The sequence below is a fragment of the Micromys minutus genome (genome assembly GCF_963924665.1).
Source record: "Micromys minutus genome assembly, chromosome: 10".
NCBI classification, from domain to species: domain Eukaryota; kingdom Metazoa; phylum Chordata; class Mammalia; order Rodentia; family Muridae; genus Micromys; species Micromys minutus.
Genome location: NC_137979.1, coordinates 6,844,392 through 6,916,480, shown reverse-complemented (window position 1 = coordinate 6,916,480; position 72,089 = coordinate 6,844,392). Strand labels below are relative to the sequence as shown.

Genomic DNA, 72,089 nt, shown 5'->3' with positions numbered 1-72,089 from the left:
ACCTGACATACACAGAAGCCAACTATAAGACACACTGTCTCAAGCCAAGTAGAAGCTGAGGACCAACACCTGAGGTTATGGTATGTGAACACAAACCTGAACTTAATACCTAACCACACGTGCGCGCGCGTGTGCGCACACACACACATACACACACACACACACACACACACACACATTTTAAAATATGTAATTACTCTTAAAACAATAGGTGTGAAACATTACTGTAGTACTAAAGAAGACCCAGTGGACATTCAAGGGATAGTTCATGAGTCAAATCTCACCTTTCCACGCCTGGATCCCCAAGTACTCATTGCCGGGTGTCTTCAGCCTCAAGCTGTTCAGCCCCATGGGGCTCATCGCCAACTTTCCAGGTCTTTGTCAGTCCAGCCCAGAGCACTCTAACAGTATCCTAGCTTGTCTTCTGTTCCTGTGATAAAATGCAACTCAAGAAAGCAAGGGGTTTACTTGGCTCGCAGGTTACAGTCTGTCTGTTGAGGGAAGTCAGCACAAGAGTTCGACGCCGATCCTTGAATCAGTAAGTGAAGCAGCCTATGGAATATCTCCGCTTCCTGACTTGTTCCCTGTGGCTTGTTCAGCTTGTTTTCTTATACAACCCAGACACTCACAGTAGGCTGAACTCTCCCACGTCAATCATTCATCAGGAAAATGCCCGACAGACACATCCACAGGGCAATCTGATGGAGGTGACTCCTTCATTGAGTTCCCCATTCCCTGGTGATTTTAGTTTACGCTAAGTTGACAAACAAATACCAGCACAACATACCATAGAATGCACAGTTTACAAACTACATATCTGAGAGACAAGAAAGTCAAGGCCATGGTGTCAGCAGCCTTGGTGTCTGGTATGGGCCTGTTTCTAGGTTCATAGACGGTACCTTTTCATTGTATTTTCACAGGGAGGGAGAAGTGGGCTGGCTCCTTTACTCTTCCTTCCTGCCATGGGCCTACCTCCTGAGGTTAACTAATCCCATTCACAAGATCTCCACTCTGCAAAGAACCACCTCCTAACATCACCTCTTTGGGACTAAGTTCCAGCATTAGATTTCAGCATACAAACACTGATTCAGACTACAGCGATGAGCCCGGTACCCTCTCTGTGGCAGATACCCTCACAGACTCCTATGGTCCAGATAGTCCAGTGAACTCTCAGGGACTGATGAATGTCTACTTCTTGGTTTCTGGTTCCCCATACTCAAGATTTCTTGCCTTTTATTTCTCTATCAACCTCATAAAGTATCGCACATCCAGCTGATGATGTTCATGATAGAGCCGGGATGGAGGAGAGAAGGGGGGATGGGACATGGTAACAATTGGGGAAGATCACTTAGAGAAGATGTAAGAATCCTCTCTATCTAGGCAGCCTGGCAGACCTGTATGGAATTTGAACATTGTCCAGTATATGGCTGCTGTGGTTTGAATGTGACATGTGTCCTTCAAACTCCTCTATTTGAACACTTCAACCCCAGCTGGTGGGGTAGTCCTGAAATACATAAAATTCTCCAGTAGAGGATGCTTGCAGCTAACCATCTGACTGAACACGGGAACCCCAATGAAAGAGCTAGAGAAAGGACTGAAGGAGCTGAAAGGGTTTGCAACCTCATGGGAAGAATAACATTATCAACCAACTAGACCCTCCAGAGCTCCCATGGACTTAAACACCAACCAGTGAGCACACATGGAGAGACCCATGGCTCCAGTTGCATATGAAGCAGAGGATAGCATGGTCTGGCATCAGTGGGAGAAGAGGCCTTTGGTCCAGTGAAGGCACATTTTCCCAATGTAGGGGAATGCCAAGGCGCTGAGGTGGACAGGGTGATTGGGAGAGGGACCACCTTCATGAAAGCAATTGGAGGGGGAGGGGGGGATGGTAGCAGGTTGGGGGAGGAATAACATTTAAAATGTAAATACAGAGAATATCCAACAAAATAATAATGATGATGATGATAAAAATACCAAAGTTTAAAAAACGATGTAGAACCCTCTCTGGGGAAGTGCTGTGGTGACAAGCAATGACCTTTTATAGCCTGGTCCCACTTCCTGTCCAATCTCTGCTGGAAGATTAGGAGTCCCAGCTGCAAACTCCCATCACCAGGGAGCTGTCATGCCGAGATGGACTGTGTCCCCTTGGAGCGTCAGTCACAATAAAGCCTTCTTCCCTTAAGTCTTCTTTTCCTCGGGTATTTGATCAAAGAAACAAGAAAATGAGTACAAGGCCTGAGAGACAAAACCTCATTGCCCCTCCAGGCAAAGGGCTGCAGGCACAGCAGGAAGCCAGGGGGCCTGTCTGTCCTCAGACTCTCACCTCACACAGGCAGAAGCGTGATAGGTCCCACTGTAGTCAAAGAGCATCGGTCGAGGTCTTTCAAGGGGGCGGTGGTGGAAATGAACCAATAAGAACTACCATCCAGATGTCTAACGTAGTCAGAGGGACTTACCGACGTGTTCAAGGGAGTTTCCAAAGTCATGGAGGATCCTTTGCCAGCTAAGGTCAAAGGACGGGCTCTAGAAACAGTGTCAGCACAATGACCCAGGGTAGCCCTGAAGTCAAATTGTGTGACACCTCCCCAAAAAGGGCTTTGGGATGGTTTCGTTGCTTTTAATGAAAAGAAGGCAGGGGGGTAGCTAAATGGCTTGTCTATCATCTGTGAATCCAGTATTTGAATTCCTTTTTCTGAACTTGGGACCTCCAACATATTGTTTCCCATAATGCATTGCCCTATCTGCCATCCCCATGCCTAATGAGAACTTCTGACATTCTGAACACAAACTATAGAAGTCTCCCTTTTGTGCCTAGAGGAGCATCTAGCATGCAACAGGCCCTGATAAGTTCCTCAAATTTATTAAAATTTGGGAACTTTTAATTAGGCTGCCGCATCATATTTCTTGTTTGGTTGTTTACTCTGTGGCTGAACATTTGTTTGGAAAGGAAGGGAAGGCACTGTTGGGGAGCTCCATATGTTTTTTTAGAAATTATGGTTGAAATGGGGTTGGGCAGGAAGCATCACATTTCTTCGTATTGCACATATGAAATGCTCAAAGAAAAAATTAGCGATAGTAATGAAATTATGCTTAATTTCACTTCACCCCAAACTCAAGCATATCTAATCTTCATGCCTTACCCACCGGGTGTTTGTGAGCTGAGCTCAGGGCCACAGGAAGCAAACAACAAGCAGCTGTTCTCTACTGTCTTAGTTTGGTTTTCAATAGGTGACTGGTGAGAGCCGTAACAAAGAGCGCCCACTGGTGTTGCAGTCACACAGGGCAAGCCTTGGGAACCATTAGTCTGTCCTTTGCGGTTCTCAGGTGAGAAGGCAGCGTTGTCTCCTCAGTCCTTGACAGGATCTAACATCTGGGCAGACCCAGATGTGGGGCATCCACAGCTTCTGTCTCAGCTGCCGAGTGGCCAAGTGGTTTGACAATTATTTTTAAATAATTTATTTGTTATTCAAATGTGTTCAGATATCTTGGTAGTGGGGATTGAAGCTAGCCCGACCAAATGCGCTCCTACTGAGCCTTGTCCTCAGCTTGGTCCTCCCAGTTTTTCTGCTTGACCTGCAGATTCTACTTAAATAAGTAAGAAAAGACCGCTGAGGGGGGCCTTTGTTGGGCCTTGGGGTAAGGCAGTGCAGGGAAATCTCCAAAATCTGCTCACTAAGCAGCAGCATGCTTCTGTAAACCAAGACTAGGTGTGTGGACCAATCACAACACACCTTCATGAAAGGGGGAGGAGTAAGGGGGGGGATGTGGGTTCTATTCAGCCTTAGGCACCAATCAGCAGGACCTGAGGGCTCCCCAGTGTGACCTGGGGGGGTGGGGCAATGGTTGCAGGATCATGTAGAGTTCACTGAGGTTTGTGACAGCAAAACCCCTGTTATAAATTGTTTCAAACAGCCCTGCCAGCAGCCGCACCTGCAAGAGTCAGAGGTGTCTTTTCTGAAGACTTCCAGACAGCTAACTGGCTGCTCAGCGGTAGTCCTTCTGCGCAAGGCGTCCTGGCCAGGAAGGAAGAGTCTCCATTTGAAAGCCAGAAGGAGCGCTTGTGATAAGGACATGAGGAAGCTGTCATTAATAGTGACTGAAACAAAATTCTCATGGTTTTGATTCCGTTTTTTTTTTAAAAAAAAAAAAAAAAAAAGGGCAGAGATTGAGAAATGGAGCCAGGCCGAGGTGGCACACGTCTTTAATCCCAGCAGTTGGGAGGCAGGAGCTGGTGGAGCTCTAAGTTGGAGGCCAGCCCGGTCTAGATAGAATGAGTTCCTGGACAGACAGGGAGGGCCACAGAGAGAAGTTCAGTCTTGAAACAACAGCGATAACAAAACCAAAACAAAACAAAATAAGAAAGAAACAAAAAGTTCACCAAGGGCTTTAAAAGCTCAGCAACACCATTTTATTGACTTGTGACAGATGCATAACTGAAAACTATGACCCCATTAAAATTAACATCCAGGGAGCTAAAGAAATAACTCAGTGTCTAGACGTGGCTGCTGCTCTTACAGAGGACCTGAGTTTGAGTCCCACTACCCACACTGGGCAGCTCACAATTCCAGCTTTAACTCCAAGATCCAAATATCTAATGCCCTGTTCTGGCCTCTGAAGGCTCTTCCCATACATGTGCACACATGTGTGTACACACAGACACATGAAAGTACACATCATTTAATTTTTAAATTATTTTTTATTTTTTAACTTTTAAAGTCTAAAACAATGGACACTTAGTAACAGAAAGGCACAAGAAGCCATGATGCCAAAATGAAGGGGAAGAAGCAGCCAGCAAAAGAAGAAATCTTTAAAATAAAAAAGACTTTGTGAACAGTGAGACTTCTGTTCTGCCTCCTAGAACTTCAAGGTAAGACTGTTGCTGGAGACACTATACATTTTGGACCCAGGACTTGGAGGAAGTGAGCTGGAATTTACTTGAAAGCCTCCTTCCAGAGGAACCAGCTCCCAGGGTATCAGAAGGTTTCATGCAAGCTGCTAAAGGAGAAAAGTAGCCAGTCACCCTTCCCAGCGGCAAAGCCTAAAGACCACAGTGACTGGCCCAGCAGGCTACCCCCGACTATGCAACAGTGGCACCTTTATCTTTTGGGGTAACCAACTGCTGTCTAACTGGACCTAAGACCCAAATCCATGCCTGGAACTGCAAACTTAGCAAACTACCTGCGAGAGAGCTCACAGACTCTAGAGGAGAACCTACTACTGGTATGTCCTTAAATGAAAGTATTTTTTCACTGATCTCTAAATTCTCAGCTGTATATCTACAGACAAGTGTTGCTCTTACTGCCAGTCCAAGAAGCTTATCTTTGCAACAGATGGAGACCATTGTAGAAAGCCACAACTTTCTATTTAAAAAAAAAAAAAAATCAGAAACTAAGTAACTGTGGATGCCCATCCCCAGTGGATACATTTACAACCCCTCTACCCAAGGATCAGGAAACACACAGAGCCAGGGGACAGGGTGCTAGATAGTGCATTCTAGACATACCAGAAAACCCAAACCCATGAATCTCACCAGTATGATTTCCTAAGCAAGACAATGACACCAACCATCATGTGGATGTGGGAAATCCCGTAAGGCCTGCCCATAGATAAAGAGGTAGAGGCTGCTGAGAAGCAGAGTCTCCCCCCCCCCTTTTTTTTTTTCAGGGATGAGCCTTTGATGGGATAGAACAACCTATCTCAATGGGTCAGCCCTAAACACATGTACATACCAGAAACACTAAAATGGACTTAGGTTGCATGTGTGCATGCAGTACAGGAGATGTTGGATTTTGGAGAGGAGAAAACAGTAAAAATTATGCAAAAAATATCACTTATGTATTACATTCTTAGAATCATTCTAAAATTAAATTTAAGGAAGAAAAAATGAAATAAAAAAACAAATTTCAACATTTCATTTTTTTCCCCTTTCAATCTAAACGTCTGCAAATCATTTTGATCTTTTAAGATAATTTAACTTTTGGCTTTGCTGTGGGTTTTGTTGTTGCTGTTACTGTTGTTGTTGTTGGTTCTTGTTGTAGTGGTTTTCCTGTTTTATCTTCAATTTCCGCTGGATCCAGTTTAAGCCTGCTCTTCTGGTCCCCTCTCCTACAATAGACATGTGATAATTGCTTTAAGATGTTTTTAACACTGGCATCTAAAACTTTTCCACTCGCTATTACTTCAGCCACACCCATAGGAAGAAAGGAAACTGTAGTTTATACGTTTTCTTTTACATTTACTGATGCTAATGTCCTGACATGTAGCCTGTTATAACTGCAGAGTGCTCCGTGTGAAAATAAGAAACATATATGCTCTTATTTAGGTAGAGAGCTTCATAGACATCTATTAGTCTAACTGATTCATTGTATTTTCTGTCTCCTATTTCTTCACTGAGCTACTACTACCCAGGCAGACAGACTGACAGACAGGCAGACAGGCAGACCGACAGACAGAGTGTGTTTGTGTGTATTATTTCAGTTGGCTCTTTAGTGTTGGCAGCTATGGGCCTGAGTTCCTTCTCTCGCTGCCTTCTAAGTATGACAGGTGCACAGTACCAGACCCAGCTCTTCACAGTCCTCTCCTTTCCTGCCTTTCTTCCTCTGGACTCCCTTTGTGCACAGTTTATGGCATGAACCATTTTTGTATAGGTCCACCTGACTTTCCTCCATCTTTTTTTTTTTCTTTTTCTTTTTTTTCACCTCAGATTGAGGAAAAGACTGGCTGGATTTGCTTGTTTGTTTTCTTTGGGCAGTCTAAATCTCAACGTTAACCTCCTCGGCAAAATTCTGTTTCAGCTAACATTTTAGCTCTAGCATTTTTGTTTGGTTATTTTTATATACCCTTTTGTCCGTTCGTGATCTCTATTCCATAGAAGACGCCCAGCGTCCTTCTGACCTTTCCACGAAGCTGCCACTGGCTCGTTGAAAATATTAATAGCTAGCTTGGTGTCTTTGTTTAGTAATTTCAGAGTCTGGGCTTCCAGATTTTTCCCCCTCACAGTCAAGCTTCCTGTTTCTGTGCATGTATTGCATTTTTGGTCGATAACTGGACATTCTGAGCAGGAGAATACAGGAACTGATAGTCACAGCCCCTGGTCTCTGGCTCCATGACCCGGGGGTGACGATGTCCATTTGTTCTGTCACTTTGAGCCTGTAAGCATGCTCTCTCTGTCTTGTGTGACAAATGACATCTCCACGCAAGCTAACTTGGTAATCTACTAAAGACAGGACGGAGGTTTCCTTAGAGGCCTGGACTATTCATTTTCCCAGCATTTGCTGAGAGATTTGTGCCTCGTGGGATGCTTTCAATCCTCTGAAAATAATTTCTGCTCTCAGGAGTGCTGATTTGAAACAGTCGGTGAAAGAGGGATTCCTCGGGACCTGGCACTCTCATTCCTGTTTTCTACGTATGATCTCTCTGTGATGCAGTGTGGTGGGATGCCCCAGCCGATCCTCCAGGTTGTTCATTTCCCCATTACCTGTACCTAATCTGTTTGGTGCTGGTAGAATCCAGTCACAGCAACAAAGGCCAGACCACACAACAAATGAGAACGGAACAGAGACCGCACTGTGACGTCGAAGAGAACCTACTGGGGAGGTAGGAAACACTGACACAGAGCTAAACACAGCTCCCAGACCTGCATCTTGGGGGTAAAAGGGGAGAGGGCTGAGGTTAAACCCAGGCCCTTGGTAGAAACCTAGCAGTCCTGTGGAGCTAGAACCAAGACCTCTGAAAACTCTGGTGCTGTCCAACTGTTCCTAGAACTCAAGGAGGGACCCAGAGCATCCTGAAGCCAAGCCTCTCAGCACGGAGCTCCGAGAGAGTGAGGAGATTGCTCACTTAGGGGAGCACTTGTCCTGAGTCTGATCCCCAAAAGACACATAAAAATGCCAAGCATGATGGCATGCACGGTTAATGCCAGGGCCAGGGAGGCAGAGGCAGACAGATCCATGGGCCTCACTGCCCTTGCTAACTTGGTGAGCTCCAGATCAGTGAGAGACACTGTCTCAAAAAGGAAGGCGGACAACTCCTGAGGATGATGCCTGGGATGATTGACCCCTGGCCTACACACATACACACACATACACACACACACACACACACACACACACACACACACGAGCACATACATTAGAGTATATACATGTGCGTACCCACATACATACATGTAGATATACATGTGCACATATACTTGCATGTGTACATACATGTGCACACACAGAGAAAGAACGCCAATTCACTGGTATCATTGTCTATGTACAATCAATAAACATATTTCTATAATAAAGAAGACTGGGGTGGGGGATGAAAGGGAACGTCTAACCAAGTCCCACTGTGAAGCTGTAGAAACAGCCAGTCAAACAGGAAGGAGCATGGTCTCCCTCCTCCTGTGCTCTGGTGTGCCTCCATTGCCCCTAGTTGGCAGAATCTGACAGGAAACCAACTGACAAAGGGGAAGTATAGTTTGCCAAGCCCTGACTCAGAACCACAAAGTAGGGCACAGAAGGGAAACAGAATAAGGACCCAATGCTCTAATTCATTCCTACCCAGTGTCTTCTCAATGTAAAGAATTGGAGTTTTAGAAAGCTAACTGGTCCTCATCTGGGTCTCTCGGTGCCTTTCTGAGGGAACAGTTACCTCCTTGTGTTCCCTGTATCATCTCTTGGGTGCACAATCCCTCCAAGCATGCCTCTCTCACAAGCGCTGCTACTGTCTGAAGCTCACTCTGCTGTTGAGTGTCTTTGCTAACAAGAAGGTTAGCTTTTCATTCTGGTTGGATGAAGAGTTTTTCTTCACCCAACAGGACACATGATTTGAGCTGGTTCCCCACAGAAATCAAGATCTTATGTGCACTGGAAGATTGAGGAGTTAATTAGAATATAGTACATGATTTCTAAGCCTGCTTCACTGGCACAGGAGCCCCAAGCAAGGAAAAGCACTGGGATCCAGGAGAGAGCCTTCCTGGTCCCCTGAGTGTTAAAGCTCACAAGTTCTGATGCTCACATGCCTCTGGCTTCAACATCAGAGAAAGATAAGAACGCCTACAGAGATGGTTAAGATTACAACCTGCACAGTGTGTTTGATCTTCAGAAAGGAGCCCGTATCTCACCTTTCACTTCAAAGATAACTATGTCGTGGGTAAGTCAACTATGTCATGTGTCACGAGTGGCATAGAAACTCTGAGAGGCAAAGCCTTGTCAACACACAGGAACAAGAGCCATGTTTTGAGGAAGAAGGCTGCAGGCAAGTTTCTAGCCATGGAATGTGCTCTGCCCATGATTGATGACATCACAGGAGATCCTTAACACTTTAGAGACTGTGAGAATATTTAACACCTTACAGAAAAGGACACAGCATGATTGTTTGCCCCTAAGGGGAAAATCATTGATTTGTTAAACTCCTTTTACAACTTCCAAAGAAGTATCAATATCTAGTTCATTCACACTGTCTGCAAAACCTGATGCAAATATGTGAATAAGGCTCTTCCATCCTGGTGGAGGGCAGGCTCACTGAAGACAAACACACGCCTGCCTCCTGACTGCTTGCTGTTTATACTCAACTAGATTTCTCCTTTCTTATCCATTCCAGGCTCCCAAGCCAAGGGAATGGTGCCACCCAACATAGGCCGGGTATTTCCACATCAATTAAACATCAAGACAACCTTCACAGGCATGCCAACAGGCCAACCTGATGTAGAAACATCCTCATTAAAACTCTCTGCCCAAGCCTGTTTAAGAGTCTGTTTGACTGGGAAGCAATATGGTCTGTCTCTTTGCTTTGGTGACAGCATGTGTCAGGAGTCATCCTTGCAAGGAAACCTTTATATTTTTGCTTTTCCATATATGGTCTGTGACAACTGGAAAATGTAGGAATGGCACCTTTTCTTGTGTCCCGTAGACTCTTCATCTCTCCGATGGTAGCAATGCCAAAGGCACCATTATTTATCATCAGTCGTCCATCCCCTGCACAGCAGGCTGCACCTTCCACATGCTGGCATGTTCATGCTTACAAGGAACCAGAAAGTTACTTTAGTCCTTCCACACCCCTTACCTGATACTAGAGCACTACGCATGCAGGGCCAGCTTTGATACCGTGTCTAACTATTGGGAGAAACCAGCAATCACGTGTAGAGAAAGCAGGGACCGAGGGTCTTTGAGCTCTTGCCATCTTGTGAATTCTACATATGTGTTATTCCCTTTGAGAAAGGGGCCACGGCACAGACAACCTGCTGTAACAAGATCCAAGTGAGCAATTGCAGAGGGTTTCACTGTCAAACTTCAGGACTCAGGGGACGACAACAGGAAGGGTGGTACCCATATTAAAGCCATGTTGTGAAGGTTCTCTTGCTGCCTAAGGAACTCTGAGGATTTTCTCTCTATGTAAGACCTTTTGCATTTCTATAGGATACTACATTTAGGTTTTATTTTAGCCAAACCTCTGACTTTCAGATAAGCACACACACCAGAAAATCCCTGTTTGTCATAGCGAAATAAAACATTGATGAAGGCACTAATAGGTAAGTAATTCAGTAAAGAATTACAATTTTTTCATATTATAATTTGTATAATGAAAAGGCTTTACTTCTTTCTAGAACTAAAAAGAGACATATATTTTCTTGTAACTATTTTAAAGGTAATTGCTACTCCTTGTTAGAAATTAGTGAAATGAACATATGCCCTGCTGGTGTACGGACAGCAGAAATGTCCTTAAAGCAGGAAACTTTGAAAAATTATCTTTCATTTTGGGCTTCGATGGTGTGTGTGTGTGTGTGTGTGTGTGTGTGTGTGTGTGTGTGTGTGTGTGTGTGTGTTTGAGACTCTCTTCCTAAGCGGTTCCAAGTTGTTTCAAGCCAACAGTTAAAATTAGCCAGGACGGAAGCTAAAAGTCATTTGTAGAAGATACTACCCAGGCCGGCCAGTACCAACAGATGTGAAAGCTTCAGGCCATGTGCAGCCCAGGAGCCTTAAGCAAGCCATCAACACAATGGTACTGTGAGGTTCATGGTTTCAGGGGTCAGCATCTGCAAGGCATTTAGAGACACTCATTAGTCTGCTGCAGCTGTTTTAAGTGACCAATGTGAGGAAACTTAACACACAAATGCACGCCCGTGCAGACACGTGCGACAGAAACAAAACAGCTAATGGACACTGTAGATACTTAAAGGAGTAGTCCTTTAAGTTTCCACGGGAAACCAGACTAGAGAGAAGCATCTCAGTAGGATGCAACCAGAGCTTAAGCGTGTTATAAATAGTTTGGTTGGAAGATAAAGCAAACAGGTTTAGCACAGAGGTGATATCAAAGACAGATCAAATCTCCTAACTGGAGCCTTCGGTCCCCATAGTAATGATCATCAAAAGCAATAGAGCTGGGGCTGGAGAGCTGGCTCAGCAGTTCAGGGTGCTTGCTGCTCTTGCATAACACCTAGGTTTGGTTCCCATCACCCATATCTAGCATCTCACAACCCCCATAACTCTAACTCTAGGGGATCTGATTCATAATTACACATGCACACATGCTTGCACTTGCGTGTGCACATGCACAAGTGCACACACTCTTGCGTGCACGCACATACACACAAATAGATCTTTTGAAAACTGGAAAAAATTTTCAAGGAAACAAACTAGAGCAGACAAGGAACAAACCTGGATTTAACAAATGACTTGGGTGTCTCTAATTATATTTCGTCCAAAATTATTTTGGGCACTTTGTGCCAGAGTGACTTTAGATACTACATAAATGAGCAAAGGTTAGACTGTGCCTGAAGAAAACTCCATCTGTGAACAGCATGTTATTGTAAAAGCTGTCTGTAAGCACACAGGAGACATGAGGCTGCCACTCACCTTGCACAGGAAACGGTCCGTTGTCAGTAGGATAATCTATCAGGTATAGTGACCCTTAAGGTCACCTCTGGTACCATTTGCATCTGTGATATGCATCAAAACCCACTTCAAAGAAGAAATGCAGGTTTGTATTCTTGTGGTATTTTGTGGTAGTTCTAGAGTAAGAGGTTTTTCCATTTACAAACTGAAATATCTTGGGCAGACTAGTTCAACTTCCTTAGTTCTATTTCTTACTGTGTAATAAGTGTAACACGGATTAAAATAGCCGTGACATACACATAGCCCTCTGCTCACTGTAACCAATTACTCATGGTCTCACTAATGTAAAGCTACCTTTGTTTTTAGAATTCCCATAGTTCCCAAATTCTGCCCTTGGTGTCCTCTCGCTCTGCATTTTGAATAATTAAGAAGCTGCATTTATTAAGGAGTCACCCCGTTGTAAATGAACCACAAGTAGGTATAAACTCACTCGGTCCTTAGAACAATTCCAGGGAACTTATCACAATGTAATAAAGCAGGAGGCTGGACCCTGTGAGTTTAGTAACCTGTCCAGATCTTACAGTCAAGTGTGAGAGTCAAGCAAGCGGTGAAGGTCGTGTGTCAGTCACTGGGCCAGAGCTTCCTCAGCTTGAGCTCCAAAGCAGATTCTTCTGAACTCTGGCATTTGCACCCTGAGGAGCAGCAACAACGGGGCTAGAGTTATGTCAGTGTAGTTTCTCTTCCTGTGGGCTGGGTCTCAGTGACCAAAGTTGTAGTAATAGAAACACATTGTCAGACCAGTTAACCATGATAAAGGGCCCAGCAGGTCTTAAAGGTGCCTGGGATAAGTTTAGTGGCCTGATTTGATTCCTGGAGATCACACAGTGGTAGGAGAAACTAATTTCCATGGCAGCAAGCACCCACTTTCATATACACACTCGCCAGTATACACACGCGCACGCACACACACATGCTCACTCACTCATGCACCCAGACTCATGCAAGAACATCCCCAGATTTGGTAAATACCAGTTTCAATGACACAGCTAAGAAGAGCTGTCTTCTTCCATGGCAAGGAGAAGACAGCACCTTCTCTCTCTCCAGGTTCAGGCATTTATTTTCTCTCCAGAGATCCCAGAACTCAAATATCTGCAGCTGGCAGTGCCCAGGAGGCAAACTCTGCTGCTATAGACAATTCCACAGCCGGGATTAAAACAAAACCACATTTATACAATATAACTGGGATTTCTTTTAAGACATCAAAATTCTCAGGACAGCCACCACCTCCCCCCACAGTAGCATGGACTAGACTGGGGACAGGGGCAGAGCTGGGGCTTCTGAGCTCCTCTCCTGCTGGGAGAGCACAGGCCCTGCACACACGCGCATGCGCGTGCTAGGGACACACTCTCCCACCAGGCTACAGCTTCTGCCTGACTCTGCGCTCTTAAAGCCTGTTTTTTCCTAAGCCTGGTGTACCTGGCATTTAGAATGCCCGCTTTGTAAATATTAGTCCCTTGTCCCAGTAATTAGCACACTATTTAGCCTGCTCAAACGAAAGGCAGTTGAGTCATCTCTGACTTCTCTTTTTCCCTCTCATGGCACACATGCAACACGCTACCATATCCTGTCATCTTTATCTTCCGAGTGTAGGCCAGGCCCGGTCTGTTCTCAGAGCTCTCGCCACAGTTCATCTGGTTACTGTACCCTCTCCTCGGATGACGCAATGGTCTCTAAAAAGAGCTGCTTCCTTCCACCCTCCTAAACCCTCTCCTGTCTTTCTCACAAAGCAAGAAGAGGGACCTACGAGGCAAATCCCTGAAGCTGTTGTCCTGCTTCCATAGTCCCATATGCCTTTCTGTCTGCTTTTTCTACTCTAGTCAGCCATGGGCTCTGCATGCTATGGTACTGACATGACAAATAACACGGACCCACCAATAACGGCATGGCTGTCAGAATAGTCACTGTGACGGTCTGTATATGCTTGACCCAGGGAGCGGCACTGTTAGGAGGTGTGGCCCTGTTGGAGTAGATGTGTCACTATGTGTGTGGGCTTTAAGACCCTCATCCTGGCTGCTGGAAGCCAGTATTCTGCTAGCAGCCTTCAGATGAAGATGTAGAACTCTCAGCTCCCCCTGTACCATGGCTGTCTGGATGCTGCCATTCATGTTCCTAGCTTGGTGATAATGGACTGAACCTCTGAAACTGTAAGCCAGCCCCAATTAAATGTCTTTATAAGAGTTGCCTTGGTCATGGTGTCTGTTCACAGCCAAAACAAACAGACAAACAGAACCCTAACTAAAACAGTAACTTTCTCATTGGATTTGGGGCCCACTCCAGAGGAAGGAATTTGTGTCTCCTGTAAACCTGTCTAGAAGCTTGTGTATGGTGAAGTCAGTTCCTAGTGGAGAAGCTATATCCATTTTGTTATATGGATACAATGGCCCATCAAATCGCTTGCTAAATGTTTGCATTTCTTCTCACAGTTTAGTTGTGTGTGTGTGTGTGTGTATTTTGATCAGGGAAGCTTCTTTTTGCAATGACAGCAGTTATTGCAGACTTAAAACTGGCCAAAACTTAATACTGTCTTAAATTGTATGTATATATCACACACCCCGGACTATATCACAGGAAACGATGGAGAAAGAATATAAGAATGAGCAAGGGGTAGAATATGGAACATTGTTTTTATGGCCTTAAGATGGCTATCAAACTCTTAAGTGCTCAGCAGCCGTGAATTATCAGCACAAACCTTGCACAAAATTGAGCCCAGGACCAATCCACCCTGGTGTCTGGAGGAGCTTGTAGAGTCCCACTCCTCCCTGAGGATTTATAGGCAGTTACCTTTTGCTGGAAAAGAGATATTTTCTTTAGTGGTGTAGCCACTGGTAAGTTGCCCACAATTCTATAGATGCCTCACTCATGTCTCTGTAACCATGGTCATTGGTTCACAAACAAGAGCACATGAATGTAGATGAGTGTATTAGTTTCTTAGTTACCTTCCCTATTGCCTCAGAAAATACTTGACAGAAAGAACTTAGGGAAGAAAAAGTTTTTTTGTTTTTTGTTTTTTGTTTTTTGTTTTGGCTCACAATTCAAATGTATAGTTCATCGCTGTGAAGAAAGCTTGTGTTTTCATTTCTATTCCATTGCTGTGAAAAACATCACAACCAAGGCAACTTATAAAAGAAAACATTTAATTGAGGTTATGGCCTTCAGAGATTAGATAGAGTCCATGACAGCAGGAATAGCTGAGAGTTCCCATCTTGATCCACAGCAAGAGGCAGAAAGAAAGACACATAAATGTCAAAGCCTGCCCTCAGCAACACACATCCTCCACCAAGGCCACACCTCCTAATCCTTCCCAAACAGTTCTGCCAACCTGGGCCCAGCTATTCCAACATGGTCTTTGTCATTCAAAATACCACAACTTATAAGCAGGAACAGGAAGCAACTGGTCACATTGCATCTGTGGTCAGGACATAGAGGAATATTAATGGTTTTACTCAGTTTACCCTCCCCCCTCTCTCTCTGCCTTCCTCCATTTCATTCTGTCAGGATCCCAGCCCATGCAATGTACTACCCCCATTCTTGGTAGGCCTTCCTACCTTCCCACTTCAACTACTACTATCCTTAAACAAGCCCTCACAGACCAGACCAGAGATTCATTTCCAACACCAAGTAGTTATCAAGACTAACCATCACAGTGGGAACTAGTTGGGAAGAGGAGGTGATGAGCCAAGTGGAGGGGGATAGAGACAACGGCCAGAGAGAGAAACATGATCAAAATCCATTATATAAATGCAGTAAAATACCATAACACGACCAACTATCCTGTATCACCAATATGTGCTAAGAACACTTGAAAACAGAGCCTGACCAATAACTAAGGGAAAGTGACCCAAAGAAAAACATGGGAGATAAGGTTGGTAGTTAAAATGAGAATCTACAGTCTTCATGGCCTCTTTACAAAAGCAAACATTAGGTACCATATTGGCACAAGCCCAGAAGAGCTTAGAGAGACAGGGGTCAGTCTCAGAGCATGCCCTACTGGCTGCATTGTTTTTTGCGTCACTGTGGCAACACAGTAGCTTACTCACACTCACCATCCAGGGGAGTCAAGTGCATCCTGATGGGGAAGTCCTCAGCCATGGTGCTGTCGAGGAAGCAGCAATGGTGGAAGGAAAGTGCTCGGCTGATTTTCTCCTCTCCTCCTTTTTATTCAGGCTATATGGCAGGCTATATGATCATGTTTGGGGCACACTGATCCTCGGGGGGACCTTTCTGGATAAACCCTCACAAGCACATGCCAAAATATGCATCACTGGCTCTCCAAAGACTTCTACTTTAAAACAAGACAAGGTTTCGTTCTGGGTTTCATTCTGTAGCCCAGGCTGGTACCATAATGTGATAATCCTCCTGTCTCGGCTTCTCAAGATAGGATTTCAGGTATGAGTCACCACACCCAGCTCCCTGGGTGTTTCCAATCAAGTTGACAACTCAGCCACCAGACTGAGCATCAAGGCAACAACTTGGGAACAGGGGAAGTACCAAGGATGGTTGGTTCTGCCAGAAAGAAGCCTGAGGCTTCAACGGCTTTATGCTCCTGTTCACACAGGAGGCTCGGGCATGTTTGTGCTTTCTTAAGAAAGAAAACTGATCACACGGAGCGATTCTTGAGGATCTGTGGTCTGACCAAGCTAAGGACTTCGAAACACACAACCCACAGTTAATCCAAGTCCATCCTAGCTAGGTTCCAGTCTATGATGCTGTTTTTAAAGAGTTTTCTACAAGTCAGACTTTTGGATTAACCAAGGTTCACATCTGAAGGCAGGAAAACGACGCCCTCTGATGTTCATCTCTGCAAAAGCACGCTTTTATTTTAACATCACTTTAGACAAGCTCGCACACAAAACCCGAATTAGTAAGACCAGGACCCTCTGAAACTGCAGCGAGGTTTTAAAGAGAACGTCTCGGAAATTCTCAGTTACACTATTGAGTTGAATTTGATAGTAACTAAGTTTTCCCAAGTATTCCAGAGTCATTTCTGTGGCTGTGATAAGATACTCCAACAAAAAATAACTTAGGGAGAGAGGACCTATTTGAACCCACAATTCCAGGTGATGGAATGTCACTGCAGGAAAGGGATAGCAGCAGGGGCTTGAGACAGCTGGTCACATCACATCTTTAGTCAAGAGCAGAGATAGGCAAATGCAGGCTTGCGTGAGCTCAGCTAGCTTTCTTTACTCGAGTACAGTCCATGACTCTCTGAATAGGGAATAGGGAATTGTTAGGATATGGGAAGACCCACATGGGCTGGGTCTTCCCATATCCTAACAATCAAGACACTGTCCCACAGACATGTCTACAAGCCAAACTGATCTAGACAGTTCTTCATAGAGACCCTCTTCCCTGATGATTATAGGTGGTGTCGAAACCAATGAATAAAATTAACCATTGCACTACCTTAGGTCTTATTTGAAAACAGTCATAGAATCATTTGTGAAACCCACTCTAGATGTTAGTTTAGTAAATGTGTCTGCTAGAAATCTGGGTAAGAAGATCTAGATACAGAGTTCAAAAAGGGAGAACAAAGCCCAACTTAGTAACTGAGAAGCTCCTGGTTGTCATAGCAGTGGAAGTGAAAGGGAAATAGGAAGGGGCGATGTGGCACATATGAGAAGGCTGGGGAGCCCATCAGAGATGCTGGGGAAAAAAGAAAAAATAGTAAGGTCTCTGTTGAAGGAAAAATGCTGCCACAAGTGTCCTCCAGGCTCTGCCTCTAGGAGGACCCAGAACATTTTATCAGACAGCTTCAAGGAATGACTTAAGGACCGGCTTTGTAACATTTCTAAGAACGGGAAGTGAGAGAGCAATCAGAGTGCTACAAAGTTTCAAGTGGCTCACTGTCCAGATGAAAATCAAGATCACTGCGGCTGTGAGGGATGATGAAGGCTTCCGATCCCACACCAGAGGCGGGCTGGTCTCTGCACTCCAGACCAGCCTGGTCTACATAGGGACAGAGTGAGTTTCAGGTTAGCCACGGCTACACAACAAGATAGTTCCTGACTAGCCAGAGCAACATAGTGAAAACATGAGAGAGAGAAAGAAAGAGGGAGGGAGGGAGGGAGGGAGGGAGGGAGGGAGAACAAAAGCTGTGAGCTCAAGAACGGGGCAGGTGGTGGGGGCTGGGAGACAAATCTATAGTTACATTTTGAAATCCTTGATTTTCATAAAAGTCTTAAGACCCAAATTTGTTTCTCCGGGGATCACCCAGAACATGCTACCTAGTGAGAATGGCAATACCATTGAACTCAGGGCCCTATCTCTATGAATAAGGAGGAAAAAACATTGATTTGACTGATGATTCCTGACATCACCCTCTGGTCCAACCCCCACTCACCCTCACACACATATAGAAGAGGTTGAGGCTGGTACTTTTGTAACATTCTGTTGGCTACACATGTATGATGAGAAAGACTGGCTAATTGGGGAAAGGAGGAACATAAGGAAATAGAGAAGACAGACTTTCCTGAGGGTGCTGACCACTCACCTTGCAAATGTGCTTTTAGCGAGTATGGAAAATACCTTAAACATCAAACTGGGGGTTTGCCAATCCTCTTGGCTCTTCCCTACTACCGACCTCTTAATCCCCAATGTTTTACAATAACAACGCTACAAATAAAGTCTTGCTAGAGTGTAGAATAATCTTTCTAAAAGTGAAGAAAACGCTTCAACGTGCACAAGCCCTGGGAAGAATGTCCAAGACAACTTTGGGTCAACCGTCAGCTGGCTGGGCATCTTTTTGCTCTGCTTGGTTGGGAATTGCAGAAAGCAAGAAGTTTTTCAAGTGTGGCTGGCGAGGGCTGGCGAGGGGTGGCGAGGGGTGGCGAGGGTTCTCTGGCTGCTTCCATTCCCCTCAGCGGTGCTGAGAGCTGAAGCGGTCCGCAGAAGGAACAGCAAGTGGCGCCCTCTAGTGTTAGGTTGATATATGTGCCTCAGGTATCTAGAATCTCAGACCCTTGTCCCTGAGCCTTGACAGTTACCACCGCCTCTGCTACTTCTTTTTTTCGTGCGTTTACCAGCTCTGGTTGCAGTAATAGAAGTAGGTAAGAAAAGACCGCTCACAAGAAGCCTGTTCTTGTTGTATCAGTAAAAGGGAGCGGAATGGGCTTAGCCTGAGTGACCAGAGAAGAGACATTTGGACTGATCGCAGCCATATTAGGACTAATACAGCCTCCTCTTAGCACTGATGGCAGCCACTGAAGCTTGTGGTCTGGACCAATCACAACCCTGCCTCTTAGTCCCTCTGCCAGACCACAAAAGGAAGTATTCTCCTTCTGGCCAACGTGGAAATGCTACAGGGTCATTAGACTTCATCAAGGTTTATGGTAGAAAGTCTGGTAGTTTTAAACAGCTCTGCACTTTCAAAACGGAGACAATAGCTGTGATGATCACGGTGTAGCTTTCTAAAGGTGTCCTTGGAGTGTTTGATCACAAGCAGTCCTTTTTGTATAAGACAACCAAAGTTAGGAAGGTGGTTATAGAGTGGAAGATATGGATTTCAGATGGTGTGACAGGCTAAAATCTAAACATAATCCAGGAGTAGGATCATAATACTTTTAGACTGGATTTTTTAAACTTACATTTCAAATGTTATCCCCTTTCCCAGTTTTCCCTCCAGAAACCCCATATTCCATCCTTCCTCCCCTGCGTCTATGAGGGTGCTCTCTCAACCATCCACCCACTTTTTCCCAATTCCCCATCCTGACATTCCCCTACATTGGGGCATTGAGTGTTGACAGGACCAAGGGCTTCCCCTCCCATTGATGCCCGACAAGGTCATCCTCTCCTACATATGCAGCTGGAGCCATGGGTCTCTTCATGTGTACTCTTTGGATGGTGGTTTAGCCCTTAAGAGCTCTGGGGGTCCGGTTGGTTAATATTGTTATTCTTATAGGGTTGCAAACCCCTTCAGCTCCTTCAGTCCTTTCTCCTCCATTGGGGACCCGTTCTCAGTCCAATGGTTGGCTGTGAGCATCTGCCTCTGTATTTCTCAGGCTCTGGCAGAGCCTCTCAGGAGACAGCTACATCAGGCTCCTGTCAGCAAGTACTTCTTGTCATCTGCAATATTATCTGGGTTTGTGGCTGTAATTCTTTAAGTTAGGAGTGATTGTAGAGTGATTTATCTAACTGACATGTATGGTGGGCTGGATTTAACTGTATATTGTACTTTGTAATTTACATGATTGTTATGGTTTTGCTGAATTTATGTCTGGGAGAAGAGGTTTTGGGGTTTACTTGTTTGTTTGTTTTATTGGACAGAGATGGTGAAACATAGAAGGTGGTTCTGATGCTAACAGCTAATGAGCTGGGCAGAATAGGCCAGACTTCCAGGCCCCACAAGAAAGTTAGCAGACACAGGGGAAGATTTTTGCCCTGCTTTGGGGGGAGAAAAGGTGACCAGCTATGTGAGATCTCAGGCAGAGAAGCCATCAGCTGCTTCTCCAAGTAGGAGGTTAGGTTGTTGAGCTGAGACTAAACGTAACTGAGCAGCTAAAGTCGAGGGCAGATTTAGGGTGTTGAGCTGAGAGTATCAGGAAGGGCACACTAGCTGTGGTGGATTAGAAGTGCCCAACAATTGAGCCAAGAAGGCAAGTTGAAATTAAGCAACGTGTGTGTCTGTGTTTTTCATCCGTGGATCCAATATTCTCTGGGCAGGGGCTGGAGGCATGGCCTGTCTCTGGAGCTTAAAGAGGGGAAGCAAAATGACATGACAAGGTTGAATGAGGTCACACGGCTATAAGACTGGCGTCCTCATGAAGGCGATTAGAGCACAGAGAACAGACAAGAGGGTGGCCCTCAGAGTCCGAATGGGAGGTCTCAGAAGAAATTCAACCCGTACATCCGGCTTTCAGGCTGTAGAGCTGTGGAGAACAGATTCGCATCATCCACCCATTCAGTCAGTAAGTGCCATTTTGTTTCGATGGTCCTAGAATGCCCGTGTACACCATGCTTTTATTAGACAAGTAAGGAGACGATTCCTTTTTACAGTTAACTTTCGAATTCTAAGACTGAGTTCAACCAGACTAAGAAACACGGCACTTGGTTTTGTTCTCAGTTCCATTCTGTTGCTAAGGTGATATTCTGATGGGGGTGGGGGGATGGGCATGGTGGTACACTCCTTTAATCCCAGCACTGAGGAAGCAGAGGCAGATAAATTTCTGAGTTTGAGGCCAGACTTGTATACAGTTTGAGTTCCAGGCCACACAGAGAAACCCTGCCTTGAAAAATAAACAAATAATCAAACAAAAAAAGCTGGTGGTCAGAACGAATGCATACTTACTCAGTGTCTTCACTTCTCTAGAGTTCATGACCCCTGCCTAGGGGATGGTGCCATCCACAGTGGGCTGGGCCTCACCACATCTCTAAACTAACATAATCTACCCCCTAAAACACGCCCACAAAAGCAACGAAATCTGGACAACCTCACATTGAGACTCTCTCCACAGGTGATCCTAGGCTGTGTCAAGTTGACAGCTTTCAGCTTCACGGGGAAAGTTGATCATGACTCTTAAGACAAAGGAAAACTGCCAAAAACCTGAGAGGTGAAAGGGTACGTGACGATTAGCTTCTGTGTCAGATTGACTAAACCCCGGTGATCAACTGTTTGATCGGATGCCAAGCCAGCCTGTCACCGCACATAATAGAACGCCGGGGATACCATCTTAGCTTGGCCAAACAAAACGGAGATTTGTGTTGCCAGGCAATCAATAGGGCTGAAGTGCCAGACTATCAGCGGCAAAGGAGGGAGGAGAGCAATGGAAGGCAGTGAACACCAGTCAAATGAGAATTTCTCAAGCTTAGACAGCAGGAATGAAACCAGCACACAGTGGACGTAAGACTTAGAAGACTGTAGTTTCTAGTAGGAAACCTGCCAAAGCCTGAAGTGGTGTCTGGCACAAGTTATAAGAGCTGAGATGACAGGCACCGGACCTGGCTGTTCTTTCTTGTTTTTAAAGCCATTTGTATATATTTGAAACTGGTCTGACGAGGAAGCACAGCTACGTTTGCCCCGAGATTCTGCTCTAACGCTGTCCACGGTAGTGCCAAGTTTCTGGTACAAGTCCTCCCTCCCGCTGACCTCCACTCTGTCTCAGTGTTCACACATGCATGTGTGTGACTTCTACCTCCAGCCAAGATGGGGGAGATTATAGTACCTCAATATTTAGGCTCCTGGCATCCTTTAAAAACAAAACAAACAAGCAAACAAACAAAAACATGGACGCTGGGGCTGGAGAAATGACTCCAAGTACTGGATGCTCGTCCAGAGAGCTCAGGTTTCATAGCCGACACCCACGCACCACCTGGAACCCAGTCCCCAGGATCTAAAACCAAAAGCCTTCTCCTTAATTCATTTGCAGATTGCAGACCTGTGGTGAGAGTGGGGGTCAGGTCACTCTGGGCAGTATGAAAGGACACTTGAAGACAAAACAGGACCTTAAGGGGGAGAAGGGACTTGCTCAAACATTTACCCTGGTTACCTGTTAAGACACTTTCTGGATTCTGAAGTTGCACCAGCAGGAAGGCTAGGATGTTCCGCAGAAGATCTCTGGCTCAAATTTAAGTTTTCAAATTCTTTGAAGAGATGAATTAGGGGGCAGTCTAGACACAAATTATCTGAGGATCAGACCCGAGGAATGGCCAAAGGGGACAGAGCAGAGGGCGGGGTAAGCACTCCAGTGGGAAACCTTCAGAGGACAATAGCCTGGTGGGAGTAGAAGGCACTGGACAAGTAGTCGACAACAAGTGCAAGCCAACCTTGATCAAGTCTCCTCACAGAGTGTGTGTCCCTGTGGCCGAAGCCATCACCACCCAGGGCCTTTGAAATTTGTCACACACAGCATTCAGAATTCAATAAAATGCAAACAGGAGATTAAAAACTAGAACACCAGGGGGGTTTAAAAACAGAGTGCACAAGACACAGAAAGTGAAAACTATGGAGTTATCAGGCAAGAATGTTCAAGGAACTGTTTTCATCAATCCAAGAAAAATGTGGAGGAAATAGAACAAGTTCAGAAAAATAGATCCATTAAAAAAAAAAAAAAAAAAAGAAAAAAACTGAAGGGGCTGGAGAGATGACGCAGTGGTTGAAGGAGTTGGAAGTTCAATTCCCTGCACCCTCTTTAGGTGGCTCACAACTGCCTGAAACCCCAGCTCCGGATCTGATGCTCTCTTCTAGCCACAAACACACAGACATTAAAAAATAAATCTTAAAAAAAAAAAGAAAGAAAGAAAGAAAGAAGCCAAGGTGAGCTCGGTACTGGAAGTACTTGTCTAGCATGTGTGGGGAGGCTCTGGGTTCAGTCTCCAGCACTGGACAGCGGGCTGGGGAAGAGGGAGAGCGGGGAGGGGAGGAAGGGAGGCAAACAAGAGACAAATGAACTATGAAACAGACAAATGGAATATCTAATCTTGAGCATATGTGGGTGGGGGGCTGGGAGGCACAGGAGAGAGGGTAGGACATCTGTGATAAAGCACAAAGGACATCCTTTTATCAGCCAGATTGGCATCTCAGGAAGAAAGAGGAAGGAAGAAATTGTGCCTGAAAAAACACTTAAAAGATGTAATGTCTGAGAAATTTCTAAAACTCATCAAAGACTTTGAGTGGCAAATTCAGGATGCTCTGTAAATACCCAGAAGGAAAACAGAGAAAGGAATCCTATACAACACCACAGCAAACCACGAAAAACTAAGACGAGAAAAATGTTAAAAGCTACTGACAAGGAGAGGAGGGGTTACCTTCAGAAGAGCAAGGAGAACACAAGCTAGCCTTCATTTTACTAGAACTAAAAATGAAAGAGACAAACCACAACATAGGCATTTGGAAAAGATAATGAACAAAGTTGAAATGTCTATGAATCAGTAAGAAAAAGTTGAAGAAGACAAGTGACCCATAAATACAGAAGAGTATTCAGCATCACCAGTAAGCACCAACAGGTACCATCACATATAGAAATACTATATACAAGGATGCCATAATAAAACACTGTACACTGGACAAAATGGTCTATTTATTTCTTTTATTTCAAAAGTGAAGAAAGATCAAAGCCAGGTCGCTATTGGATTGTCTGATGAGTGTGTGCCTCCTGGTTCAACTGTCCTCTTGCTATCTTTTCACATGGCAAGAAGATGCGTTCCCTATGATATCCTCCATGGAAAAAAAATGTACTGGTAGGGGCTGGAGAAATGGCTGCTCTTCCAGAAGACCTGGGTTCAATTTACAGCACCCACATAGCAGCTTGCAACTGTCTCTAACCTCTGTTACAGGGGATCTAACACAGACACACACGCAGGCAAAATACCAATGTTCATTTAAAAATAAAAATAGATAGAATATATTTTCTTTTAAAATGTGCTGGCTAGCTTCATGTGAGCTTGATCCAAGCTATAGCAACCTAAGAAGAGGAAACCTCAAAGGAAAAAAAATGTCTCTGTAAGATCCAAAGCTATAGGCAGGCCTGTAGGCCTGGTCCATTATGGGTGGAGCCACCCCTGGGCAGGATGAGCAAGACATTCAGAGAAAAATTAAGCATCTCCCCTCCATGGCCTCTGCATCAGCTCCTGCCTCCACGTTCCTGCCCTGCTTGATTGAGTTCAGGTACAGACTTCCTTCCGTGATGAACAGTGATGAAGTGTAAGTCGAACTTTTCCCTCCCCAACTAGCTTTGGTTATGGTGTTTCCATCACAGCAATGGAAACCCAGACTAGGACAACATGTGTATCCCTAAGGGGACTCTAAGTCCCATGACCTCACTAACTCCAAAGAGCCCACCTTCTAATACCACTGAGGGGCAGGATTTCGACATATGAATTGGTGGAGAACACAAACATTCGGTCCACAGTGCACACAGCTCATTAAAATCTAAGCATAGGACCACACCAGACGCCGGAGGAAGGTAGGGCAAGAACCTTGACTCCTGGTGAGTGTGGGTATTAACACACTGCAGTACAGCATAAGGTAACACTGAAGACTGCCTGACTGGAGGTCCACATTTCTATTCTTAGGTAAACATCCTAGAGAAATGTATTCGTGTGAACCAGAAGTCATGTATGAAAATGCTTTGTCTTTGACTGAAACCCTCTCCAATATCCATCTGTAGTGATGATTATATTGTGATACAGACCCATTGTGATGATGAATCTTGAATGTGTCAACATCATAGAATCTGGAGTCAGCTGAGAGACACACCCCTGGGCAGCTCAGTGGGGGGATTAACGGGGTTGGGGGGAATTACACAAGTCATCCCACCAAACACAACACTTTCCTGTGGCAGCCCAGATGCAAAACTGTCTGAAACTGTAGCTCTCTTGCTCTCCCTGCCTGCCTTTGAGTCCTGCTGGTGTGTCTGCCTGATGGCTGCCTTCCTTCACTGCTCCTTCCACCCTCCAGTGTGGACCGAGGACCAGTCACTTTGCAGAAGTCTTCAGGCCTTTAGCACCAGACTAGGACAACTGAGTCACCAAACCTTGTAGACTGAGCTGCTGCTGGTTCTCAGTATTTCCAGAGTGTAGCTGGCCATTGTTGAACTATCCAGCCTGCACCCTTTAAAACAATCTAATAAATCCCCTTTGTAACACACACACACACACACACCCTTCCATTTCTGTTTCTCTGGAGGACTCCATATAAACTGTTTAAAACAAACTCCATGATGATACAGACCTTTAACACAGCACCGAATGAAAGAAGCCAGCCAGACAAACGTACAGTGACTCAGCTAGAAACTCGGACAGTGAAGATGGGATAACTGTATGCAGTAACCTGGTTGGTGGTGACCACAAACCACCAGCCCACGGTTATCACTGAGCTCTGGGGACAAGAAAAGAGATGGAGTCTGGAGCCGCCCACGAGACTCCCGAGTGCTAACAGGGAAGTTGCAGCCAGCAGGAGGTGACACATGCTTTTACATTCTTCACATCTGTCAGCAGGGACAACTCAGTGTCAAACACTAACGGCTTTCCAGCCGTGAACACGTGTTATTTCTGTGTTCTCTGGGTAAACGGTGAGATGATTTACTACCTCTGATTTCCACACCGCAGCCGGGACACGCAGGTGCTAAAACCAGTTCTAGAACCCAGGGCTAGTGTTCTGCTCTGCAGAGCATCTGTCCGGCAGAGATGCACACAAAACTGGGAAAACCGGTAAAAAGAACTCCTGGGCTGCGTGTTACATGTCCATGCATGTGCGTGTTTGTATGTACACAGGCACGTGGAGACTGGCCATCCACTTCATGCATTTTTCTCTATGAGCCTCCACCTTATTTACTGAAACAAGGTCTCTCACTGAGCCTGGAGCTCACCAATTTGTCTAGGCTGCCTGGCCAGCAAGCCCCAGGGATGCTTGTCTCTGCCTCCCTCGCACTGAGATATAAGGATGCACCGTGAGGCACAATATGTACATGCTGGATATCAGAACTCAGGCCCACTTCCCTGTGGCAGGCATTTTAAGCCAAGCCAGGCCCAGTTCCTGGAAACAATACAAAATGATACAAACAATATCAAATAAGAATAACAACAAAACCAAAACACTCCAAAATAATAGGCTCTTTAAGGCTTCTGGCAGAAACATTTTATTATTTTTATTTTTTATTTTATTTTATTTTGGTTAAAGCCACAACAAATAGAAATGTCATAGAAAACAAACATGTAAACAGCATCAGAACTTTGGTTTCACTGAGACATCTTCCACCTGAAATATCTGAGGTACGGAGGCACCGTGCTGGGTGCTACAGTCTGGCTCTGCTGCAGCCTGGCCAGGACTACCCTTGGAGCCTTGGCAGCCATAGGCGGGCCAGAGTCTGGGGCCCAGGTCACTCAGGACTCGGCTCAGGACACTCTCAATTCAGACAAACACTGGCTCCTCCAATGACCTGCCTGACAGGAGCTGGGACATACAAAGGAAGCTGTCACGCTGAACTTGAAGATGATTTGGACTGTGGGCCAGGGAGGGGCAGAGGAGAAAAGGACGTCAATCAACTTCCGTTGTTCCACAAGGCCTCAAGAACTCTTGTCCTCGCTCATGGAACCACTTATTGGAGACTGTGAACAGAAAGCAAGTACGTGATGATCCTACTCATCAGTTCAGCAGCCAAAATCAATGCTTTCCCCATGAAGACCACAGCCCTGTGCTCTGTGGGTAACACTTCGGTACTCCAAGGCCTCAGGCCTCAAGCTGCTCTTGTGCTGTTGAAAACACTGGCGCACACAGATAATACCACAAAACCAGCGATTCAGTGGGTGTGCAAATTGCCATGGGAACAAAGCCAAAGGGCATCTCATGACGTTTAGGGAAGAGCTGCACTGAAACAGAACAGGAAGCCAAACAGAAGTTCTCCCGGAAAGAAAGAGGGCAAGCCAGACGGCTGCCACTCCATGTCAGGTAGACCCAGAAAGTGGGCGGAGAGAGTATTCAAAGGCAGGAGCCAATCTGATAAATGTGAAGGACCTCAAAAAGCTGGGACAGGGACAAGCAGACACTGAGAGGTGAGGGACGGGAGCCTGTCAGCACTGGGCAGGGCTTGGCCGTGAGCTACAAGACAGAATCTTAGTGCTGTGGGTGCCCCAGCTGAAACACTGCAATGTCATGTCACAGGCATGCCGTGACTGTTCCTTAAACGTGGGCTCTCTCACAAGGAATAAAAAACAGAAACGGCGATGACACGGCTCCTGAAGAGCCTCAGTCTGAGCTTAAATTCCAGAGCCCACATCATGGAAAGAGGGAAACAATTCTTTCAAATTGTCCTCTGACCTTCATACATGTGCCATGCACTTGTACACATGCACACACACACACACACACACACACACATGCACATACACAGACACACACATGCACACACACACATACACACACACATACACACATGCACACACACATATACACACACACACATACACACACACACACACACACACACACACTTTTTAAAAGTAATGTACTACTAACATCAAAGATTTCAAAACACAATTTAATACCTGTGCTTAACGAAACAAACTATCTGGAAGGTGCATGATCAGTGGCATATACAGCGAAAGGATAAACTTTAGTTAAAATTAACACGCAGAGCTAGTCACTATCCCCCAAACTCCAAGGGCTGTAACACATGCTGTCCCTTCCTGTCACGTTCTGGGCCATGCCCTTTCTAGCTCCAAGGATGAGGCTAAAGGTCATCCTCTCTGGTCTGGTCCCCACCTTCAGTCTCCCCACCCTGTCACCTGTGATGCTGGGTGTAGCCACAGTGTCTGGCTTGCCTTGGATAGACACCTCGTCTCATCCGTGCTCCAGCCCTCTATGCTCCACTAAGACCCTTGCCGTGACCACGTCTCCGGAAGGCCTCACTGACCTATGGTGCTTAAGTAGCCCAGGCCTCCTCGGCTCTCTGAGCGTCTCTGAATGTCGGCAGCCACCAGGAGGCAGGCTGAGGTACCATCAGCACCACCCCTCCAGCCACTCACCCCACTTGCAGCCCACAAGCACGGGGCAGGCCGCATGCCTCGTTCGGTAATCGCCTTCCCCACTCCGAAGAAGGTTGTACCAGAATACAGCCGTGCCCTGGGAAAGAGATGAGCTATCAGAGCACATCCTGAAGATCAGTTGCAAGGACCTGCTGCTCTAAGAATCTAGAACCCTGCACCCCTTGGCAGAAATGCCCCCCCTTTCCTGTGTTCGGGAGGTGGGGCTCCAGGACTCCAGAAATGAAGTTTCCTAAAAAGTACCTGTCTTTCAAATGGTAGGAAGTTTAGAAACCCACCTGCCCTGAAGGGTCTTCCTCACCATCCCTTCTCCCCAGGCAGAAGCTGGGACAGTTCAGGGGGCAGATGGGAAGGGATTAAGTGCATCACATTGACAGTCAGTGGCACTGGGGACATGGACAAGGTCTGAGGCCTGCTTCAACATGTGACCCTGAAGAGTCCCACTTACCTTCTTGGGCCAAATAGCAGCTCCCAAGTCGGGGAAGACGGTGGCACCACCAGCTTCGACATCACTCATCTGGGAACATAAGGCAAAGAACTTGGCCCTCCAGCCAAGGACGGCAGTGCAACCCCCAGGAGCACTGCCTGGAGGTTCCACTCTATGGTACCTTCAGCCAAGAAAGACTTCCCACACGCCACTGAATCTGTGGGCTTCATCAGGACAGCCTCTATGGCTGGATGTCCAAGAGCCAAAGCCCTCAGAAGTCCCACATTCAGGCTGTCCTCGAACGGGAACGATCCAAGTCTATTTAGAAAGTGACTGACTTAGGCTAGAGAGATAGAACATTTGCTGCTCTTACGCACAACGTAAGAGCATTCATGGTGGCTCACAGCCATCTGTAGCTCCAATACCAAGGGATCCAATGTCCTCTTCCGGCCTGTGGGCGCCATGTATGCGTGTGTACATGCAATATAAACACACACATATGCAGGCAAACACTCATACAATATAAATACATCTCAAAAAGAAAACTAAGAAAACCTAAGAAAGTAGAAGAAAGGAAGGAAGAAAGGAAGGAAGGAAGGAAGGAAGGAAGGAAGGAAGGAAGGAAGGAAACCAATGCCCTCCTTGACCCCATCTTGAACCCTTACCCAGAGCCTAGGCCTTGCCTAAGCCACTGTACTCAGCCACTGCTCTGGACAGGAGCGCCCCGTGGCTTCCAACCTCAGGAGTATCCTTTCCCTGGGTGGCCATTTTTCTGGCTCTAGCTGCTCTAATCATACCTTCACCTTCCCAGAATGCCACTCTGCCTCTCCTGCGGTAAGACTAAAACTAAATTATACTTTACTTGAAGTGGTTTTTGTTTTATTTTGGTTTTTTTTTTTTTAGTTATGCTATAATAAAAATGGCCTATAAGGTAATAAAAAAATAAAGCTAAGAAAAAAGGGGGGAAAACCCTGGAGCTAAGAAATTTCCCAGTATGACACACTCAGCGGGCTCATGATAAGAAAGATGCAAACACCCAGTGGCTTCCCCAGCACTGGAGTTCCAATCCAGAGTCTCCAAGTCAGTCTCACTTGCCCCTCTCTCCAGACCCACTAACCTTTGTCTGTTTCCCAACATCTCAGACATTTTCTCTCCCAGGCCCCACACTCCCCTCTTTGCCAAAAAAAAAAAAAAAATGTTCCACACATTTCCATTCAACTTTCGAGTCATAGCTGACATGTTATTTCCTAAATGAGGCCTTTACTAAACCCCATGCCTGGGCAAATTCTTCAGTGTTTGTCTCCATGGTAACCAAGTAACAATCTCTCCTTCCCATGTCAGATCTCGTAGGACCCTCTCAGCAGTGTGTGTGCAGAACAGACCTTCAGCACATAAAGCTTAAAGAGGAAGAAGTAAGCGTTTTTTCTAAGTGCCTTGACTGTGCTTCTTTAGAGTGGGCTACTCCAGCGGGGAAAGGTGCTCCAACAGCCTAAAGATGGGCCAGGCAGCAGGAGAGAAGCTGGCCAGCCACACTTTGAAGAAAGAGGGGCAGTTATCTTTTAAAAGGCCCTCCTGGTCTGGGCACTCTGCCACCAGGACAGGGCCCACCATGGCTCTCATCCCCAAAGCTCAGAGTGGCACTGTGTCCATTAAAGGAAGCAGACCTAGCTACAGCACAGACATCTAAGGAGAGTGGGCTAAGGGAATCAGCCAGTGGAAGCACGTTTCCAGAAGTCCACTTTGATGAGGTTTATGTGGTCTCAGAAAGCAGGATGGCGGTGAGGAAGGGACTCTGGAAATACTCTTTAATAGCAACAGTTTCCATTTTATGAGGTGAGAAAAGTTATGGTGACAGATGGTAAATGGTCCACATTAGGGATGGATTTAATAAATACCGCCAGAGCACGCCAGAAGATTGTTACGATGGTAATTTTTATGTTAGGTATATTTTTACCACAGCTAAAGAAATAAAAATGTTGGGGGCAGGAAGTGGGAGAAAGGCAAGCACACAGGTGGGAACCAAAGCCAACCATCTCTACTCTAGGCGAGAAGGGTACTGAGGACCCAGTGTGCAGCGGCTGATGCTATGAGCCCTGATGGGGGTGGGATACGGGAGCCCTGTGGCTCCAGGGTCTCCACGGGGCCCATCAGGTACATGCATCATACTCACGTAGTTTAGAAATGTGGCCACACGATTCCCAGTCCCTAAACGCTTGAAAGCATCTTGCTCATCGCTCTATAAAATTAAGTGAGAGTGAACAGAAGCGCCCAGCCCAGTACTTACATAGTTAAGAAACGTCGCTAACCTATTGCCCTCCGTTTTGAGGCCGCTGTCAAAGGGTCGCTGCAACAGACAACAACTTTTATCCAAGTTTGCAACTAACTTACCTGCCACCCAAAAGACCAGGACCACAAGAGTCAGGGGAAGGTAATAAGTATGCCTTCCCTTGAAAAGCCAGGAATGGGACAGGGTGACAAAGGGAACCCTGGCTAGAACACAACAGTAAGGAGGGTGAAGGGACAAGAAACATTTTCAGAGAGACCTAGAGAGGTCCATGGCTTTATTATCAGCCCAGACGCCCGCACATCAACAGGATACACCCAGGCTCCACTGGGCTCTGCAGGTGACTCACCAGCAGTGAAGACTTTTTCCCTTTCCCTTGGTAGGTGGGGGAGAGTTGCCGTGGGAGCTGAAATGTTTCTAGAAGCTCCAACCTTTCCAAACCAGCCAGAGTAGAGCCCCCCAAAGACTATTAGAGCCTTACCCTCGAGAAGTCAAAGTGTGGTTCATACTGTCCCCCCATTCCGTAGTTTGCGACCTGGACAGGGATTACAGCATTGGATTTGTCATCAGTCTGAACAGCCCCACAGCAGCCCAACTCTCCATGGATACCGTCTCCCTAGGCCCAAGAACACCCCCCAAGCTTTGTGTGTACATGTGTGGTACCATAAGCATGTGCTATGTGGATATGATGGCCAGAGAAGGATGTCCTGCATCTGCTCTCTCACCCCCCCCCCTTATCCCCTTGAGATAATGAACCTGAAGGTAAGCTGTCATCCAGCAAACCTCCTGGCAGTGTTCTCCACAGGTGACGGTAAAATGCTCAGCCACACTCAGCTTTTCCTGTAGATTCTGCGAATGTGAACTCAAGGCTCCTGAGTGGACATTTGTTCCCTTGACTGGGGAGGCTGGAATCTGGAACCTGACTAGCTGAAGTGGACCACAGGTATGGGCCATGACGGTTACATCCGCTGTTGGTTCTGGCCAGCCCTCTGGTTTCTGACCCAGCAAGATGTGAACAAGCTGTGTTGCAAGCTCCCGCTGCCCAGCCTCCCCATGGTGGACCGAACGTGAGCAGAAGCAGAGCTCTCCTCCACCGGTTGGCTTCTGTCGGGTCCTTTAATTAGGAGAATAACTAACAGAGAACAGGAGCCTTCTCTCACAGCCTGAGCACCTTGGGACCCCACCTCACTCAGCTGACCCCCTCCCAAGGCCTCGGTCCCCAGGGACCAGCCCACCTGCAACAGTTCTGCTGTCTTCACCGATAGCCCTGTGATATGCTGCATCCGGCGGTTGACTCGGGCCACAACAGGGTCATCATCCTCCTCTAGCCAGGAGCTGGGGAAAGGAAAAGAGCAAAGGTGAAAGGCATGGGCAGGCTTCGATGACGTCCTCGGAGCCTCCTCACGGCCAGTACTAATGGGCAACACAGGCTAATGCTGCAGAGTGCACGGCGGAGCAGCAGGCTGGATACACCGGCATCGGCACACTTGCATCCTCGCCAGGAAGCTCCAGAGTCAGGCTTGACCAGCTACTTCACCCCGACCCCACCCACCTCACTGCTCACCTTTTGGAAACTCTGTAGCTGGCAACAGTGAGGACGCCTGTCTTGGGATCACGCACGGTGGCTCTCGCCAGCTAAAAGGGAGAAAAGGAGGACAGAGAGTTCTCCTTGAGGTCGGTGTTTTCCCAGAGAACACTGAGGCCAGATGGGCTAGCCACGGCTGCAGAGAATGGCTCTAGCTGCGGTCCCATGATGCTGCAGTCTAGTCTCCACTTACCTCTGTGCTATGAGGCTTAGCCACACCCTCCTTGCTCACTACTAACCATCCCTTCACCTAACCAGGCCTTCCTTGGTCCGTACATTCATCTTCCCTGAACATCACACCGTGTGAGCACAGTGTGGGCTTGATTACACAACACTCAGACTGGGCCATCTCTGGACCTCCACTTGAGGCTTCTCTTGACTTGGTCCAGTTTTTTTCACCCTTCTGCCAAGAAGCTAACCCAGTACTGTCTGCTGTGCGCTGCTGGGCCCCCACTGCTCAGCCAGAAGACAGTTTCCAGTCCCTTGGGGGCCCTCCCAGAGTCAACAAAGAAAACAGCAGGAATCTGAAGTATGTGAATGCAGAAGCCTCACATTATGGGCAAACACACACACACACACACACACACACACACACACGCATGCATACACACACGCACATGCACACACACACCCACCCTCTACCTTAGCTCCCAGTCTCCACATAAAGGCTTATCGAGTACTACCAGCAGGGATATACTTGTCTACAACAAGAGTACAGGTAGGTACCTTACCTGTGGTATAGACTGTCCTAATGAACTCACGTGATGTGGGCTTGGGAAGGACAGACATGTCCAGGCAGAAGTACAGATAAACCAAACAAAAAATTGCTGGCTCTTGCCTTTAGTACAGTTGATCGGTGCCTACCATGTGCCACGTGCTAAGCTGGGTGACCCAGACATAAGCCCTGCCATCATATAACTTGGTCAAGGGGAGACAGTAGAAAACCGGCCAGGTAATTATAGCACACTACTAAAAGCGCATAGATGTGCTTGAACGTCCTGTGGGAGTGCAGCCTAAGGGTTACAACAGATGGGTGGTGCTGAGAGCCGGGCTGATCCAAGTCATTACTCTCAGAGGCCCTCATATATAGAAGGAATGTCTGATTCTTGGTGGATTCAGTAATTACCTAAAACTGTGGCCTTGGGGAGCTGAAGCTTTGGATCCTTCCCACTAAACCCTTCCCACCCTAAGGGTCGATGCTTGTCAGCCCCAAAGTTGTGTGCTCCACTCTGATGCCCTTGAGATTCCCCTTGTGCAACACAGCTTGATTAGCTTCCTGCTGACTGTGTCCTACCATGGGACAGCTTTTCAGTGGTGTCTCACTTAAACCCTGGAAACAGTATATAAGATGCTGAACTTCTTAAAAAGCTTGTGTGACCTAAGATGTATTTTATTCAAAACCTCCTGAGCCCACCGTTCTTTTTTATCTCTGATCCCCTCGCCCTTCCTCCTTGGCCCTGCCCCTCTGCAGATCCAGGTTAGGGTTCCAGGCACATGGAGTCACGTACAGGCCTGGGATGAAAGGGCAGGAGCGACAGGATGAGGCTCTGTGATGCAGTGAGATGAGAAGGGGCTGGAGGGAAGCAAAGATGGGGTCTGCTGCCATCTTATGGCCTGAAGTAGGAAGGCCTATGTGAGGGAGGGACAGTCAATCACAAAGGAAGGACTATTGTACCACCTTACGGAGAGCTGACAAAGGACAGACCTGAATGGGGAAAGAAAGACTCACATAATGTTGGGACAAGGGTCAGGACAAGAGGTGGCAGTGGCCTGGAACAGGAGGTTCCAAGAGGGACAGAGATGAGGAGCCATAACGGAAGTGTGGTCAGGAAATAAACTGACCCATCTGGTCACTTTGCCTCATAACATTCTAATGAAAAGACGGCAGCCAACATACCCAAGGAAGATGGCTTCCCACGCTCCTGTCTATGGTCCTTCTCTGAGCCTAGTGGATGGCCATCCCTGCCTGGTGACAACCATTGCCACTAGACTGTGCAAGCACTGGAGCCTCAGCATTGGCCTGGTGCCCAAAAAAGACTGTGGGCAGTTGTGCTCTGCCCTGGGGACAGACGGGGCTATTTTGAAAGCAGACTGGGGACTCACAGACAGCTGCCAGGCATTCTCGACAAGCCAAGCTAAGCTCACTGGCCCCACTTCAAAGCCAGAATAGCATCTGTCCTGGCCTCCGGAAAGAAGAGGTCAGCGTATGACGGCTGATGTGTCACATGGCTCCTGTTCAAATCGCAATAATCCCAACGCCAGCCACCTTCCCGATTCACACTGTTCATGTATACACGTGCTCACAGAGAACTGTTCAATGTCTGAGACTAAGGCCGGTAAGGAATCTCTGGAGATTTTGGCTTGACAGGGCCTCTCTCAGCTAGAAAGCAGGAAAATAGTTTTCTTCTCTAGAGGACTTTGGAACTGACACAGCAAGTGATGAGTCCTGGTTAGTCGTCCATACACACTGCCTAGATTGGCTCTTGGGAACATCCGTAATACCGACAGCCGACCCTGTCTCCAGATCTTCAAACCAAGGCTGTTCTAAGGCTCTGGGGCTACTACGAGGACTATCTTAGGTCTATGCATAAGCAGAAGCTCCTGGTCACCTCACCACCACACACAAAGACCAGAGAAGCCTAATTCCTCCCTCCCCTTCACCTGTGATGGGAGAACGTGGGGGAAATGGCGACCCACCGTTCTCTTCAGAAATGGGATCAAATCATCTATGGGCTGGGAATACAAGAATAATTGTATCAACCTGATATACATATAGAACTAACAGTCAGTGGCCTACATAGCAGAAATACCAGTTAAATTTCCATGACACTCAGAAACAAGACAAGTTTTTTGTCCACTGCAAAAATGTCATAGAAGCTTCAGGCAGCTCAATAAGACAGTCAAGGTGAAGGAGTTATAAGTATCAGGAAACATAAAACAGCATCTTCCTTGCTTGCAGATGACAACCCTACTGAGATAACCCAAGAAAGTCAGCCCTCAAAAGGACTAACTTCTACCACCTCTGATCCACGCAGGCCAGCTTACTCTATTTTCTCAAGGGTAAATAAAGACAAGTTGGAGTCTTTGCGACAGACAACAGTTCATAAACATAAAATGCTGGAGGCAGGTCCTGCCACACCAAGCTCAATAAATACTAGTTATCACTGTGAGATATATCTAAAAAAATCAGTAGTTGGGCATATCGGGATGGGAGCATGGACCAGCTAAAGGGCTGCTTGCTTAACACATATGAGACCCTGGGTTTGACTACCTGCACTGTAGAACCTGCTATATTATACTTCTGTAATTCTAGCCCTTGGGAGGTAGAGGCAGAAGGACCAGAAGTTCAAGATTATCCACATATCTATGTAGATAGATAGATAGATAGATAGATAGATAGATAGATAGATAGATAGACAGATATAGATAGATAGTTTGAAGCCAGCCTGAATTACATAAGACACTACATTAAAAAAGAAGAGAAAAGAAAAAAAAGAAATATGCAGGGGCTGGAGAGGTGGCTCAGCAGTTAAGAGCACTGACTGCTCTTCCAGAGGTCCTGAGTTCAAATCCCAGCAACCACATGGTGGCTCACAGCCATCTGTCATGGGATCTGATGCTCTCTTCTGGTGTGTCTGAAGATAGTTACAGTATACTCATGTACATTAAATAAATAAACGTAAATAATTTAGCATATAAAATTGAACCAGTTAAAGTACTCCCAAGAAGAAAATTTACAAAAATAAAATTAAAGACTACTAAACTTAGTTTAAAAAAATGTGTAAAGTGTTTGAACTGAAAATGTAAACATGAATAAGTAGAAAAGCTGAAGACATCCAGATTGTACAGATGTACATCCTCTTCCAAGTCAAACAGTTCCCTTCAGCCTCACCCCTCACTGCAGCCCTCCCCCTCACTACAGCCCTCCCCCTCACTGCAGCCCTCCCCCTCACTGCAGCCCTCCCCCTCACTGCAGCTCTCCCCCTCACTGCAGCCCTCCCCCTCACTGCAGCTCTCCCCATCACTGCAGCCCTCCCCATCACTGCAGCCCTCCCCCTCACTGCAGCCCTCCCCCTCACTGCAGCTCTCCCCATCACTGCAGCCCTCCGCCTCACTGCACACCCTCCTCACTGCAGCCCCCCTCACTGCAGCCCTTCCCCTCACTGCAGCCCTCCCCCTCACTGAAGCCCTCCCCCTCACTGCAGCTCTCCCCATCACTGCAGCACTCCGCCTCACTGCACACCCTCCTCACTGCAGCCCTCCCCCTCACTGCAGCCCTCCCTCTCACTGCAGCCCTTCCCCTCACTGCAGCTCTCCCCCACTGCAGCCCTTCCCCTCACTGCACACCCTCCTCACTGCAGCCCCCCTCACTGCAGTCCTCCCCCTTGCTGCAGCCCTCCTCCTCACTGCAGCCCTCCCCCTCACTGCAGCCCTCCCCCTCACTACAGCCCTTCCCCTCACTGCAGCCCTCCCCTTCACTGCAGCTCTCCCCTTCACTGCACACCCCCCTTCACTGCAGCTCTCCCCTTCACTGCACACCCCCCTCGCTGCAGCCCTCCCCCTCGCTGCAGCCCTCCCCCTCGCTGCAGCCCTGACCAGGAGCCCCAGAGATCTCACTTTTCTAGAACTATACCTATCCTTAAAAGCAACCCACACACTAGCCCTTCCATTAGGTGAACTGGCACTTGTTGCTGAGATGCCCTGCTCCCAACATGCCCTGCTCCCATAGCTTACGTCTGTCCAACCTGGGTCCCTACTTTTCCGTCTCTACTAGGCTATGAACCTTCAACGCCAAGTCTGCAGCATGTCAATGGACCCATGCTGGCTAATGGTGGGCAGACAAACGTCAACACAGAGGTAGCAGGAGGGACTGCACCCCGCCCCGTTCAGTGCCCCAGCAGGACCTTCAGAGACACCTACTTTGGGCTTAGCAATCTCCTTGATCCTCGCGATTTCTTCGTCGGACATGACATCATAGTACCTGACGATATGTGGGCTGTCCCACTCATCTTCCTCTTTGAAGGGGGCGATGAGGAGCTGCGGCACTCTGTTTCCATGATGGTACCTGCAGAAAAGCCTCTTCTGCCTCCGGGGTGTCTGGGGAGCACAGAGCACAGGGCCCAGGCACAGTGAGTCCTTACCCTCCGTCCCAGCCCGGCTGTCTGCATACACTGGTCTCACGCTCTGTGACCAAGACTGGCGTCAGCTTCACCAGAGAAGAAACCCAAAGGAGGAAGTGACTTCACCCAAATCATCAGCTCCCCTTAGCTCAGAAGACCTCCTCTTTTCCACAGTCCCTGAGGCAGAGGGCACTCCATGGCCCTGTTCATGGAGATTAGAATAGGTCTAAAGTACGATGGGTGGGGAGATGTCTTTCCATACTGAAACTACTGAGAGCCCCCCTCATGGGATCAGTGGGAACCGTGGCTTTCAAAATCCAGGGACACAGACACCAAACCCCAGCAAGCACTGCCTATGTTTGCCACTGAGTCTTTGTCATTCACACCATGACTACCTTGGGGATCTGACCTATAACCACACCCATCATTTTCTTCAGACCAGTGAGTCAAATGACAGGGAGGCACTCTGGGGGGGAGTGGGACGCACAACAATGCCCTGCAGAATGGTGATTCCCCCTGTGGCACCCAAGGAGACAGGCCCCTGCCCTGGGCATCAGAGAATGCCCACCCACTAGCTAGCCCCGGCAGATATTGAGAAAAATGCACATAGGCAGTGGAACTTGCCACACTGCCTGCCCAGAGTCAGCCCTCAGATCCCCGGCCCCTTCCCGGGTCTCACCAGTTTGATACCCTCCCCTCGACACAGGCTCTCATACACATCCCTCTCGGGCAGGTAGTCCATAGGCCTCTCGTACACGTTTTCCTGGGTTGCTAGTCCAGCGTCTGTCTGATTTGATGACGATTTTCCTCTCTCTTCCTCTAACAACCGCTCAAAGTAGCGCAAATTCCCTCCAGCTCGTTCATGGCTCGGGTCTGGAAAGAGGGAAAGGTAAGGAGGACAAGGAAACCACAGACACCCGTGAGGTCATCTTCAGAAACTGCTCTGCGAGCAACTTCCTTCCCAGCAGCCCACTAGTATGCTACGCTCTGCTGGCTGCAGCACCTAACGGCCTCTCCGGTTCTGAGTTCTGCCTCCTCCCTGTCACTAGCTGTAGCTATTTAAAGCCATTCCCCAGAGCATAGCCAGGTCTAGCAACCTTATCACACACTGTCCACAACCAGGACACAAGCTGAGATACTGGTGAAAGAGAAAGGGCTGCAAGGCAGGCTGGGTGGATCAGCAGGGAAAGGAGCTTACTGCCAAGCCCGACAACCTGACTTCGATTCCCAGGACCCACACACTGTGAAAAGAAAGAACCAAGTCCCTAGAGTTGTTCCCTGACTGTATGTACACTGCAGCACTTGCACACTGACACACACACACACACACACACACACACACACACACACAATTAAATAGTTAATTATCATAAGTCTTGATTTAAAAACAGAAGAGTCACAGCTCTGGTGGACAGCACAGTATCTGAAGTAACCACCACAGCAGGATTTCTATGTCACTCTCCAGACAACAAGACTGAGTGAGTCTCAGAGATGTTCAATGACTTAAGATGAGACAAGGCAGGAGAAGAACTGGGATGTCCTGACCCCCTGTCCAAGTCACTTGAACTCTTACTAACTCACTCGATAGGATCTATTAAAACCCTCTACTCTCGTTGGTCTTGCAGGATGCTCAAACGTGAGCTGACCTCACATCTGGGCCCCTGGAATGTAGTGGCAAAGCCAAGTCCAGACAACATTCCCAGGTATTAGTAAGAGCAACTGGCATGCTTCAAAGACTCGGTGCTTTGGGTCTTGTTCTGTCCACATCGCAAGACAGACAAAGTACCAATGGCATGGTAAGTCCTACTTTAGACCTCAGGTCACTGATAGCTGGGACTGCTGTCCCTTCAGCGATCCGGACATCGTCCTTCTCACGCTGTATGTAACCCGGTGAAGGGTGCACCCTGCACAGTGGCACAAGCACCACAACACTAGGTCCTTATTTTTAATAGTGCCATGGTGCACACACATGTGCACGTGCACTCGCACACACATGCCCGTGAACATGCCACACACATGAGCAACACACATGTATGCACAAGGATGTCAGAGGCATCCTAATATGAGGAGTGTGTATAAGAAGCTACGCATCACCGAGCAGGTAACAAACTCATCTACTTCCTAGAGACGATCAAGCAGGAAAGTCAAGTTCCCTTGCTACCCCCAGCCCCTAACCTCCTTACCAAGAGAGAGCAGGCGGCGGGTGAGTTCCACAGCACGGTGCAGGTCACCCAGTTGGAAGACAGCATAGCTCAGGTAGTCCAGCACCAGGGATTTGGTAACAGTGGCCTCCTCTCCAGCATCGAGCTGCTTCAACACCTGCTCCATCCACAGCACGGTATGGTAATAGTCTTCATCATTGTAAGCTGAGCGGCCCATGCCAAAGCAGTCATCCACACTCAGCACGGCCTGGTACTTTGTTCCTGAAGCAGGAAAAACAACAGTCAGATTCTGAAAGAATGCTGGCTTAAGAAGGGAGATGCTCACATTAGAAAAAGCCCGGGCCACTGAAAGTGAGAAGTGACCCGAGCAGAATACCACCTGGACTTCAAGCCGTGCGCCACGAAATGTCACCACTACATACATAAGCAGGTTGGCTTAGCTCAAGTTAGAATTCATAGTGTAAGGCTCAGACTCCTTCTCTCGAGTGGGAAGGGGCTTTGTGAGAGGGAGTCCAGAAATCCTACCCAGACACTGCCCTGAGGTCAGTGGTATACGCTGAGGTGATGCAACTCTGAAGGTAGAAAACATGGATGTGTTCAGGTGACATGCAGGAAGAGTCTGAAGAAGGGACGAACAGAGAAGGCCCGAGGCTGGGCCTCAGGGAACACAGGTGGAGTGACATGAGAAAGAAGATACAGGGAGTGGGAGCAGGTGACAGACACCGAACAAAGGCCGCAGTCCGGCAGGGATGTTGGAGCTGGGGAGAGTGATCACAGAGACAGTTCCAATCTGAGGTAAAGCAACAGCTCTGGGGAGACGTGGAGCTTAAGAAAGGCTTGGGATGGCAAAGACTATGTGCGCCTCAAAGAATAACCAGAGGGAAGATCCCACAGAACAAGGAGAGTTAGGACCTCCCTGCAGACCACAGAATCTCCCTATCAGGTGCTATCAGGCATGGCTGGCATGCTAAAACTGTTGGAACATCACTCTTTGCCTAACGTCCACAATGGGCGTCATCCCAGAAGGAAACCCTGCTATAGGGCAGCTGTGCAAAGACCAGACTCTGTTCATCCTGGTGACTCGGGATCTGGGGTAGGTTTCCCAGGGAACATGGGATAGAATGTCAAGAGAGGAAACACAAGATGGAGTCATAGGCAGGCCAAGGATTAGGGGCTGAGGGTTAGGGGATTAGGGGGCCCCTTTCCTCTCTCCACAAGTCTCCATGAATCTCCATGACGTTTTGGAAATGTAGTGCAGATAGACAAGCTGTAGTCTGGGCATGGATGAAGCCTGGATGTGCAGACCGTACTGAATACTGACCATTCGTGTGACTCCAGACAATTTACCCAGCCTCAGTTCCCTATCTAAACAGATACAATATTTATCTAAATAGAGACACCAGCATCGGTTTTAAAGGACTGGTGCCAAAAATTCAATGAGATGACATATGACAATGTTGCCTCAGGATGTTAAAGACCAGCAGTCATAAGCAGCATGTCTTGTGAATGCCAAGAATGTGAAGAATGACTTCCAGAACTCAGCATCCTCCCTAGAAGTAAACTCCCTGTGGAGTCCTCCAGAGCTACACTGAGTGCTGAAGAGCTGTCTGACAGGGAGGAACCCAGAACGGGTAAGGGGACTGGAGCAGAGAGATGAGGATGCTGAGAACAGCAGCCAAGGAAGGCAAGGAGGCCATGGGACCTCAAAGACCACCTATAGGGAGAAAGCTGAGCCTTGAACTCAAGTGGATAACACTGAAAATTATCCCGAGTAAGCTGGAGGTATGAAAAGGGTCAGAGGGCATTAAAGAGACAGAATCCACACTCTATCATATGGCTTAGGCTGCCAATGGGCAGAGGTGCTTTTGGCACCTAAGCTAACAGATAAAGACTGAGGGTAAACAGTTCAAAACCAGATGAGAATTTCAATCTGGAATGGATGAAGTTTGTGCAAACTATAGAATGTCCAAGTCAAGATGTCTACAGGCACTGGCCTAGCCTGACTGGAAGCCCAGGTGGCTTGCCTTGGCAAGGAACACAGATCTGTATAGCATCCATGGATAGCAACTCATCAGGAGATGAAAACCACGAGCCTTCGCTGGGGAAGGGCACAGAGTCAACAGTGGGTGAAGTTCTGGACAGTAACTCCCTTAACCCTCTGGCCCTGTTCAGGACAGCCAAGGGCCTGCTCATTGCAGAAAGACATTGTCAGGACACATCTCGCTTCTGCCACCAACCATGTCTCAGAATTACAAGTTGAAAGGCCTGCCAGAATTACCTCTTCATTCATTCTGGCCTCCTGGTTGGGCTTGGCCCAATAACACCTGAACTGAAGCAGGAATAAAGAGAACCGTCCTCCCTGTCAGCTCAAGAGAGTCCTCCACTCCAAGAACCCGGGCTTTGGCTAACCAGTAACAGGACATCCAAGAAGGCAGGCAGTTCCTACAACCTGTGGGTTTCTCTGCTGTATCTCCCCTAGGCTCCTAAGTGAATCGGCGTGTAAATGATAGTGTCCAGCTGTGAATCGGTGTGTAAATGATAGTGTCCAGCTGGATCCTTGAATGTACTGGTCTCAAACAACTGGCTAAGGCCATCAAATTTTATAACCACTAACAGTGGGGAGTAAGGAAAAAAAAGCCAATTTGAAGAACAAACAAACAAAACTGAGGAATGAATTAGCAGATGAGTCAAAAGAGGTGCGTCAGAAATCAGCACCCAGAATCTAGAACATCAGAGAGAGAGGAGCAATCATGCCAGATGCTACTGTGAAGTTAAAGTTGTGCCGTAATCTGCCAGCTGGCTTTACTGGCCCAGTGTTCCTGGTGAGTTTGAAGAACAGGATCACAGACAGAAGGAACGAAGGCACTGTGGGTACAGAAATATGGGGAAACCAGGGAAAATAAATCACTACCCAGCACCCTCAGCAGGAGAGGAGAATGGGCTCAAAGGAACGTTGATCTAGGGTAGAAATCCAAGAGATGGGCTAAAACAGAGACTTCATAAAACGTCGGATGACAGAGAACAGGGAAAGGGTGATAAACAAGAAACGAGAGGCCAGGGGTGATTGTATATGAACTCAAGGAGAGAACCCAGAGACGAAAGGATTGAGAAGGAGAACAGACCAAGATGTCAGCAGGACATAAACAGCAAGCGTACAGATCAGCCTTGGACAGGAAGCAATGAGAGGCTGAGGAGTGGAAGCAGGTGGATGGTCCTCTAGGAATGGGATGCTCAGGGAGTTCCCCCAGCTACAGCCTCAATCCCTACTACACTTGGGGGGGAGGGGTCTTGGCTAATATCTGAATCAAGACATTGTGAGGTGCACCTAAGCCAGTCTGACCGGCCCAGACACTGAGAAGCAAACGAAGCCCCGTTACCTGGAAGTTCTCCTCTGGAGATCGTGTCCGGATCCAGTTTGTACGTGTCCTGAAGTCTCATCAGGGCTCTGGCAGCTCCAGACTCATCCTCATCAGTGGGGAAGAACTGCCGCTGGACTGAGAGGTTAGCGACAAAACCTTCCAAACGACAGTGAGAATAGACGTCACTCTTGACCCACCGGACAGTCACTAGGTCTCTGCCTAATGGGATTTCTCTGTCCCTTCCCTCAAAGGCTGTCAGCAGACTGGAGGCTCAGTGGTGGAACACCGGCCTGGCACACATCCTGGGTGCAGTACCATAATGATCGTACAAACAATACTAAAGCATTTCCCTCCTTCAGGATGTCCTCCCCGGGGCTCCTCTACAGAACTTTCTTAGCCCCGCCCACAGCTTAGCACATAAGAGTTTAATAGTGGGGGTATGAGCTCCCCATTTTGTACCCAAGATCATAGCCCAGAGCCTAGACAGATTTGACCACTGAAGCAGGCCCCAGGTGGCTTTTCCAGGGCCTTAAGCCCTGGTCCTAAGCCAGAGACACAACCCCTGTTATTTCAGGGCTCCAAGTAGAAGCCAGGCCTTGCTACACTAATGGTTCAGGCCTTTGAATTTGCCTAATAACTGGGGACTGGGAGGGGAGCTCCAACACATTCTGTCCCTGGCCACTATCCAAGAGTAGCAGCGCCCACTGCTACCTCCTCTCATCACAGCAAGCCAGGGTGTCAAAAAGCTGCTACATCATCCTCACAGCTACATGGTCAGGAACTCGGGAGACTTTAGTATAAGAAAAAGAAAAACCCCTAGAAATAGCCACATAGCACTGTCAGGGTTTCCCTTATCTCAAAGGCAAGCATCCAACATCAGAGATGAAAATAAATTATTGCTCCCTGGCCTTCCAAGAAATCACAGCCTTTCCAGATGTTGATGGGGTGGGGGTGGGGGGGAACAAGATCAGACACTGGAGTGCGAAGATCTGTGCAGGCTTCCTTGCCCACCTCTCCAGAAAGCAGGCAGAACAGCCTGTTCTGAGCTGTTCTGAGCAGCAGGCCCAGCCCAGGAAGGGGGGAGGGGTGGGGTCTGGGAAAGGCAGTGGCTTCTGGAGGCAGTGAGCTCACAGGCACAGCTCCAGCTGCTCTGAGCTCACCAAACCCTCCCCAGAGACTACCAGCCTCCAGCCAAACCCAACCCAGGCGGTCACGTGGCTGTAACCAGTCTCAGCCAGAGAGACAGCTAGTCTGAAGCTAATCAGCACTCAGCAACGGGAAGAGGCCCAGCCCAGCCTGAGGCTGGGAATCCTGTGTCCCACCTCCAGCCTACCCTTCCATTACCAAGGTCCTCTCCTCTTGGTAACAGGGCCATGTTCACTCACAGAAGGTACCACACCAGAAAAACCTTTTGACAAATTTGTGCTCTGCCCTGTAAATACCATTCCTAGGTATTTAACTTAGAAAAATAAGCAGAGGCAGACCGAAAATGCATATAAAAGAGGGCTGAAAATTTGGAAACAACCCTAGGTGCAGTATCACTGTGAGTTGACTATCCAGACATTATGGTCACGGCACAGGCACACTTAGTGGCATCTATAGAAGCTGGGAAACCCACGACTGAATGTACGTTTATGTCCAATCCACACAGACATGCTTTGCAAAAGACACAGGTAGGACTCAGATGAAGCCTCTTTGTGCAGCCTGCCTCAGCCCACTTGACTTATTTTTAATTCATTCATCCCTTAAAGCAAATGAGTTTTTAATCCTTTAATCCATGCACAGCTCCATTTATTAATAACATGTTTGTACACACAAGCAGATTCTTTGGGTGTGTATGGACATATAGTGTTTGTAAATGTGCATGTGCGTGTTTTCATGTAGGTGGGTGCACATGGATGCGTGTCAGTGCTTACAGAGGCTCGAATCTGAAGTCACGGGTCTTCATCAATCACCCTCTATTTATTTACTGAGGCAAGAGCGTCTAAGTGATCCCAGAGCTCATGGTCAGCCAGTCTAGCTAGCCAGCTTGCCTGGGAGATTTCATCTCTGCCTCCCAAGTGCTGGGAGGATGACAGACATTGGCTTTCCCTGGCTTTCCCTGGCTTTCCCTGGCTGCTATAGGGAGCCAAACTTCAGTCCTCACACTAGATGGTAAGGGCTTCACCCACTGAGCCATCCATCCCACCAGCCCAAGGTTAGAGATTTTAAAAATGTTTTTAAAAGTTTATTTTATGTGTATGAATGAGAGTTCTACCTGCATGTGTGTGTGTCTGCACCATGCGTGCCTGTTGCCTGCAGGAATCAGAAGGGGGTCAGGTTACCTGGAACTGTAAATACAGATGCCACCATATAGGTCCTGGGAACCAAATTCGGATCCTCTGCAAGAGCAGCCAGTTCTCTTAACCACTGTGCAATCTCTCCATTTCCCCAAGATAATAATTTCAATGGTATTTATCATGGAGTTTACTGGATTGAGCATTGTGATTTTTATGTGATATATTTTATGTTCCTGAAGTTTGCTATAAAAAGACGTATTACTGAAGTATGATTAGAAAGTATCATTACCAGGAAGCGTTATAAAAGAACAGGAAGTGATCATTACTACACTTTTAAAACAATCCAACAAAGACAGCTCCAGGCAGAAGCAGACAGGCACCAGACACAGCTGATCTCTGCTCACTGTCCCTCACCTGCAGCGGCATCCTGAAGGACAAGTTCCCCCAGTGCAGGCCAGTCTGTGTTCAACCGCTTCACCAGCTTATAGGCATTCACAGGATGAGCCAGGTAGCCCTCGGGGTCGGCAGCTGACTTGCTGGTCAGGGCTTCCATCTTGCTGGCCCAGCTGCAGAACCAAAGGAAAGAGATTACCACACCCACCCTCACAGGGTGCTTATTTCCCTAGTGAGGTCCAGGGCTCTTTCATCAAGTGATGATAAAACATGAATATAGTAACTTTCTAGATACTTCTAGCCCTTAATCTAGATAAGAGCTGGGACCTCTGATGTAAATTAAAAAGTGTTAAGGAAAAGATGGCAGCTTCCCAACCCCTGCACTCAGCAGCTCCCGAGGACTAGCATAGGTTAGCTGTAGGTCAACTCCCTGGGTCACCTCTCAATGACTTCCTCTTATGGACACCTTGGATGGGCTCAGGAAGAGGAGCAGCAGGGATGACTTAGTGTGGGGTCTTAGGACATTGGACACCTCTTAATCTTGGAGAGTTTGGCTTCCTCCATCAGGATGTACTCCTTGAGAGACTGAACGAGGTCCTTCTCTGCATAAATCAGGTCAGTCATGTGCCCTACAAGAGAGAAGCATGGACCAGTGAGAAATGGATGAGGAATGGCTGGCCTAAATTACCAGTACAAAAGTACTGGTCAAAATCAATGACTGAACTATCCCACCCTGAATGAGCCTCAGGCAGTGACAGCCCCTTGCACTTAGTTGAGGGCTGGTTAGGTAGGCTAGAGTGTTGGTACCACATACCAATGGAGGTGAAGAATTCTGCCTGCACCCAGCTCAGGACACCAAACCAGGACATCAGCAACACCAACACCTGGAGCTTCATGACTGGGAAGGGCAGTATCTGCAAGGTGTCCAGGAACAGTTATCAGATTTTCACAGGGGAAAGACATGGGAGGTATAAGCCTGGAAACTCAGACTCAGACTGGGTTAGGAGGAACAAAGTTCATGGCCTCCGAGACTACACAGCAGGACCCTAATGAGAAGACACATCCATACATACTGCGCACACACATAAACACACACTCAAATATGTCACTAAATAAGGCATTTGAGATCACCCAGGAAACAGGCCAGAACATGGAACAGCATCATGTCCTCACTTCTGCCCCCTGCCTAAGTTTTATTTCATTTTCCCTTTTTGGAGACAAGGTCTCATTTTGGAGCCCAGGATGGACTGGAAGTCGCACTCTTCCTGCCTCAGTCTCCCAACTGCTAATAAACGATACACCTGACTTCCTGCCTGCCCGTGTTTCTTACTTTCTAATACACACACCAGGAGTCATGTGTGATGACTACAGGAGTCATGTCTAATACACACATGTCAAGAGCCACACGGAAGAGGAGCCAATCCAGAGAGTTGGTTCCCAAGATGTCAAGACCATTGGGACCTAAGGAGGGGGAGAAGCATCTCTGCGAGCTCCACTCTCCCCGAACCAGTGACAGAGGCCATGTCATCGCAATGTGAAAGTGGGTCTCCACTTTGTACATGAACTGAGGGTTGCCCACACACAGAAGGGTCCTGTTGCCACATACCAATAGAGGTGAAGGATTCAAGGACCTGGATCCCATCTGTAAGGAAGTGACAATACAGAAGAGACAATGACAAAGAAAAACTGAGATGATATGGCCAGAGGACAAAGCACGCCAAGGTACATAGCACACAGTCAGCGGAAGAGAAAAACTGACCTCTGCCGGTCTGCACTGCCTCAAAGTAGCAATTCTGAACAGACTATGGCTCTCCCTGTCATGAGACATCTTCTCTGGCCACTCCCTACTCACTCACGAGTATTTACTTCAACCCAGAGATTCCAGGCACCAAGCTAGGCACTCAGGATACAAAGGTGAATCAGTCACACACGGCCAAAACACTAGGGCTGGGCTGCTGACCTGGGGATGAAGCCAGCCACTGCCTTCTCGGCCGACTAGAAATAGACACAGTTCTGAGAGGCGCAGCAGCAACCTGAGACAAGCTCTACTGGCATCCGGCCTAAGTACACAGTAGAGGCTTCAGACATGTCTCCCCATCCAGCCATGCAGCCCAGAACATGCAGGAAGGCCAGCACCTAGCCGAACCTTGCCTGTTCCTCCTCTTCTTGCTCCAGCCAAGCCAAGTCTCTGGAATGGCTCAGATGGAAATTTACTATCAGATGGAAAGAAAAGAAAACAGAGAAGACAAAAATATGTAGGAAAATCTCAGAGTCGGGAGGCTCTCTGATGTGTGGGGCCAGCCAACTGCCCCTCAGAGTAGGGGTGAGTCTCTACCCAAGCAGGAGACCAGACCAGATGTGGGGTCTCCATCCATCTCCTGGCTGTGTGGCCAGTTACAGCTCATATCTAGTCAGAAGTCAGGCAGCATAGTCAGGGAGCCTCTTCATTCCTTTCAAATACCAGCCACAGTCCATACCTGAAACCAACCAGGTTTCTTTATTACATGAATACCAGCTGTTATTTCTCTGGAATGTGCTGGCTGGCTTAGATGAGTCCGTCCACAGACCTCAGCCTCAAAGAATCACACATGGGCTTTAGGAGGCCACTTAACAAGCCCCTTCAAAGTCCTATTCTGGCAGGGGAGACAGGTATGCAAACCCTGCTGGCCCAGAGAACAGGGCACCCCCAGGCAAGGCAGCTCAGGCTGCCGCACGGACGCCACCACTCCAAGCAGGGCATCTGCTCATTTCTTCTGACCCAAGGGGCCCGAGCTCCAAAGGCTTCATATAAAGAGTCACCTATCTTTGGTCAGGCGAGAGGAGGTGCTTCTCCAAGTGCAGCAGCTCTCTACAGAAAGCAGAGCGACACCCTGCATCAGAGCGACACCCAACACTCACCCAGGACAGAAAAAGTGGGAATTCATGTGTTTTCCCGGGGCAGTACTGCCAAAAAGCCTTCCCAGGAGCACGGAGAAACCCACGAAGAGCAATCCAGGAGGTGGTCATGGTCAAATCCCGTTTGATGAAACACAGCACCAAGAACACTTCTGGGTTTTATGAGCTGTGCCTTAGGGTTTAGAATAATGGCCACCATGTAGCAAGCACCTCAGGAAGTTCTTCAGCAGATGTGTCCAGACAAAATACAACTAAGGAGTTTACACTTTGCACCGTCGATCAATATAGGCTACATGACAATAAACAATGTACAGACGTCACCGCAGAAAGATAACAGAAGACCAGCACAGGCCAGCCCCCGATAATACATGCTGTATGCTCCATGTTTTAAAGGGGGAAAAAGTCACGTATGTATGCATGTAGGAAAGAATTATACTCTGACTGTATCATGGCGACATAATATTATTCTTCTTTCTAATCTTTGTTTTCTTGATCTTCCTACAAGACATTCTACTAGAATTCCTTCAAAAAATATATATATATTGTAATATGTTCAATATGTAAAGGAAACAAAGTAGGACATTCTCAACTGAACTCCAAAGGGGCCTTGGCAGCCCCAGAGTCTGGACCCCTGTGGGGAGGTCTTGCAAAGCCTGCCAATGTCCCTGTGACAGTAATTCACCCACCAGGCAACTGGCACCATTTTCTAGGAACGGCGATTCCAAGACACACAAGCAGAGGTCCTGCAGAGAGCCTGCTCTTTGGAAAAGTACACTTACAGCCTGGCCAAGTAGCCATGAAAAGATGTTTCCAGCTGCAAAGCAGCAGCGTCCTCAGCTTCTCCCCTTACCTCATTGGGGAAAGACCCTCTGCCAAGCTCCCGGCTGCAACCCAAATGCTACAGCCTGCGCTTTAACAAAGCATTTAACAGCCTAGAGCCGGAACATGGGTTTGCAAATAGGTCTGGCCTGGCACTGGGCAAAATACTGTCTTCCCAGGGAAGGGATAACTCTCCCCAACAGGACTCTTCAACCTCCCTTTCCACCGTGGCCCTGCCTGCTGCACCATGGCTAACTCTAGGCTGGCAGAGCTGATGAGACCCAGGTGCTCAACCTAAAAGAGTTGTGCACAGGTTCCAAGTGGCCCCGTCACTAAAGCACACCCTGTCCGTACACCCAAATCTCATTACCGGACATTGTGCCTCAGCTGTCACCCTGGTCTACCTGTAGCACACCCTTCAGCAGGCACCACCTGCTCTGACCTCTCCACCTCTGGACTGGCTTCCCTCCCACTCTATTCTACCGAGTAGCCAGCAAGGCTTGCCGAAGCCCTCCCTTTCGCTCCCCACGGCTAGCAAGATGTGGTCTAAGTACCTTAGCCCAAAGGGCCCTTGTAGCTCCGTGACCTGGCTCTGCTACCCTCTCCAGCCCCATTGCATCATCCCAGACCTCAAACCTTCAATGACTTCATGTGAGAAATATTTACCTTCACCAAGAGCCTTGTGAGAGCAAGATCTCTGCTCAGTGAAGCCAAATGTTCTCCTGAGCCCTCGGTTTCCATTTAAGAAGGTACATAAAACCACCAGTCAAGGGACTCTCTGGCCTTAGATCTGCAGCCCCTCGGCTGTCAGAAGAGAAGATGGGAGTTAAGTAGGCCCGACAAGAATGCACACATCCGATAAAGTGTATCTGCCCTTACATCATCTCTGTTCAGTACATGAATGCCGGGTGCTGGCAAAGCCACCGCCTCCTGCTACAATAACAGGGCAGCGTACTAGCAGAGACGCTGTCTCAGTCCGCATCCCAACACTGAGCTGAGTTCCCATGAGGGTCTCAACAGACAGTCAAGTTGAACTTAACTTATCAAAAACAAACTTCACCCAAAGAGAAAAGGTACCCATGCCACCTACAACCATGCCCTGGGCTCTTCCTTAGCCAGGGAGAAGACACTGTTGCCACAAGGTGATTCTCAGGTTCCTCCCACTCCCTCTAGACTAGCCTCTCCAGTGGCTACAGAGAGGCCAGACTGAGGAGTGAGGGAGCCCCAGCTGATGAAGGGTGAAATACCTTCTGTAAGAAACCATCTGCAGGCATGGAGCCCCCACAGAGCTCAAGCACAGAAGTAGACCCGAAATGGCTGAAGAGCCGGCAGATCTCCACCCAGAGGACCAGCTTGCTAAGGCACCCCCTTGTTGTTTCCCATTCTTCTCTCCTTTCCCCTCACCCCAGCTGCCCTGCAATACACTTTTCCAATAAGTATTAAGCACTTAAGCTCGGCCTCAGGCTCTGTTTTCTGGGAACCTAGTCTAAGATAACCATGGTTCATGTTTCCAAAGATCTTTCATTTCTACCATCTAATTCTCACAAAAACCTTGTAAGCCAGATAATCATCTCTGCTCCAGATACAATACCCCTGCCTTGTCCACAGAGACTAGATTCCAAGAAACCCAGTGTGAGCCTAAAACCACAGATAGTATCAAACTCTGCCTATGCTGTGTTGCTCAGTGAGTACATGCCTATGGTAAAGTTTAATTGAGGAATTAGACAAATGAGAGATTTTCGGCAGAACAAGGTAGGATAAGTCTAACAACAGACTGAAATGGATTGCCCGGTTCTGGGGCCACTATTGAATAGGTTACTTGAGCAAGATCGCTGGTAAGACTGTACAGTCCAACTGATAACCCGGCTATAAAGGACAGGCGGATTAACAACAGGCGGCGTATACTGCACGGGTACACTAAGGAGCGAATGATATGCCGGGAAGGCCAGCATAGACTGGCACTGAGTCAGCCCGTCACAGAACTTAGGAGATCTTACAGTCCACTCTTTTCCCAATGACTGTTTCATGGTGTGGTTGACTATGAATGAGGAAGGAAGCTGCACATAGAGGAATGAGAAAGGACATAATACCGTAAAGCACTTAAGAGATCACCGAGGCTGCAGAAGGCATCCTAGACCGGACATGTCGGCCAGCTGAGCTCCCCTGTCTGCAAGACACACTGATACCATTCAATCTTACTCAGGATCTTCTGTCACCTCATAGCCCGTGTGCCTTTCTGAAACTGTGAAGCCACACTGCACTCAGACTGAAAACTTGATCATGGGCGTCTCAAAGATTCCCAAATAAAAGCCCGTGCCATCCGTACTTGGAGCCCACCAGGAGAAGGAGATCTCTTGAACAAAAAGTAACAACACGGTTCCCTGAATTCAAGCAGGTAGTGGACACATCATACATTGCTAGCCAACCCAGCTCTGACACCCACAGAGCAGGAATACCTGCCATGGGTATGAGACCCAGAGTTAAATTCTAGCTCCACTGTCATTTCCTGGCTTTGTGACCTTGGACGAGTCCTAGACTTCCAGATCCTGTTCCTCATTTGTACAATGGAGATCAGCCTTAGGACCTATAACTGATAGCTCTGCATGCAAACTGAATTAGATGACACATGCCAGGGAGCTGCCAATCATCGAACTGATTTTCACCAATCATCAGAACCAACCAAGAGTATCACAGGAACTCAAGGGGACTTGAAGTGGGCAGTTGCTCAGCCCAAGTTACTGGCTCTTGGAGTGGGGAAGGTCCATACAAGGACGCAGTAAAAAAACAAGAAAATGTCAGGAGGTGAGTGAAGTCTGTGTCCCAGGAATGCCAGAAGAGATAACATAAATCAATTCAGGAAAGACTGGAATCAGGTGTCACCAAAGTATTCAACACCTGGAGGTGACCCAGGGATTGGCCAATCACAGGCTCCAAAGCTCACCAAAAAAATGATTCCCTGGCAGAAGACAGGGAACAGGACCAACAGTCCAGAATCTCTTATACTTCTGTGCTGTTGAGCTGCTCATTCCAGTCTCCCACAAGTACCAGGCCTTGTGATCTCCATCACTCTCTGGCTCCCAGGAGTACCTGGTACAGAGCAGGCAATCTCTAACAAGCATTTACCAAGAAGTCTGGAGCAGAGGCTGGCCTGCACCAGGCTCAAATAGATCCTATTAGGGACAGGGACAAATGACTATCCAAACACGAAACCCTCTGCCTGCAGCGGCACCATCTGAAAAGAAGCCCAGTCCAACCTTCTCATTCTGCTCTGCTCCTGCTGAGAAGAAAAACTGTCTGTCTATCCCTCACTCCACACCACAGGACTCAGCTGTGCCTGGGAGAGGCTGGTGCCCCACCCTCGGGCACTTCAAAGGTCTAAATGACTAGATTTGAAGGACTTTTTCAAAGTTGAACTCTCTTCCCTGGGCTCTGCTGGTCTTTCACGTGCCTGCATTACAACATTTGCTGCCAACCTCCATCTGCATAAAATTAAGCTCTTGACAGATCCCAGAAGCCAGGGACACACCCCCCAGCCCTCTCCACTCTATCAGCCAGCGTGGCCCTAAGTCAGCCAAGGCCTTCGGTCCAGCCTCAAACCCTCCCAAGGATGTGGGAGAGTGCAGTCAAAAATGGAAGCTTTCTCAGAAGATAAGGAAATCCTCACTTCCCTCACTCCATTCAATCCCCAGAGTTGCACCTCAGTCCCCCTCTGATAAGCACCCACATGAAGGGTTCCTCCCTGGGCCCAAGGCCAGCTACCAGGACAAAACAGCAATCTCAGAGAGATTATGAGCTGCCTGTGGGCAAAAAAAAAAAAAAAAAAAAAAAACTCCTCCCCCACCTCCCCTCTTCTCCTGCGTTCTAGCTCCAGGCCCAGTCTAGCCAGATACCAAGCAAGAGCTATTCAAAGAATGACCCACAGTCCATTGTAGGAAGTCCAATCTACAGATAAGTAAGCTACTCTCTGCACCACCTGTCTGCAGAGCCTGTGACAATGTAGAGGGACTCCCAAAGGACACACACAATGCTTCAGTTGAGTTGTCACCATATCTGCCTTCTGAGCTCTAACAGCACCAAGGAGGGGTCAGTATGACAGAATCTTCAGTATAAGGCCTCCAGCCAGCTCACTCCATCTGTGCGACGTGGCTTCACTGGCTGGACCACACAGTGGACAAGCTTGTGTGAGAACAAGAAGGCCCAAGAAGAAAAGAATCCAAAGTTCAAACATCCTGTGCGTGGAGAGGAGCCTAGAGGCTGGGCCTTGAAGCACAGAACTGTACTGAGAGACTACTGCCTGCATTCTTCAGAGGCAATGGAGGTATAAACCAGAGGAAACCCCGGTCAATTAGCAGGAGCTCATCCATGGGTTGACTTGGATGTGATGTAAATTCAGAACAAGAAGCAGCTTGCAAAATCACCCTATAAATTCTGATCTGGACAACAGATCTCTGCGACATCTAGGACGTTTGAGGGTGCCCTCAGCTACAGAGTGGTACACCCAGACTTTGCTCTTAGGACCAGAAAGCCCTTCCAACAGGAGGGATGAGGCGTCGGTAACCAGATGGCCTGCATCAAGAAGCAAAAGCCTAAAAGTACCATTCCACAGAGTGAGGGTACACTGTGTGGCCCAGCCGGTGAAGCCACATCGCAGGGATGGAGTGAGTTGGCCGGAGGTGTTTTTCCAATGATTCTCTCATATACTCCTTAGCCCTTTAAGGGCTCAGCAGAGTTGCTATAGGGAGCAACTCAATGCTCTCCGACATAGTAAATGACACATCAGAACACAGATGACAGGTACACCCACCAGCACTTCCCAGTAAAAACCTTCAACAGAAGTACCCTGACCATTGCTCATGATGCAATGGTTCAATGGACCCCTCCACAAGCCGATTTCTCACTCCTTGTGGGTGAGGCCCTTGATGTTTTACTCCCTAAGGCATCCCTTTCCCATTACCTTGATGCCACTAACATGCCACAAAGGTGATATGGCAAAAGCCCAAGCCTGTGGCCACTCAGGGTGTTTCCTCAGTCTAGGTTCCTAAGTGACTGCTCCAGTTTACAGGAGCATCCAGACATATACCAAGTCCACACAGCCCAAACCCCATCCCAACTCAGTACTTACCTTGCTGATGCTCTGGATCTGGACTTTCTGAATCTTCCCTCTGCCTGCCTCCGTCCCTGAAAGTCTCCAGACACAGAGACTGCTCTATTTGTTGAATCGGTCAGCCAATCGCCACCGGTCTCTGAAACTACTAAGGGAAAACATCAGAGGTTCGACAAGGATGTCTTCTGACAGATAGGAGGAGGCTTTCTGATTTAACAGCCCATAAAACTGGCAAGCACCAAGCTGGTCCCTACCAGGGTTGGGAGTCAGGGGTCTTTCTCATCTTTCTCATCCTAAGTAGCGCCGCCTCTGGGGCCAGGCGGGCGCCTCCGCCTTAGTTCGGGGGTGACTCTGGGGTCAGGCCGCCCCTTCCCGGGAGCCTGACCCGACAAGCGTCCCAAGTGTCCTGCCCAGTCCGGCCCAGCAGTACTGGCAGGAAGGGCACCGCTGACCTCACCGCCCTAACCCTGGGAAGAGACACGGGCGGGAACAGGAACCTAGGCGGGTGCAGATTCAGGGCGCCGAGCGCGGTGCGAGTGACCCCGGATCCAGCTCCCGGCTCCACGCACAGCAGAACGCACCGCCCTGCCACTGGGACCCGAGCCCGGCCCCGTCGACGACCCCGCAGACCCGCGCTCACCCTCACCTGGACACACGCAGCAGCCGGCGTTTCTAGAACCTCCCGCGGCGTCGCCCCTGCGCTCTCGGCTCCGCCCTCGTCCGAGGCTCCGCCCGCTTGAGCCTCCGCCACGTCTCCACCTCCCGCCCCCCGGGCCCGCCTGTGCCTGGCTCCGAGCCACTGGAGCCTTCGGGAAGGCCCGAGCCGCCCGCCACGCGCTGCACGTATGCGGTGCACGCCTCCCTGCGCCGCGTGGGACCGGCACGGGGAGCAACGCCCCCATCCCAGCCTGCCCCAGTCCTCTGTGGTCCCACCACCCCCACATCCATCACCACCAGCCAATTGCAGGAGACTGGCTGGCATCTCTAAGGACGGTAATTGAGTGTCCCGGGAGGGTATCAGCTGGAGGTAGAAGACAAGGGTCTGAGGTGTCCGTGCACCTCATATCCGGATGACCCATCTCCAAAGCCTAACTGCTTCTCTGAGGGGCTCAGGCTGGCCTGAGCTATGAGTATCCTGGCAATGTGAGGAAAAGCAGTTGCCATAGCCTGGAGCATCCCATCCCGGGGCCAATCTATGGTGAGATTGGACACCTCAGCCAGCCCGGTCTGAGAGACAGACAGCCAAGAAGACTGGGAAGCAGCCGACCTCGGTCTGAACTGAAGGATGCTCTGGCTGCGGAGCAGGTTCCCACGCCTGTCCTGTAAGCTTGTTTCTTCATGAATGAGGGGAAGCAGTCTGAGAATCTCATCAGGGAGCAGAGCCCAGAACGGAGATGCCCAGCCTGTGGGACTACGCCTGGAGTTTGGTGTGGATTCCCTGTAATGGCATGGGCCAGGCAGACGGCCCAGACTAGGAAAGACAGACACACTGAAACAACTCAGAAAATACTACCCAGCCGCTTGTCTTTTGTCAGCCAACAGCTCAGCTGAAAACAAACACAAACCTTCCTGCACCTGCTACACCACAGAAAGTAAAGTTTGCCCAGATCTCCCAATGGCCACCCACTTCTCTGTCCAGGGTGGTCACCCTCCTCCTTCCCCTCCTCCTTCTCCTCTCCACAGGATCTTTCCCATTGGCCTATAAATACCTTCAAGTCATGGCTATGGAAACATAACCCTCACCCTACTCTACCACCTACTGTGCACCGCTCCCCAGCCATCCGAGCAAGCAAAATCTATTTTCTTGACCTATCTCTCAGGGCTTCTAGTTCTACGACAGCTCCAACAAATGCTTTACATTTGTTAACCAACCCTTACATGGTGTATGCTCTTTTTAAAAAATGTTATCTTTAATCTTTTTTTTACAGTCCGTTTGTTTTCCTCCTCCCATTCTACCCTCTGACAGTTCCTCATACCATTCCTCCTCCCTGTCTCCAAGAGGATGTCTGCACACATCCAGCACCCCCACAAAACTCACCAGGCCTCACCATTGACTGGGGCCTCAAGCCTCTCAAGGGTTAGGCTTGTCTTCTCCCACGGAGGCCAGACCAGGCAGTCCTCTTCTGAATATGTGTCAGGGGCCTCGGACCAGCTGGTGTATGCTGCCTGGTTGGTGCTCAGTGTGTGAGATCCCAGGGGTCCAGGTCAGTTGAAACTGCTCATCTTCCTATGGGGTTTCCCTCCTCAGTTTCTTCAAGCCGTTCCCTAGTTCAACCACAGGGGTCCCTGACTTCAGACCACTGGTTGGGTGTAAGTATCTGCTTCTGTCTCAGTCAGATGCTTCTTGGGCCTCTTGAAGGGCAACCATGTTAGGCTCCTGTCTGTAAGCACACCATAGCATCAGGAATAATGTCAGGTCTTAGAGCCTCCCCTTGTGATTGACCCCAATGTCTTTTAGACAGGAACAATTCTGTGTCAGGGTTTTTGACTGTGGGATGCAGCCCCACCCCCACTTGATATCCTGTCTGTCTCCTGGAGGCGGGCTCTACAAGTTCCCTCCCCCCACTGCTGAGCATTTCATCTAAGGTCCCTCCCTTTGAGTCCTGAGTGTCTCTCATGTCCCAAGTCTCTGGTACATTCCAGAGGGCCTCCTCACCTCCCACCTTCTGAGGCTGTATATTTCCATTCATTCTGCTGGCCTTCAGGACTTCACTCCTGGTCTTCCTTCCCCAGACCTAATCATGTTCCCCTTTCCCGCTGCCCCTCCTCCTCCCCTCTCCCACCCAGTTTCCTCCACCCCTCTGCCATCTCCCTCCCTATTGGGACTGAAGCATCCTCACTTGGGTCCTATAGCTTGTCAACCTTTTTGAGTTCTGTGGACTGTATCCTGTGGTTTTTTTTGGGGGGGGCTAATATCCACTTATTGGTGAACACATACCCTGCATGTCCTTTTGGGTCTGAGATACCTCACTCTGGATGATATTTCCTAGTTCCATTCATTTGCCTGCAAAACTTATGGTGTTAACATTCTTAATGGCTGAATAGTATTCCATTGTGTAAATGTGCCACATTTTCTGTTTCTATTCTTTCATTGTGGGACATTCAACTTCTGACTATTACAAATAAGGCTACAATGAACATGTACCCTTGTGGTATGGTGGGGCATCTTTTGGGTATATGCCCAGGAGTGGTATAGCTGTGTCTTCAGGTAGATCTATTTCCAACTTTCTGAGGAACCACCTGATTGATTTTCAGAGTGATTGTACCAGCTTGCAATCCCACCAGCAATGGAAAAGTGTTCCTCTTTCTCCACATCCTCGCCAACATGGGCTGTCACCTGAGGTTTTGATCTTAGCCTTTCCGATCGGTGTGAGGTGAAATCTCAGAGTCATTTTGATTTGCATTTCCCTGATCACTAAGGACTTTGAACATTTCTTTAAGTGCTTTTCAGCCATTTGAGATTGCTCTGTTGTGAATTCTCTGTTTAGTTCTATACCCCGTTTTTGATGTGTTGGGTTTTTTGTTTGTTTGTTTGAGGCTAGCTTCTTGAGTTATTTATATATATTTTAAATATTAGCCTTCTATCAGATATGGGGTTAGTGAAGATATTTCCCCCAATCTGTAGGTTGCTGATTTGTCCTATTGACTATGTCTTTTGCCTTACAGAAGCTTTCACTTTCATGAGATCTCATTTATCAATTCTTGATCTTAGAGCCTGAGCCATTGGAGTTCTGTTTAGGATTCCTCCCCACCATGAGTTCAAGGCTCTTTTCCACTTTCTCTTCTATTAGACTCTGGGTATCTGGTTTTATGTTAGGTCCTTCATCCACTTGGACTTGAACTTCCTACAAGGTGACAAATATGGATCGATTTTCATTTTTCTACATAACGACCACTAGTTAGGCCAGCACCATTTATTGAAGATGCTTTCTTTTGTTCATTGTATATTTTTGGCTTCTTTGTCAAAGATCAATTGTTCGTAAATGTGTGGTTTTATTTCTGAGTCTTCAATTCTACTCCATTGATCAACCTGTCTGTCTCTGTATCAACACCATGCTGTTTGTAATCACTATTGCTCTGTTTGAGGTCAGGGATGGTGATTCCCACAGAAGTTCTTTTATTGTTAAGAATTGTTTTTCTCTACCCTGGGTTTTTTTTTTTTTTCTCATATGAAATTGAGAATTCCTCTTTCCATGTCTTTGAAAAAAAATGTTGGAATTTGCACTGAATCTGTAGACTGATTTTTTTGGTAGGATAGCCATTTTTACTATGTTAATCTTACCAATCCATGAGCATGGGAGATCTCTCCATTTTCTGAGGTCTTCTTTGATTTCTTTCTCGAGAGACTTGAAGTTCTTGTCATACAGATATTTAATTTGTTTTGTTAGAGTCACACCAAGATATTTTATATTATTTGTGACTATTGTGAAGGGTGTCGATTCCCTATTTTCTTTCTCAGTATAAAGGAAGGCAACTGATTTGTTTTGAGTTAATTTTATATCCAGCCACTTTGCTGAAGTTATTTATCAGCAGTAGAAGTTCTCTGGTAGAATTTTTGGGGTTGTTTATGTATACTATCATATCATCTGAAAATAGTGAAACCTTGACTTCTTCCTCAATTTCTATCCTATTGATCTCTTCATGTTGTCTTATTGTTCTGGTTAGAACTTCAAGTACAGTATTGAATAGAAACGAGGAGAGTGGGCATCCTTATCTTGTCCCTGATTGTAAAGGGATTGCTTCAGGTATCTCTCCATTTAGTTTGATGTTGGCTGTTGGTTTGCTGTATATTGCTTTTATCATGTTTAGGTATGGGCCTTGGATTCCTGATTTTTCCAATACTTTTAACTCGAAGGGGTGTTGTATTTTGTCAGATGCTTTTTCAGCATCTAATGAGATGATCATGTGATTTTTTTCTTTGAGTTGGTTTATATAGTGAATTAAATTAATGGATTCTCATATATTGAACCGCCCTTCATCCCTGGGTATGCTTTTTTTATATGCTGTTTAATTCACATTGCAAATGCTTAATTGAAGATTTTTGCATCTGTGTTACTGGATAAAATGAGTGTATGGTTTCCTTCTGTTGTTGTTTTACCTTTATCCTGTTTTGGTATCAGGGCAATAATGAATTTGTAGAATGATTTGAAAGTGTCACTTCCCTTCCTAATTTATAGAACAGTTTGAGTGGCATTGGTATTCATTCTTTAAAAGTCTGGTGGAAGTTTATGAAGCCATCGGCCCCTGGATTTTTCTTTACTAGGATACCTTTACTACTGCTTTAATAATATTGCTTCTTATTTCTCATTTTTATCTGTTTGGGTTATTTAGATCCTTTTGCTCAGTGGTTCATATATTAGGTACTTTCCTCGTTGCTATAATAAAATGCTTCACAAAAGCAACTGTTGGAAAGAAAGTTTTGTTTTGGTCATAGTTTGAAGACACAGGCTGCCACAGCAGGGAAGGCATGGAGGTGAGGGGAAGCTGGTCACATGGTGTGCAGTAGGGGGAGTGGAAGGGGATGGAAGCTGGTACTCAGCTCTCCTCTGCTTTCTTTTCCTCCAGGACCCCAACCCAGACAATCCCGTTCACATGCAGAAAGAGTCTTCAGCTTGACCATTCTAGAAATGCTCTCAGAGACACACCCAGAGCTGTATCTCCTGAGTGAGTGTAAAATCCCATCAAGTTGGTAAAAAGATTAACCTTCACAGCAAGTTCATCTGTGTCTGTGAGCAGGTTTCTCCTAGATTTTCCAATTTGAGCCTTCAGGATGCTCCCCAGAGATCCTCTGGATTTCATTGTGTGTTAATATCTCCTTCCTCATCTCTAGTTTTATATAGTGTCAGGCATCTGAACTCTTGGTTCCCAGTTGATTGCCCTGTTTGGGGAGGTCTACATGCTGCTGACTTGCTGGAGCAGACTGAGATTACAGTCTCAGGCCATCATCCCTCTGGAACCCTAAGTTTCCAAATGAATTCTTCCTTCTGTGAATTGCCTTGGTCATGGTGTTTTATCCCAGCAGCAGAAAGATAACTAATACCATCTTCATTTCATTAATCTCTGTCCTAATCTGTATTGTTTCTTTCTATCTTCTATTTCGAGTTTGGTCAGAGCCTTTTCTTTGTGGCCAATAACTCAACAATTCCCCTACTTTTTCCTCTCTCCCTAGAAATACAAAGTGCCTTGCCTGCTTTTTAGATGCAACCAGCTGTTTGCTTTTCACCTGTTCCTTGCATTCTCGGCACGAATAAAAATATTGAAGCTGTTGCCCAAAACACCGGAAGGAATTAGACACAGACTTGGGCTGATTTCCTTTTGTTTTTATGTAAACCCCACGCACTGATCACCTTGCTACAGGCTTACTGAAGTAGAACACGTTGTATTGCTGTCTGCCATGAATATGCACTGCAGACCTCTGCCTATAAGTTCTGATGGTAGGCACAAGAGTGTCCAACCCACGGGCCACATGACGGCAAAGATAGCTATGAACGCAGCCCAACTGAAATTGAAAAGTTACTTAAAACATGAAAGCTTGTGTGTGTGTGTGTGTGTGTGTGTGTATGTGTGTGTGTGTGTGTGTGTGTGTGTGTGTGTGTGTGTGTTTTCAACTGTGTGGTTATTATAGATTAGTAGGTAACACTGTCATTTTATAATGTCAAGAAAAAAATCTCTTACAAAAACTCCACAGCCATCGGTATGGGTAAAATGAAACATCACACTACAGCCCTCATCACCAGAACTGCTTCTCCAACATTTTCTCTGTCTCAGAGAAAGAAACCTCCAACTCCTGGGCATTTTCCTGTCTGTGACTTGTCCTCTCCCTCCCCATTACTAGGCAAAGACCTAGTATTAATGTTACCAAAAAGGGGAGAGCAAGAATCTCTGTGCTGCGCAGATAAACACTTGGATGAGTGGGAGGTCAGATGAGGGTACAGTCCTTTCCTCTAAACAGGGCTCCTCAGCCTCTCTAGTCTCCACTTACCTATGATTCCTACCCTGGGAAAAGGGAGCAAAGAAGCCCAGCGCCCAGCACTGAAGCCTCCTTAGCTGTTGGTACCTGAGGCCTTGCCAACCACTGCAGCAGCTAGAGGTCTGGTGGAGTTCACAAACTCCAGGTCTTGGATGGTATTTTTAGGTCATACCCTCCTGGACCAAGCAAAGCCACACAGAGAGCACTGTATCTATTGACACATTTTATTCTGTGCCATATATGCATATATATATATATGTATATATACACACACACATATATATACATGTATGTGCATATATATCGGGATTTATGTGTGTGTACATATACGCACATACATACACGCACACATATACACATACACACACACACACACACACACACACACACACACACACAATATGGCTTTCAATTTCCTGGGACCAGCTCTGCATGTGCTCACGGCTCTACCTCTTCCTAGGAAATGGGATAAAATAAGAATGTCTCAATCGGCTAGCATTTTGACTGAAGGCCAGAAGCAGAGGGCAGGCAATGTAACTGGAGTGAGGCCACCTAGTGGTGGCCACAGGCTTCAAAATGGAGCTAATCTATTACTTGGCAGATCCTTAGAAGCCTACTAGGCCAACTGGGGAAAGAAGAAACCAAATAGGTGCCCATGACTCTCCTCTTTTCCAATCCCTGGACTAGTTCATCTGTGAAAAATGCCCTGATTGCTTTAAGCCACCTCTTAGCTTACCTCCCGCGTGGACCACTGCCACCAGGAACAGCAACGCCAGCACAAGCTAAGCTATCATTAGATATTTCAGGACTCCGAGGAGCTGTAATTACCCAGCAGATCTCCGGGAGGCCCCCACAGTATAAATAATGAGCTTGGATTTCAGCTTTCTACCTCACTCTGTCTCCATCCCAGTCAAAAGGCTGCATAGAGCAAACACCCAGAGAGCCAGCTCTATAGGGTGCAGAGTTTTTAACATTTTTATTACATTTTATACTAGTGGGTGAGAAGCACAGGAATGCCATAGCATACATGGGAAGATCAGAGGACAATTTTTAGGAGCTAAGTCTCTACTTTCTACCATTTGGGGCCTGGGTAACTCAACTCAGGTCATTGCTAAACAGCAAGCATCTTTGGTACTTCGCCATCTCGCTGGCCACAAACGGCAACACTTTGATGTATGTAATATATAAATGCTTTAAGATTATTATGACAGCACACTAGCTGCCCTGTCTCTCTGCTTCTCAACCCTGGGACCATATTGGGACTGGGTATTGATAATAAGTCAGGGAGAGGTTGAAGATTGTGGGTAGCTATTGGACATCTGACTTAAATATGACAGAAAAGATTTTGGTGATTTTTCAGGCTTGGTCAGGGAGGCAGCGGCCCCGGGGAGAAAAGCAGTAAAAAACAATAAAGCCACAAAGGTCTGGTGAGGTCATCTGATGCCTCCTAAGCTGCAAAAAGAATTTGGGTATAATGCTGAGGACAGGCAGCTGTTACCCCAAAATGAAGGCAGAGCCAGGGAGCAGGACTGAGTTTGAGGTTCAGGAAGAATATCCTGTCTTCTTCCGAGGGGGGAGGAGAGGAGTGAAGAAGGAGGGGAGAGCTTGAGGCTGAGCAAGGAGGACACCAGGACAGCCTCGGGACAGCTGTGATAGCCTCACCTGGGAGAGGAAACAGCTAGAAGGAAAAATGTCCAGCTAGGAGAACAAACCCCCAGTCAACAGCCAAAAGAAGAGCAGCTAAGTTCCTCCCCGTGCAGAGTTCCACTTAAGCTCCACCACCTTGCTACAGGATAACTAACTACAGTCCCCAGACAGCATAAGAATGGAGTCTGCAAAGCCAGCCAGCTCAGAAAGCACAGCAGCCCCCTGTGGCTGGCACAGGAGCCTAATCACAGCGTCTGCTTTCCTCAATTGCAAGGCTCTTTCTTTGGGAAGAAAGACTTGATGGTCCAGCCCTATTTCTCCCTGACCCGCCCTTCCTCTCTGGTGCCTCTTTTTCCCGATCCTCTTTTTTAAATGGAAGCACTTCTCTTGACTATAATGAAACATGTCTGTAAATCACCCTGCACCCTTTTGGAGGTGAGACTGATGTCAATGACTCTGCTTATAAGTGGCCCATGTGTGTAAATGGAATTCTTTGGCAATGAGGGCTTCCATTCCCACCACTTGATAGCTTTGCACATCCATGACTGTATGGACTTCAGGCAGGCTGGAAATAACGGATAGCTTAGGACCCAGTGACCCTACCTGGCTTGGGGCAGTACAGACCCATTTATAATCACGCACAGGGAGGCCGAGTTCCCTCACCTGCACATACACTAAACAATGAACCTACAAACCTCAGAAGCCTTTTGTCCCCCACCCCTAACCCACATCAGGTACACATGCCCTCATCTCTGAACAACAGTATGAATTTCGTTGCCCTTTGTAACAAGCAAATTAAGACAGTTTCTATTCAGGTGTATTCTGCTATAACATACAGAAGGACAAATCAATCAATCCTGCTTGAACTGGTTTGTCATGCATTTACAGTAAGACAAATTGTGCCATCTATAAAACTTTTAGGGTGAATTCCCTATCTACCATCCTATGAGTATGCTCTGCATAATTGGACATGCCTTTGGTTAAAATCAGATGCATTATGGGAAAGGATATGTACAGTAGAAAAAAATACTGTATGATCTAATCTATCAATCAAAATAGAGAACCACCCAAACTACACCCTTTAATATCCAGCCTCTTCTCCTCCTGATCCCCATAAAAGGAAACTCTTGAGTCTCTCAAGCCTGTGGCCCACCCACACTCCTGACACTATGTTACTCTGTAATCTGTGTTAATGCTCTGCTCCTGACAAACTTATTTTGATTCTTTGCAAATCTGTCTGACTCCTCGTTTTTAAGTCTCTGAACGAGAACCTGGAAACCTAGCCCAGAGCCCAAACACCAGCAAAAAGATAGAAATAAAGGAAATCAGAAAATGGCTATCTGGGTAATTTGTGCAAGGTCACTACATGGGCAGAAGTAGCCAACCCTAACCCCCAAGCTGCCACCATTCAATCAGAGGAAGCTGGGGCACCGGTGTGACTGTGGCCTGTTCCCACCTGCCCAAGCACCCTAACCCTGCTTGTGGCCCTCTGCTGCCTCAACTGTCCTACTGGGATCTGACCACAGCTCTTACCAGACTCCTGTCTCTGGAGTAGAGACCCACATCTGAGCTTAGTCACTAGGAAGCCTGGCCCAAGTCCCTGACTCACTACAAGAAGCCCAAGGCATTCTTCATTCCTCTGGAGTCTCTGACTACCTCATACCGCACCAGACATAGTCTCCAGAATCCTCAGAACCCATAAAAGCACATTTTGCATTTAACCGTTTACAAACATGTCTGAGCTTCAGTCGACTCATTGCCATGAGCAAAATGTTATTTCTGCTCACATATATTTGTATTTCCTCTTTTTTAACTTCCTGCATTTCTCACAACTTGCATAAAAACCTGGAGAGCATGCCTTTGAAAGGCAAGATGAAAGGAAGAGCTCTTGCTAAGCCAAAATACTGACATAGACTGCTCACATGTAAGCAAGCAAGTGTGTGCGCGCACACACACACAAACGCGTCCATGCACACACACACCTATGCAAGCACACAGGGATTCACATATGTACACATGACGGTTTGTATATGCTCGGCCCAGGGAGTGGCACTTTTAGAAGGCATAGCCCTGTTGGAATAAGTGTGGCCTGTTGAAGTAGGTGTGTCACTGTGGGTGTAGGCTTTAAGATCTTCATCCTGGCTGCCTGTAATTCAGTATTCTGCTAGCAGCTTTCAGATGAAGACATTGAACTCTCAGCTCCTCCTGCACCATGCCTGCCTGGATGCTTCCATATTCCTTGACGATAATGGACTGAACCTCTGAACCTATAAGCCAGTCCCAATTAAGTGTTGTCCTTTATAAGAGTTGTCTTAGTCATGGTGTCTGTTCACAGCAGTAAAACCCTATTTAAGACAGTGCATAAGTTGACTTTGTCCTCTCACATGACAAGGTCAGGTTTGTCCTCTGTCCCCTGTCTTCTATCTCTTTCCTTGACTCTGGCCTAGAACTTGAATCTTTAAGCTGGAATTGGGATTTGCAGGTCGTATGAGATGGCTCAGCATTAAAGAACATGTGCTGCTTTTGCAGAGGACCCAATTCAGTTGCCAACATCCACATGACAGCCCACAACCCTCCAGTGTCCTCTTCTGAACTTTGTGGGCTCCAGGCACACACATGGTACACATACATACATGCAGGCAAAACACTCACACATATACAAAAATAAATCTTTTTTTTTTTTTTTTTTAAGTAAACCAGAAGCTGACTTGATCCTTATCCTGGACCAGTCATCTTAAAGCCTCTGGCCCAGCAAACTATTTTCCTCCTTCATCTGCAGGAACCAGCACCCTGGGTGAGTAGGGACAGCTCGGAGGGTGTCCCTTCCTGGCTGAGAAGTGCATGATTCACATGGTAAGAGCAGAAAGGCAGTTTTCTCAAAGCAGCTACAGTATGGGACACTGTGACTAGTGACAGCTGTCCAGGATAATCAGGACTCTCAGTCACTCCACAGCCTCCGACAGCCGCAGGCCATCCTCACCCCTTCCTCATCCAGACTGCATTTCCTCCCGCTCCATCTCAAAGTACTAGCAAGAGGCAATGTGCCCAAGACAATGGCCTGTGGGGGGCCTTGGGAAAGGGCCCTCCCCTGAAGTGTCATTTTGGCTCAGACTACCCTGTCTGCAAAAATGAAGATGGCCACCAGGGGGTGTGTGAGGTCCACTATGGGACACTCAGTTGAAGTATCATCCAATCCTCTACCCTGTTCTTCCATCCCCAGCTCCAGTTTAACCCTTTCTATTCCATTATCACTGTGTTCTAGCTCTCCTACCTTGAAAGGCCCTACCATGGCTCCTTAGTAATTCTCTGACCTCTGTGGGTCAGATGGGGCACGCATATCTAAAGATGCAAAGCTAACGTGCACATTTGAGAACAAACGCGCAGCATTTGTCTGTCTGGGTCTAGGCTACCTCCTTCAGAAGGATATTTTGTAGCCCATACATAATATATATGTGTTAGATTGTTTCCATTCACACATGAATTTCACCATTCATGGAGTGATGACATCTCGGTTGTTTCTAATTTCCAGCTATTATGATGAGAAGGGCAACGAGCATGGATGTAGTTCTCTGTAGTGGGATTTGAATCCCTTGGGTATATGCCCAAGAGTGATATAGCTGTGTTGTGTAGCAATCTATTTCTAGCTTTTTGAGGAACTGTCCCACTGGTTTTCATGGTGCTTGTGCCCGTTTTCACTCCTATCAGCAATGAATTAATTGTTTCTCTTAGTCATTCTGACTGGGTAAGATGAAACCTCAAAGTAGTTTTAATCTCTCTGGTGGCTAAAGATACTAAACAGTTCTATTGTTGTTGTCTGTTTGTTTGTTACAAGGCCATTTGAATTTTATCTTTTGAGAGCTCTCTGTTTGATTCCATGTCCCATTTTTAAAACTGGGATCATTTGGGTCTTTTAATGTTTACTTTCTTAAATAACTAATTTTAAAGCCCCTCTGTGTCTGAGTGGGTACCCAGGTCTCCAATGTGAGAAGATTCATCTAGGAGTCTTGCTCACCACATCAGTATGAGCACACGGGCGAATAGAGGTGTTTTTCACACATTAGAGAGTAACTTCAGCCTGGGACCTCCAGTATGGAAGATAGGGAGAAAGTTGGGAACGTCCCCAAACCTCTGCCCACCCTGTGAAAACCTCAGCAGCCAGCTAAGTTTGCTTGCAGCCTTGGAGGCATCCAAGGATGTAGGAGGCTGTAGCCAAAATCAAGAACTAAGCATGCAGAAAGCTCAGGAATGGGCATGGGAAGGCAATTGGCAGAATCCTGGACAAACCCAGAAAACCCTGGTTTCTGATGAGGGGAATGCCTCAGGACACGTGGGACTGCGCCCCGTCCTTATCTGGCATCTTAGAAAGCTCTGGGCTGCTTGTGTGTTTGGGCTATGAGCTTATAGAACATTCTGTCAGCCAAATGTAAGTAACACACAACAGACATGACCTATGGTGGACAGTGTGGTGATCGGAATGAGAATGGACCCCATAGGCTCATATATTTGAATTGGTGAAGCCATTTGGCAAGGATTCGGAGATATGACTTTGTTGGACGAGATGCGTCACGAGGGTGGGCTTTGAGGTTTCAAAAGCACCATTCCTTCCCAGTTAGTGTCCATCCTCTCTCTCTCTCTCTCTCTCTCTCTCTCTCTCTCTCTCTCTCTCTCTCTCTCTCTCTCTCTCTCCTGCTGCCCTGATGGCATGAGCTCACCCTCTGAAACTGTGCCCCAGCACACTTTGTTCTTCTATACTTTGCCTCAGTTATGGTGTTATATATGCTGCTATATAAAAGTCAGTATATGCTCATCAAATAGCTTCTGCTCCTTCCAGATCTCCTCTCTCTGTCCCTACATTGTGTGCACTGGCTAATGATCTGTGTCGACACCATCAACAGTCTCCTGCCATTGTGACTTCTGACTGATCCCAACTAATGGGCTGTCAAATAAAGGTGGGCAGGGAGGGAAAGAAGATAAGGAGGGAGCTTCCTGCATCTGTCCTTCAGCGACCAAAGAAAATACCAGCTGCCCTGGCCATGCTGGTGAATAGCAGGCCCACTCTCTCAGTCTAGGGTCTCTAAAGACCTTCGTATGTCACATACACTCAGTCCCACCAGTGAATAGCCACCATGTCTGCACTGAGTACAGCCAGGCTAACACTCAGATAGGGCTGGAGAGATGTCTCAGTGATGGAAAGCACACACTGCTCTTACAGAGTTCTCAGCTCCCAGCTCCCATGCCAGGAGGTTCACAACTGCCTGTAACTCCTGCTCCAGGGGGTCTTCTTCTGGCCTCATGGGTACCTGCTCTCACATACACCTACTCACACACCGTCACGGCACGTAAGTATGATTTTAAAACATATATTACCCAGAATTCTTGTTGTAATTTTGGTTCCTGTGGGAGAAGAGAGGGCCGAGAACACCCACAGAAGCTGTGTCTCAAGTAGCAACACCAAGTAGAGGGTTGATATGTAGTCCCCCAAGTAGCTGGCCATGGGGAAAACGGTACTCAAGCCCAGGACACAGTGAGCAGTCAGAGAAAAGAGGGTGGGTACACAGTTACAGGTTGCGTTTATAAATAATAAACAGCCCATTATCTAGATGACATGTGTTACAAAATTCATACTGCATTGTTGTGACTTCAGAACGACAGTCACTTAGAACAGCCAGCGTTGACTTTTACCCACTTACTTGCTGTTTCTGACACCATTCCTGTCTGATGGCAAACGTGTCTGATGGCAAACGACCCCATGTTTCCCTGACGGGTTCATGCTAGGATTCCGCACAGTGAGGGTCTGCTGGTGACACATTGGGCCTTCGTGTTTCAGAAGTGCACTTGATGCACCTGACTTCATTTTGAATGATGCAGAAATAGCTCAGTGCTTAGGAGCACTTGCTGCTCTTCCAAAGGACCCACATTCAGTTCCCAGCACACACAGGAGGTGGTTTATAACCACCTTAACTTCAGCTCTAGGGATTTATGTCCATCTAGGCCCCCTTCCGACTTTAGTGAGCAAATGCACACCCATTTGCATATGTTCATTCATAGAGAAACATACAGAGAAATAAAATAATTGTGTCTGTGTTAACAGAGTTCCTTTTCTCTCTGTAATCTACAGAGAGCATTTTGCTCTTTTCTTCTGCTTTCTTAAACATTTCTATCACAATTATTTGCAGTTACTGGCTTTCTGTCTATTATCATCATCTGTTTTCTTGGTCTTTGGCCATTTGGACCATACATTTTGGGTGATTTTTGGCTGACAGGATACCAGTAAACCACCTAACTACTGCCAGGCCTGACTTTGTGTGACAGGAGTGTTTCATTTTCCCTCTCCTTTCTGGGGACTTGGATGGATTCCCATCTCTCTTGGCTTGCCAAAATGTTGCCCCTGACCTAGGATTCCAGTTGTCTTCCTAGCAGTCGGTGGTTGGAGTCATCTCCCTTCTTTAACTTAGAGCTGCTGTTTAAAAACAACTCCAGAGGAATTTGCGTGTGATTGTTTGACAACACCTCTACTATTACCTCCCTTCTGGAATCTTCCCCTGAAGTCCCAGCCTTTGGGGAACCTTCAATTCGGACCTCTGTATCCAAACCTTGATAAGACTGGTGCTTTTCATTGGGCCCTTATTCACCCCTTAAAATGCACTTGGGGGAAAGTCTTAAAAATGTGGGGTTTCTATTCCCAAGGGTTATGACCCTCAGTCTAACCTGTACTGTCTTTCCCCAGGCCTTCATAGTTTGTTATGTAGCTGGGGATCTCCGTGAACTCCTGACTTCCTGCCTCCACCTATTATGCTGTGCTGGGATCAAGCCCAGGGTCTCACCCATGCTCGGCAAGCATTCTCCTAACCGAGTTACATCTTCAGCTCTGTTTTAGATATTTCGTCTAACTTTTATTGCTGCTTTTGGCAAGAGGATTGGACTGACATGTTTTACCCATCATGGCCACAATGGCAAGTTTTCTTTAGTCTACTTCCTGTGCCAAGTAAGAAAGATCTGGCAAGGAGTAGAACCAATAGGCATGACTTCCGGGCTTCTTTTTCTTTCCTTAAAGTTTTGAGCTTTTCATGAGTTGCAACCAGACAGAGCAGTGAAACAGTTACCCCTTTCCCACACACACACACACACACACACACACACACACACACACACACACACACACAAAACTCCAAAACCGGATCAAATATTTACAGCAACTGATCGCAAACATTAGACATGGAATCATGTTCATTCTTGAACAGGGAAACACATAAAGTAATCGCAACACTCGTGGACATTTTGGTTTTGTTTTTAGCAGGGCAGATGTTTATTTGGGTTTGGTTTGGGCTTGTTGTTGTCTTTGTTGGTGGTGGTTTTGAGACTCTTACCAAACCATGACAGAGGGAAGCAGCCAGAATGGGGCAACGGTCTCAATGGGCAGATAGCAGGGAGGAGAAGTGCATGAGGAAGCTGAAAGAGGGTGGCAGGGTATCAAAGCAGAGGAGCCCCACAAAGCCGCAGAGGTCGACTTCAGACTCTTACCTACGCTGCACACGAGCATGCGCAGTGTTCTGTGAATCTGTGAACTAAATGAAGATTTCAGAGGTCCCACTGTGCTGCTACCTGTTTTGATCAGCCAGAGAGGAAAGTCCTCTCTAACTTGCTGAATAACCTGAATGTTCCGTCACGGCCTCAGAATGGGCTAAGGAGACAGCTCAGTTGCTAAAGTACCTGTCTGAAAAACACAGGGACCTGGCCTTTTAAATGTGGATTCCCAGAATCCACATTTAAAAGGCCAGGCATTGTGTGTGCTTATAATGTCAGAACTGAGAAGGCAAAGGCAGGTGGGTCCTTGGGGCTCCATAGCTAGCCAACCTAGATTATTTGGCAAGTTCCAGGCCAGCGATAAACAAATCAAGGTGTATAGGCTGGATAGATGGTTCACTGGTTAAGTGTGCTGACTGGTCTTTCAGAGGATCCAGGTTCGATTCCCAGTATAAACAAGATGGTTCATAATCTTCTCCAATTCCAGTTCCAGGGGATCTGATGCCTTCTTCTGACCTCCATAGGCACTGTATGTACATGGTATAGAAACATATGTGCAGACAGACACTCATACATAAAACAAGATGATAAATAGATATAATCTAATAAAAATATTCACAGATTTATTTGTATAGAATTTAAGGTGTATTGCACCTGAGAAATGACACTTGAGGGTAACCTTTGGCCTTCATGTGCACATAAGCATACGTAGACCTGTACACACATGGATATAAACACACACACACACACACACATACACACACACATCACTCTCCCCCCATAAAAAAACAAAAAAACAAAAAAGCAAAACTTAGAAAGCCTACTTTAGATCGTGAGTACTCTAACTCCACAGTACCTTAGGCCCTAATAAAGTCTAGAAACCAAATCTCAGTAGAAATAAATGGATCTCCTGATAAATTTGCTACCTAGTGAAACTCTATTCCTTAGAGGAGACAATAACACCTAAACGCTTAACAATAACATACCTACAGTTCCCATTACCTGATCAAATACTATTAGGAATGTGAAGAAACAAGATTCAATAGATAACTAAGAAGGGAGACAGTGAAGATCAGATCCAGAGAGCCAGACATGGAAGTACACCTGCACCTGCACCTGCACCTGCACCTGCACCTGCACCTGCACCTGCACCTGCACCTGCACTT

General features: G+C 47.3%; 1 protein-coding gene across 3 annotated transcripts; it reads right to left on the bottom strand.

Moving 5' to 3' along the window:
* Positions 1-26,436: 26,436 nt before the first annotated feature.
* Positions 26,437-55,513, bottom strand: P4HA2 (prolyl 4-hydroxylase subunit alpha 2). Of its 3 annotated transcripts, none has more exons than XM_080924293.1 (16): positions 55,429-55,513; positions 54,801-54,930; positions 46,779-46,878; positions 46,497-46,593; positions 45,986-46,137; positions 43,311-43,448; positions 39,955-40,194; positions 38,451-38,644; positions 37,572-37,748; positions 32,631-32,701; positions 32,302-32,401; positions 31,548-31,601; positions 31,067-31,126; positions 28,804-28,872; positions 28,338-28,434; positions 26,437-26,921 (listed from the first exon to the last, which is right to left on the bottom strand). In XM_080924293.1, the coding sequence occupies exons 3-16, from the start codon at positions 46,858-46,860 to the stop codon at positions 26,851-26,853; spliced, it is 1,602 nt and encodes a 533-aa protein (XP_080780419.1). In that variant the 5' UTR covers positions 46,861-46,878; positions 54,801-54,930; positions 55,429-55,513; the 3' UTR covers positions 26,437-26,850. The 3 variants fall into 3 exon arrangements, with proteins under 3 accessions (XP_080780419.1, XP_080780417.1, XP_080780418.1); XM_080924291.1 differs by lacking the exon at positions 31,067-31,126 and adding an exon at positions 30,953-31,018; XM_080924292.1 differs by lacking the exon at positions 31,067-31,126 and adding an exon at positions 30,953-31,018 and having other exon boundaries at positions 54,801-54,927; positions 55,429-55,491.
* Between the last annotated feature and the right edge of the window lie 16,576 nt (positions 55,514-72,089).

Bases quoted from the DNA above. Each gene is read 5' to 3' on its own strand.
- P4HA2 (XM_080924291.1), bottom strand. From the start codon at position 46,860: ATGAAGCTCCAGGTGTTGGTGTTGCTGATGTCCTGGTTTGGTGTCCTG. The intron at 40,195-43,310 runs GTAACGGGGCTT...TTCCTGCTTCAG, and splicing joins CTCCAGAGGAGAACTTCCAG to GAACAAAGTACCAGGCCGTG. The intron at 31,602-32,301 runs GTGGGCTGGTCC...ATCCCTGTCCAG, and splicing joins AGACAGCAGAACTGTTGCAG to GTCGCAAACTACGGAATGGG.